We start from the raw sequence: 72,089 nt of genomic DNA, 5'->3' as shown, positions 1-72,089 counted from the left end.
GTTGCACCCTGAGGATCTGCAGGAAAAAGGCGTGTGCGGTGCCGTTTCTGGGCAACAGTAAGGGTGATACAAGGATTATAGCCAATACTTGAAAACGCCTGCTTGATTGCATCCAGCTCCTCATTGCGCACCATGTTGAATTGTCCCTCGCCCACGCCGTCTCGAAAAAACACAATCTTTTCTGGAAATTTTCCATTTTTCTGGTGGTACATCTGAACAAGCTCTATGCACATCTCACCAAGATTCACAATCTTTTCTTTCCGGTTGTCTTGAGATCTCATCTTGGCCTCGTAGATGTTAGCATCAGGCCAATTCATGGTGGCCACCACAGCTGCAATGGAAGGGCTGACCCTGTCACTAGGGCTTGGATGGTTGACATCTGCCCCCATGAACATGACATGTACATCTTCTTTGCCAAGACACCGTGGCCTTGGAATATTGCAGAGGGCCACGTTGCTACCACCAATTTTGGCATTGATCTTGAGAGCAAGGTTTGCAAGGTACTGTGAGTTTGGCCTTTCAATGTTTTTCTTAAGGCAACACTGGGTCATAATGCCAACGTCAGTCTCACTGATGAGCTTAAGAACTTTGTAACCTGCATGCTTATAGGCTATGGGACAAATCAAAACCTGCAATCGGTTACCAGACTTAGTAGCTGCAGTTGCTGCAATTTCAGTGAGAAGCCTTGGAAGTCGGACCTGGTCAGATAATAAATTTATGTCTACACAACGAAGGTCCACAGGATTTGGTGCAATGTTGACACCTATTTCATGGCATCTACCCACAAATGCTTGAGCAAATTGAGATATCTCTCTGGTGTATCTGGTCTGGTTTAGTGGCACGAAGCTGGCTATAGCCCAGCAGTTTATTGGCTTGGGATTATATAGATGATATCGCATTAGGTTCCACTGACAGTTTGGATCCAAGTTCACCCTTCTATCTTGAGGCCCAGCCTTCAAGTCAGGGGGTTTGAGAACCCGGCCTTTGACCTCTGTTAAATCCGTGCTACCTGCTAACCCAAAGTGTCGGGTCACTTCTCCTCTGCAAAACCGAAAAGTTATGGATCAACTAAATGAACTTGATAGTTTCCTATTAAACACTAAAAACAGTAAAAAGACTACGTCAACTGCTCAACATTGCAGAGTAGTGTGTCTAACTATCTATTTATATGATGAAGAAGCCAGCGTTTTGAAGTGATTATCATGAGGTTGGCTACATGGATTTGGGTCGTCGATGTATGAGACAAAAGTAGGTAGTCCTGTCAACTCGGACCCAAGACGGGATGGTATTTGAGGTCCAGGTCTGTGTCCAGATAGCAACAACCAGACCTGGTGAAATCACCATTTTCTAAACTATTAAGCCATCTGCTAAGCATGAGGCAAGTCCATGTGGCATATGGAAAGACCAATCACCAGGTCTAAGCGTCATGCTTGTGACCAAAACAAGCTTACTCCAAGTCTATTGACTAGACAACTTGTTCATCATGAATTGGTAGTAAGGCGTTCTTGTTAAGCAAGTGGCATGAGCATGCATGACAGATAGATAATAGAGAACACACATAATTGCATGACTGAGTGAACTTAGAGACACATAGTTGCATCAAAGAGGGTTAAGTAAGAAAGTTTACCCCCATGGCCCATCTCGTGCATCAACGATTTGCTTGATGGAGCTCAATCTTTCCCAGGGAGCTATGTTTGTCAGTCCTCTCAGTGCCTTGAGAGCATCCATTGGCAAATCCTCCATTGAAAACCTCTGTCCCTCTGCCAACTCACAGAACTCCATAGGCACATAGTTAGGAGATCTCGTGCTCAAATTCAAACAGGGGATGTACCAGTAGGTCAACTGCTTCTTATACTGATCGAGGAAATACTTCTCTATTGTCGTCATCTTGGTGGTGGTGTTCCTGCTGCTGTTCTTGCTGCCAGATTTGCCTCTCTTCTCCATGAGCTCAAATGTTTCCTCCCTAGATGACTTCTTTGATAACCCGAATATGGTGAAAACCTCTGTAGTGTTCCTATGAGTAACTCTCACCTTCAGCCCTTTCAGCATTCGTTCCCAGTGCTTTCTTTCCCTGTCATCCATGTCAGCATTTGTATTACGGACTTGCACACCTGCATGCTCCGCAAGGAACTGTAGAACAGGAATGCTCTTGTAGAACGCCATTGCCGAGAGGTCTACATTGAGAGCTAGGCCTTGGGCGGTCGGCCTGAGGCTCTGAAAGAACCCATGAAATGCTGCAACCCCACCCCCAAGATCAACAACAGGGTTCCTAGAGTAGAAGTTCCGACCACGAGCTATCCGGCAATTTGCAGGGTACTCCTTCATAACCACTTGGAGCGCTCGAATCACGTTCTCGATCGTGGTTGTTGTCGATCTTGTCAAGTAGTTGTGGAGGTCGATGAGATCGATCTTGGCAGCGAATTTTAAGGTGCATTTGTACTCGCGGCCATCACTGTCTTCTCCTTTTGATATCTTAACAGTGTACGAGCCTTCCTGCAATTGATTTGCAGTGTACATGCTCTTCTCGCCGTCATAACCAACTTTTGTAGTCGAAAAAAGTTGCTGATTGTCCGCAAAAACCTTCTTTGCGATCAGGCAAGCATCAGATTTGCTAACCCGGGCCTTAAAGTCGGTATTTGATGCCGAACTTGATGATCCTTCCCCTGCATTCTCCTTTACAGGCGTTATAGTGACATCATATTGATAAATAGTACGTCCGGGATCAAACTTCACTAGGAAGTGATTGGCAAAGAGGCGTATCTGTCGCGAACAAGCAGTTCCACCAGAGTCCGGCCTATCCACTGGTTTTCGAAAAGCCTGTGGTTTGTTCAGATAACTGCAAGTTCTGCAATTGGGAAGTTGGGGGCTCTGCAAAAGAGAGCAAACCCTTCATTCTATTAGTAATTGATTAGTTTGTAAGTGGGGAACTAATTATTCGGTTAATATTCAATAAGAAGCCCAAGTTGGTGCCAAGGAAGTGAGATAAAAACAGAGAAGAACAGGGTGATTGGTTGCATAACTATCAACATCAGGTTGGTCATCAACCATTATTAAGATGAAGTGCAACTAAAGGCTTCCAAGGTTTACTTGCATAAACAGATGGGATGTATCATGTATGCAATCCCCAATTGGTTAATTGGGGGTTTGGGTTTTTTGCTCTTATAAGGGCCCTTCTTGGCCACAAGTGTTGTTGGCATTGACAGTTACCAGGCCACTCCACAAGTGTTGTGGCCACGAGGGTTTGCCTCCCCACAAAACATGATTGAAGGCAAAATTTGTGGGGAGTTACCATTGACAGTTACCAGGCCACTCCAAGTTGTGAGCATCATCCCATCACCGATGAGAGAGAGAGAAAGATACCAGTGGGCGGTGGCACTTCTCCTCGAACAGGGCCGGCATTTGATGGGGGATCTCTTTGAATGTTGGGAGCCTCTTGGGGAACCCATCCTCCTCCTCCTCCTCTTCCCCATTCTCCACCACTGGAGCTTCCTTCTCCTCCTCTTCCACCAGTGGAAACGCCACCTCTTCCACATGCCCCACCACCAGAGTTCCCTCCTCATCATCTTCCCCGTACCCCACTACCAGAATTCCCTCCTTCTCCTCCTCCTCCTCTTCCACCACTGAAGTCTCCACCTCTACTTCCTCTACCACCACTGAAATCTCCGCCTCTTCCTCCTCTACCACCACTGAAATCTCCCCCTCTTTCTCCTCTTCCCCTTCCTCTTGATTGACCCTCCATCTCTCTCTCTCTCTGGAATGCAAGCAGTTGCCGCAAATGAGGGAGCTGGATTTAAATAGCTATCATTTTGTAAAATAACCGCTTCTTTTTTGTTTGGTTAGTAATGTAACGGCTTTGGTAGAAGACCTACTAGTTAAAGTAAACCAAAGTGACCTTTTGGTTTGGACGCAATACCAAATAACCAATTAAAAAGAAAAATATTACAAGAAAACCAACAACTTACACCCAAGTTTGAACGCACCCACTTATCCAAACAAACGGCCCAAAGCCACCATCATATTTGAAAAGTTTGGACTCATCAACATATCATACTGCAACTAAGTGGCTTGGCCATGAGCCATTTTCTTTGAAAGGCAATCTGGGGTTAGATGCAGACTCCTACCAGTTATTCAACTATACCATTGGATTTTGATCCTGCAACATCCCGAAATAAGGTGACCATGACCCATTTGGGTCATTCTCCTACCAGTCTTTTGTCATGACTCAAAAAACAAAAGTTAAATTAGAAAGAGAAAGAGGTAATAAAATGTGATGCGTTGGCTTCAAGTGGGACCCACGAGCATACCTCATGGTTGAGATGCACGCTCGGTAGTGGTGGACACGTGTGATGTATGACTGATAAAAGGGAAGGGACGCGAGAGCGTAACTGGGAAAACTGAAAGTGAGCGGGAGAGAGAGAAAGGCAAGAGATTGGGCAAGAGTAAAGCGTGGGACAACGTGGAGGTGTAACTAAAGAGAGGGAGAGATAAAAAAAGGGGAGCGGAAAGGCTATTGATATCAAACCAAACCTAAATGCATGATCCAATTGTTGATTTCTAGTAAATCAATCAAAAAAATACCCAATGATAAATGTTTCTTATTGAGTAGGTTTGGAAGGTTTTTTATTGAGTTGATTTTTATTTTCCAAACCAACCATATCTATGCAAAATTAGCCTGACTTAGCAAGATTATTTGGGAGATATGAAAAATCAGGTAAGTCAAGGCTGTAATAGGCTCAGCCGACCTGGTCTAGCAAAGCTTATCAATCTCATGTGACTGGGTCCATGTCCTCATTATCATACCCGAGTTGGGTCAGGTAAAGGCCAACCCATCAACAACCTTTATCACAAACATTGGAATACTATTTTTCAGTTCATGACACCGTTCAACCCAACTTTGAGTGCAAAAAATACAACTATACAATTTTAAAAAAGAGTTAAGCCTCACAAATATAGAGAATCTTGGAGAATACCACCTCTCTCTCTCTCTCTCTCTCTCTCTCTCTCTCTATATATATATATATATATATATATATATATATATATATATATATATATATATATATATATATATATATATATATATATATATATATATATTACTTTTTTATATAAACGGTCATTCGGTGAAACATTCCGAAGATCACCGGCTATGCCCGCCGTACTTACAGTCGCTTTTCCGGTGACATAAGGGCTGATGCCAATGGGAATGGAGCCTTGACCACCCGTTTAGTGTCCAAGGCTCCCTCTCACTCCACGAAATCCCTTGGGGCCACTTTTTTCATACAAACTTAGAACAAGGAATGAAGTATCCCAAATCTTTTGCTCTTCTTGATTTACTTTTATTTCCTTTACATTCTTTCATTCTTCATTGTATCATTAGGTCTATCCATCCAAGTTGTTTCTTTCTTCTTTATTAATTTTATTGAAAAGTTTCAGGAATTATCTTCCCATTTCTTTTGCTTAGTGACTAAGGAGTCCATAGAAAACATAATCTATTATTTATTTTGCTTAGGCCCAAAGGTTGGTACCAAGTCCAAACTACTTAAGATTTGTCCTTATGAAACGTCGGAAATGATCTTCAAATGTTTCCTCACAATATTATCATGTATGTAAGCTGCTCCATTGAATATAGGCAAGCAGAAAAACTGACATAATTTCTTTTAAAAATACTAAATGAATCAAATAACATCGTTACAATTAAGCTACGTCTAGCCACTTACTAATAAAAAATAGAAGTACAGGACAGTTAAACTAATGTCTCCAATTATAAAGTATAGAGTATATAACATAGTTCACGTGTGCAACTTAACAATATCAATCAATTAAAACAAAACCAAACATTGAATTTAAAGATCTTCAATAAATTGAAATTGATTAGTAAATTTTAGTATTAAACATTTACCAAAATTCAAAAATGTTAAAATTATAGTGTGCACCTATAAATGACTGTAATACGCCAACAACTAAAGTTTAAAGGTCTTTTAACAAAATCACCATCACCATTCCATGGAATTTTTCTTGAGTGCAATTGCACAATGATGATGACCAACTTTATCATTATAGTTCCTAAATCACAGTGTCACAAAAGTTGCTTTATTTTCTACCTAACAAGCTAAGAATTTCCAGCATGAAAACTCAAACAAGGCTATTAATGAATACAACACCCAGTAGGTTAGCCACTGTTGGTCATCGAGAGAAGGACTCTCGATTGCACGTATCGATGAGTCCCTGATTGTATAACCAAAGTATAAGAAGCATGATGTTGGCAATCTTTATTTGCCAATAAAAAAATAGAAAAAGACAATTTACATAACGCTAGACTGCCGCTCGTAAGTCTCTAATTTTATCTGATTGCTAAACATTATTCATTTACTTATTTATGTTATAAAAAATGGTGAGGGCTTAGGTACCTTAAAATCATATGTTCTAGATTGTCTTAGGTTCAGGCTCGGTTTATGTGATCTAATTCGATTGAGTCATATGATATGTTAGACTATGTGGAGAGACTTGCTTTATTCATAATTTTGTAATAGGCTAAATTGAAAACAGACTACTAATTAGATACACATTAAGTTATGATCTTCAAACCTTATATAGTGGCCTTATCTTTAAGGCTTTTCATAACCATAAAGAGATTTAGTCTCTCTTATAAGGTTTAGAGAAAAGAATATGGTTAAGTATACAGGTTCTGAAAGATCACACCTCTCAACGATCTATCAGAGCGCTTATGAATTCAGGTATGCCTCTGCATCAAGTTTTGTTTCAGTTTTTGGATTTCAATGGTTTAGCAAGAACATGTTTATCGATCCTATTAAGTTTTCAGTGGATTTTCAAATCCAACAATCGGTATCAGAGCTATTTTTCTCGTTAAATTGTTAAAAAAATATTATTTCATATATTTTATTTTTCCTATTTTTTCGATGATGAATCCATCATGATCATCGGATCACCATCGGGTGGCATGAGGTTCTGTCCACATTCAGATTGTCGGACAGGAAGGGCTACCGGGCCCTTCGTTAGGTTGTCGATCGAATGGAAGGGTCGCCTAACCCTTCCCCAATTTTTTGATCGTTGGACCGCCATCGGATGGTGCAGGGGCTTGCCCATATTCAGATTGCTGGATGGGCGAACGCTCGGTCCGATCATCGAACAGCCAAGGTTGATGCCTATTCAGATCCTTTAGAATAGGCATTGGCCTACTTCGATCATCGCTCGGCACATACGAGCAGATGTTTTGTCCAGGCAATATTTCAGCAGCCTTGTCCGACACCCTCATCGAATACTTCCAGGCCAGCAATAGTCGGTGTTTTCTCTTTTTCTTATCGGCGGCACTCATAGCACACATCGACCATTGTCAGATCAACGACAGTTGAGATGCTATTTGGGTCTTGATCATTCGTCGGATAAAGAGTCTTGGACGACACTCTGGTCGGATTCAGCCATCGCCAGACTCGTTGGAGTCGATGGCACTCTGGTCGAATTCAGCTATCGCTAGACTTGTTGGAATCAATGGCAATCTGCCCGGATTCAGCCATCATCGAACTCATTGGAGTCAACGACACTCTGGCCAGATTCGGCCATCAACAGACACCTAGCGGGTCAATGGTGCTTAGACCAAGTTCGCCATGGCTAGACGTCTCGAAGTCGGTGGAAAAAAACACCCTGTTAAGGATCGACCTGTAACAGTCAGGGGCTAGTTCGGGCTTCTACCGATCTGGGGACCCAAGATGATTTGGCCCTATGTCGTTGCACCGTACTAGGCCGGTTAAACCTTCAGCCCTCCGAATCGGGATGGTTCAACCTTTTGCCAGACCGATTTGACCATTAGGTTGAGGGTCGAGTCAGACTGGGACAAACTGGTTCGGTTGTCTATCCTGAGTCGGTTTGGCCATTTGGCATGGGACGGTTCAACATTGCCAGAGCCGGTTTGGTTACCTATACAAGGGCAGTTCAGTTGCCGATCCTGGGTCGATTCAGCGATTTAGTTCAAGTTGTTTCGACCATACAAGATTGGTCAGTTTGGCCTTCAATCGACCGACCCAGGGCTGGTTTGGCCTTTAGTCGACCGGATCAAGGGTGGTTCGGCATTCAGCCAAGCCCGAATCGACTTGTTTTTTCCCTGGATCAGAGGACAGCTGACCCGGTTTGACCCCCATTTGGTTGTGGGGACTGAATCGAGTAATGTGTAGGTTGGGCCTATTCAAACCCGATCCTATGACTTGCTACCCACACCGATTGCAGTGGGTTGGGTCTGACCCGATCTGTGTCAGACCTGCTTTGGGACCCGCAGGTGGGTCCGACCAAATCTGATTGGCTGGACTCGTGCACTATCTTATAAAAAAAGTTTGAAGATTTTATTATAAGGCTATTAGGCGTGTATTATGGGGTCACTTTAGTGGGCCAATTTTCGATTACTTTTTGGCCCATCCACATTATTGTGTTTGCTTTATTTTTTATATGCACTAATCAACGTATTTGAACCTTGGTATTTATATTTGTGGGTCCAATATTCTAAACTGAATTGATTGAATTAATACGTTGCCAAAGTAACCTCTATTACGTAAATTAGTTAATTTTTTAATATTGTGATGTTTATATGTTTGCGGTTCATAAGAATAGTGATCGACCCAAAGGAAAAGTACTATTTGGCCAAACCCAAATATATACTTTCAGTAATAAATATGGGATAATTGTACGGTTTTCTACGTGAATAATGAGTGAGTCTAAAGAAAGGCTCGTTGTTTGACCGGACTAATTATTCATGTTTGATTATTGTTTTGAGAGTCCACTTACAAGTTGATATTTTTGTCCAAAGACTAAATATCAATGTTGTGCTGGGTATCTTGTGATGGAGGTTCACCACTATTTAAATATGTTGTTTTATGTTAATGCATGTGAAAATATATGTTAATTATGAGCTTGTTTATTCTTGATTCAGTTAATACATGTGCTTCTACGATATCTACTAATATTAATTACATCCCTCTTTTGAGCGGTTCTAATTTTAAAAACTAGAAAAAGAATGTTATGATCGTTCTTGGATGTATGAATTTGGATCTAGCACTACGAGAAGATCAATCACCTGCTCTTATGGATAGGCATTTCCTTGAGGATAAAAGAAACTCCAAGCGGTGGGATAGATCTAATCGCATGAGTCTCATTATCATGAAGTGTGCAATTCCTGAATCCTTCAAAAGCGCTATCTTCGAAGAGGTGAATGCCAAATGTTTTCTTGAAGAAATTAAAAAGCGATTTGCGAAAAACAAAAAGGCTAAGACAAGTACTCTTCTTTCAAGTCTTGTTTGAATGAGATATAAAGGTAAAGGAAACATTAGAGAGTACATTATGGAGATGTCCCGTCTCGCTTCAAAACTCAAGGCACTTAAGTTAAAGTTGTTTGAGGACTTACTCGTGCACTTGGTTTTGATATCCCTTCTTACACAATACAGTCAGTTTAAGGTCAGTTACAACTGCCAAAAGAAAAAATAGACTTTTAATGAGTTCATTTCACACTGTGTGCAAGAAGAGGATAGGATGAAGCAAAAGAAAACTAAGAGTGCTCATTTGACAGTGACTTCTAAGGACAGTTTTAAGAAAAAGAATAAGGAAACTATAGTTGACCTTCAATCGCAGAAGAAACAGAAAATATATCAGGACCCAAAGTCTAGTTGTTTCTTTTGCAAAGGGAAGGGTCACATGAAGAAAAATTATACCAAGTATCATGTCTGGCATGAGAAAAAAGGGTACGCTCTTTACTTTGGTTTGTTCTGAAGTTAATTTAACTTCTGTGCTCGAACACACTTGGTGGATGAATTTTGGTGTTGTCACTCACATAAGTGTGTCTATGCAAGGTTGCCTAAGTTGTCGACCACCAATTGATGTTAAAGATTCATCTATGTAGGCAATGATAAAATAGTTGAAGTTGGGACAATAGGGACTTTTAGGTTACTTTTAAAGACTAAAAATTATTTAGATTTGAAAGAAATATTTATTGTGTCATCTTTTAGGTAGAATTTGGTTTCTGCTTTTATTTTAGACAAATATGGTTATTCTTGTTTATTTAAAAATAATGAATTTAAATTATTTTTTGATTCAAATCTTATTGAGACCGGTTCTTTATCTACGGTTGATAACATTTATTTACTTGATATTGTTACCTTATTTAATAAAACCTTGCATTTAAGTTCTCGTGATACAAAACGAAAAATAACAAATGAGAATTTAACTTTATTATGGCATAAGCGCTTAGGTCATATTTCTAAACAAAGAATTTAAAAGATTGTATTGAGTGAGATTCTTGAAGCCTTTGATTTCACTGATTTTCAGGTTTGTGTTGAGTGTATAAAAAGAAAAAGAATAAACATAAGGAAATTAGGTGCAAAAAGGAGAACATATGTCTTAGAACCAATTCATATAGATATTTTTTGGTCCTTCTCTATGGTTTCTTAGAATGGTCAATAATATTTTATTACGTTCATGGATGATTATTCTTGTTATGGGTACCTATATTTAATTCATGAAAAGTCTCAGTCCCTAGATGTGTTCAAATTGTTTAAAGTCGAAGTTGAAAACCAATTTGATAAAAGAATTAAGGTTGTCAGATCTAACCGTGGTGGTGAGTACTATGGTAGATATGACGGATTAGGTGAACAATGTCCAGGGCTCTTTGCTAAATTCCTAGAGGAATGTAGGATCTTCCCTTAGTATACTATGTTAGGCACTCCTGGCATGAATTGTGTTGCTGAAAGATGAAACATGACTTTTAAGGATATGGTAAGAAGTATGATTTCTCATTCTACTTTACCAGAGTTCCTCTGGAAAAAAGCATTAAAGACTACAGTTTATATTTTGAATAAGTTACCCTTTAAAGCAGTAACCAATACCCCATATGAATTGTGGACAGACATAAAGCCTAGTATGAAACATTTTTATATTTGGGAATGTCTAGTTGAGGTGAGGCCCTACAGACCATATGAAAATAAACTGGACTCCAGAATGATTAGATGCTATTTTGTTGGGTATTCTGAAAGATCCAAAGGCTATAAGTTTTATGCCCTGTGAATAAGTTCTTTTTTAAAACAGAAAACACTTGTTTCTTTAAAGGTGTTGAGTTTGGAGGGAGTGATAAAGTAAAAGGCATTGTTTTTATAGAAGAACCTCTTTCTCTTCCTCCAATTGTGATTGACAATGATCAGATTTTTATTCTTAACATTGTTCTTACAAATTCGAATCAAGACAATAATTTAGATCTCTTTATCTAAAATCAAGCTTTTACTCCTAGAGATCAAACTCAGCAACCTCAAGAAACACCTCAAGAACTAGTGCCATTAAGAAAATCCACTAGAGAGAGAAGAACAATTTTAGATAATTATATTGTCTTTGTACAAGAACATGAGGGTGATATTGGTTTAAGGAAAGATGATCCAATCAACTTCCATCAAGTCATACAAAGTTCTAACTCTCAAAAGTGGATTGAAGCAATGCATGAGAAGATTAAATCTACGAGGGATAATGACATGTCAGATCTTGTCCCATTACCTGAAGGCGTGAAACCCATTGGTTGCAAATGGATATTTAAAACCAAAAGAGATTCAAAGGGTAATGTGGAAAGATATAAAGCTCATCTTATTGCAAAAGGGTTTACTCAAAGGAAATGCATTGACTACATAGAGATTTTTTCTTCAGTTTCTACGAAATACACTTTTAGGATTATGATGGCACTTATGGCTCATTATGATTTAGAGTTGCACCAGACGGATGTTAAGACTGCATTCCTTAATGGGAACATCGATGAAACAATATATATGGTTCAACCATAATATTTTATCTCAGGCGATGCCAAGAAAATAATTTGTAAACTAAAAAAATCTATCTATAAACTTAAGCAAGCTTCCTGTCAGTGGTATCATAAATTTCATTAAGTTGTCCTCTCATTTGGTTTTGAGATGAATGTGGTTGATGAATGCACATACCATAAGTTCAGTGAGAGTAAATTTATTTTTCTGATTTTTTATGTTGATGACATATTGCTTGCCAGTAATGATATAGGCATATTGCACAAAATTAATAGATTTTTGGCAAAGAAATTTGAAATGAAAGATCTTGGGAACGCCTCTTTTATATTAGGGATCCAAATACATCGAGATCATTTTCGAGGTATTCTTGAATTATTACAAAAGAGTTATATCGAAAGGATTCTGGATAGATATGACATAAAGGATTGCAAACCAAGGGATACTTCTGTTGTTAAGGGAGACAAGTTTAGTCTCACACAGTGCCTCAAACACTAGTTTAAAATTAAAATTATGAAATAGATTTCATATGCATCTGTTGTGGGGAGTCTTGTGCATGCTCATGTATATACGCGTTCGGATTTAGCATACATTATTGAGACGTTAGGCAGATATCTTAGTAACACAAGTATGGATTATTGGAAAGCAGTCAAACGGGTTATGCGACATTTTAAGAGAACAAAAGGGTACATGCTCACATACAAAAAGTTAGATTAGCTGGAGATCATTGGGTATTCTGATTCTGACTTTGCGGGATGCCAAGACAATTACAGATCCACGTCAGGTTATGTTTTTCTGTTGGCCAGGAGAGTTATTTTCTAGATGAGCTATTTTCTAGAAGAGTGTTAAGCGAACACTCTTCCACTATGACAACAGAATTCATAGCTTATTATGAGGCATCCAACCATGAGATATAATTACATAATTTTGTTATAGAGCTGTGAATTTTGGATAATATTGAAAGACTACTAAAGCTATTTTGTGACAATAATTCAGCAGTGTTATATTTCAACAACAACAGGATCTCATCGAAGTCAAAGCATATTGACATTAAGTTTCTTGTTGTTAAAGAAAGAGTGCAGAATGGTTAGATATCGATAGAACATATTGACATAAACTCCATGATTGCGGGTCCGCTTACTAAAGGTTTGTCACCCAAGGTCTTTTACGAGCATACTGCTCGAATGGGTGTTTTATCACTTTATGATATGTTGGTTTAGTGAGAGTTTAGATTTTGACGTTCTATGATATAATAAAGTTTTTTTTACCACTTCGGTATAAAGTTAAAGTTTCAGTTTCATTATGTACTCATTATGTTGTGATATCACTAAAGTTTTCAGGTAAGATCAGTTGAAAATAGGCATGTTTGATCACATTGCATGTAATTTTTATCTTTCACATTCATACTTGATTCGTGACATTTTGTTATGTCAATATACGTGATCATTAATGGATCCAATTACTGTATTTATAATGAAGATTGCATTGTTTCTATGTTGACATGATCAATGAACCGGATTGATAGATATATCAATTGATAAGACATTATTTTTTATCTCATAAGGTCATAATGTGTGATTATAAGGTTACGTATGTGACCCAAGTGGGAAATTATTAGAAAAAATTGTGTGGGCCTATATACGTTAAAACCACACATTATAAATTGTATTAGGTTCAGGCCCAATTTATGTGATCTAATCCGATTGAGCCATGTGATATCTCATATGGTATGATACACTATGTGGAGAGACTTGCTTTGTTCATAATTCTGTAATTGGCTGAATTGAAGACAAACTCCTAATTGGATACACATTAGATTATGGTCCTCAAACCTTATATAATGACGCTCTATTTGAGACTCTCTATAACCATCAAGAGATTTAGTCTCTCTCATATGGTTTAGAGAAAGGAATAGGGCCAAGTATACAAGTTCTCGAAGATCATACCCGTCAACGATTTATCAGAACGCTTATGAATTTAAGTATGCTTCCGCATCAAGTTCTCTTTCAGCTTTTGGATTTCAATGATTTAGCGAGAGCATGTTGATCGGTCCTATTAAGTTTTCGATGGATTTTCAAATCCAACAATTTAGTCATTTACTTTTCATCTCAACTATGCTCTTTTTCACTGGCAAGCACGCTTTGAACCAATTGCCACTCTCCTACATGTCTGTTCCTTCATAACTTTTTGATAGTGGAAGGAGAGTTCTGCTAATCTGAGTTGGTTGGTTCCTGATTTAGTGAACTCATCCAAGTCTTGGTAGAGTTCATTGACCACTTAGAGACTATTGTGAGTATATTGTACAATTTCTGAAACATGTAAATGACTGGGATACTACCCCCCAGAAAAAAAAAATGGTTGAAACCATCACCTGTAAAAAAATTCCCACACATGGACTGAAAAAGTAGCTATGGCCTGATCAATAGATAATTTGGACCCAGATAAATCATAATGGTTCTGATTCACATCCAGGTGGATCCAACCGACATTTACCTCGCAAAACTCAATGAAAAAAAAAATGGTACCAAATCAAGATCCAGTTTTGGTTCTGCTGTAGACGTGTACCCACTTAGATCCAACCCTTCTACAGCCCTAATATATGCGTGCAAAGCCCACGATAAGCTAGACAAGAAGGCTTGGTTAACGTGGCTTGATTGTCCACGCAAGGATGGATCAGATCCACATGACATTTAAGGATCAAACTGATTCAACAGCTCGAGCTTAATATGTTCAAAGTTTTTGCTATGCAACCCCGGGAAGGATCAACACATGCGTCAAGGCCATATGTATGCTGTCTATTAAATTCATCGAAGTGAGGAATGATAAAAAGGGACAGGTGGAGGGGGTGGAAGAGAATGACTTACAGTGGATAGATGCGCATCACCAGCGGCCTGTCAAAAATAAGGCAAAATCCACACAATGAAACTATGAGTTGCTCAAATATAAAGGATAAACTCTCTCTCTCGTTTTTGTTTTCAAGGAAATCAAAATCATAGAAATCGAAGTCTCCTTTCAATCCCTTCACCAAAGTTGACATGAACTTGCATTTAAGACCTGTTTTTTTTTATATGACCCTCTCCTATGTAAGAAAAAACCCAGGTGGGACCCCACGACCACCCTGGCTTAGGTGGCCCACCTCTAAAAGCTACAGACACAGCCATGCACCGGTGGGGGTTTGATCTGACGCCTTAATCTCAGCGCCCTCACAACCACTCCGTTGGCCATGCAGGCGTTCATTTAAGATCATCTGTTGAAATCAGATTTTACTTGGATGTAAAGCCCAGCCGTTAACAGGCAAGGCAACCATGCCACATCCTTTCTGTTGACACCAATATACGATACGATGCAGTAAAAAAGACGAATAAAATGATCCATTATACGTTGAACATCCACATAAAAAACCAACTGTTCAACTATTATAGGAACGTGGAGATGTTGGGTGGTTTTGACTTGGAGAGCAGATTGGTTAGAAAGGAACAGCAGGATTTTCAGGGTGTTAATTCAAATCACAGGTCAATTCATTCTATAATTCAGTGGGAACTCCAGGAATGGGCTGGCTTCAAATGGCCGGAATCGAATCTCACATGGTTGGGAGCTCATTGAATTGGTGATATCTACTCGGTTTATGTCCTTGCGCTGTTTCCTTATTATGCATGGCGCGTGCTGGGATATCTCATCGCGGCAGGCGATTTGTATCCCTGTTTATTATTACTACATAATATAATGCTTATCTTCTTTTAAAAAAAATAGGATTTGAAATATTGAGAGAGAGAGAGAGAGAGAGCTGAAAGAAGATCAAAATTACCACTCATGACGATCAACAAAATATTGAACCCATGAACCGAACAAGAGAGAACAGAAAAAGAAATGTAAAAAAAATAAGAAGTCGAAAGAAAAAAAAACTACAGAACAGACAAAAAAGCCAAGCTCAACCAAGATCCGCTGGACCAGAAGGTAAGAGTTGTATGCTTACCCTAATAATGCATCAAGATGTCGAGCAATAGCTACAAGGACGCCCATGGTTAATGCCTCCCCTCTCCTCCAAGCACAATGACTCTATCAACGCATGTCTTTGATATATAGCCTTGCAGACACAAGACAAAATAAAAAAGGTGGAGTTTAGCAACGCGGCTAAGCAAGCCTTGCGAATTGCAATCCTTATTCCTAAACCTATTGGGAGGGCAAAGGCTTCTTTACTCCAAAACCAAGGCAAAGAAATGCAAAATAGAAAAGGAAAAACCAAAGCGTGAATGCCGATCCTATGTGTTTTCTAATATGTTAAAAAGTAGAATCGTTACTTGAGTCAGCAAGAAGCAGGAGTTGGCCAAAGAGCTAAGGCGTCTCTTTATTGGTTGATGCGTATCTGTTGATGATTCTCATTCATTATTACCATTGCTGTTATTATTCATCGTCTTGAGCTCGCAAGCATTGTAATTTTATTTATTTATTTATGTATTTAACTTTTTTTTATTATCTATTGTGGAATGTGGACTAGCTTGTTGGAAGAAACCGGTGAATTGGCCGGACAGGTGTTTGAGAGCCCGGGATTTCAGATCCCAACAGGGATACAAACAAACAGTTGGGATTCAGGTCGGATGCAACCAATACTAAATTCAATTAATCAGATATTAGTTAATCAGAGTCAGATTTGGATTCTGAATCAGATGGAAAAAAGCTAGCACCAAATCCGAAAAAAAAATGCATGTAATTAATCAGATAATTAAGATATCCATTGGAATCGAATATCCGCCAACCAAATGCGACTATCAGATTGGAAACAGGTCTGGTGTTGGATATATCTGATCCCTTGACATCATTAGGTCCCAGGCTCACCTAGATTCTAGGGTTTTGAGTTTTGAGGATCTCAAAACTGTGTATATCTAGCCTAATCACCATCATCTCCTCTTGTCGAGACAAACATACATTCATGCAGACAATCCAATTTTTTACGATGTCCAAGTCAGGTTCTAAGGTCAAGATCTTAAAAACCTTATGTTATTTCACACCTCTCAGCTTACTAAAACCCTATAATTCTAGAAAAACCCTTAAATTTCTCTTTTTTATTTGCAAACGGCAAAACGTTTTGTCATCTAATCTTTGAACGGCAAAACCATTTTTGCCATCCGATAGCCGGATGACAGATCCTTTCGTCGTCCAATGTTGGGACGACAAATTGTCGTTCGGTGTCAAGACGATAAAATTGTTTTGTAAAAATCTCTTTGTTGTCAGGTGTCAAGACGATAAAATTGTTTCGCCGTCCACCCTTGATTTCCTCCCTTTTCAGTCCAGACAGCAAAAATGTCAGTTGTCCGTGGTTAAAGAACAAAAATGTTTTGTCGTCTAATCTTCTAACGGTAAAACTTTTGGTGTTCTTAATCCAGACGACCAAAACATTTTGTTTAGTGTTATTGATTGACCTGGATTTGTTCCCTATTCTTTTCCTGTTCAAATCGAACAGATTCATTTTAGTTGGGTTTTGGACTTGTTGCTTTAGTTTGAGGTTGTTTGAATCTTAGATCGATCTGTATTTATATTTTATTTTGCTTTGGTTTGTATTGGATCAGATCCACACTGGACCCGATCACTCTTGAACTATTTAAGGACTTAGCCTCAGAATGAATGTATCGTAGAAGGTTTTGAGGAATTTCCTTCTCTGAGGTCATGTTTTTTTCTTTTCTTCTTCTTTCACATTTTTTTTGAGAATACAATCATCAAGATTCAGGATCTCCCTTGAATTAAACCCACTGCTTTCGATCATCAAGAAAGTGTTTCTCTTTTCGATTGTAGCATTTTCAGTTTCTCAATCTTCACGAGAATGAGGGCCCAAGCCTTTCATGATTTCTGAGAAAACCATTAGGGAATCGATCCCAAGATCAAAACCCTAACATGGGTATTAGAGCTAGCACTTTTGGCATCACATCAACTGTCTCCAGAGTCTTCTCTCTCATGTAGGTCGATCCACACATGCAGGCTGATTTGCAGCAAGCCCCTGGCCGATTTGTAGGATCGACACCCTAACCTTTGCAGCCAGCCTAGGTCAACCTCTGTCAGCCCTCTCTCACACTCCAGATGATCTATAGCATTGATGCCCATACCGCTATGGGTGTAGCCTTCATGCAAGATTGCGTGGTCATCTTCTTCATGGAGTTTGTGCAGATAACCTTCTTCAGATACTTCAAGAGACCCGCAACTAGGTAATGGTCATACTCATCTTGTGAATGAGTTTGCACCAACCTCGTGGGATGTGCTGAGTTAGGGTGAACCAGTCCCCAACCACGGTGGCGTATGAGACAGTGACTCATTTGTGTTGGAGGTCCTGCTACGTATGTTAGTTGTAGTGCACTTTGATTTTGTTCAAAAAAAGGAATGCCTTAACGAAAGGTTTTGGACCTTAGTGCTGGTGTAACCAAGTTCTTTTGAGGTTAATAAAAAATAAAAAATACCAGTGTGTGAAAATACACCCTCATGTAGATTGATGAGCCTATAGCAGCAGGAGGCTTTGGTGCCTTCATAAAAACAATAATTAATATCAAAACAAAATAATTGTATGTGCATATTCTAAAAAGCAAAAGAACAACTTAAATAGAGAAAGTATTAGAGGTTGAGTCGAGTCAAATCCTATAAGAAGACGGGTATTAGATTCGTGTTGAGCTTCGAACGGGTTTGCCCTGCGAAGATGGATCGAGTAGGCTTTAGAGTCGAAAAAAGAAAAGTTACATGGTTATGCTTATGGGTCTAAGAAAGTGATGACTCAACCTATTCCATAGTGAATTCATGGATTAGTCGTGTTTCCGAGTCAATATCCGGTTCTCCAACCAGATATAAAGATTCGGTTGACGACGGACGGGTTTTGTCGAAAGAACCGCAAATAATCGGATCTGATTTGCATGTTTCACTTTTTTTTTTCTAGCGGGTCGTGAATCGGATGTGCCTTGGTTTAATTTGGTTCCTTCTGGTGACCTCGAGGAGAACCCGAAGGTCAAGTTCCGCCCTGGTGTTCTGCTAGTTGTACCAATGCGAGTTTTTCTCTTTGAATTAAAGTAAAAGATAAGGCTACTTTGGGAATAGAATTCCTCAGCTTTACAGGTGACAGCAAATTCTCTATTACTCTTCAAACTTACAACAGCTGGTTAGCGGTTACAGACTATAAAACGATTTTCAGAGAATATTTTAAAAAATATCACGAATTATCATGATATTTTTAGAAGCTGGTGTCATGCCAAAATAAAATGCGTGTTTTTTAAAGTATTACCTATTTTTAAAATATCATGTTTTACCATGATATTAACATGATAAAACATTTTTAAAATTTAATATTGTTTATATTTATCAATATATCACCTGTTTTGAAAATATAGTGGTTTATTGCAATATTAACACAACAAAACATTTTTAAGGTATTTTATATTTTTCTTTGTATTTTATGTATATTTTCCTCAGATTTTCCAGAGAAAAAGCGTGATTTTTTTCAATACATTACGAGGTTTTCTGGAAAATGATGTCTTGACCCAGCGTTCAGTTTGAAAAAAAAAAAGCACTGAAATCCTACTGAAGTTATTTCTTCGGCTTGCACTATGTCGTGCAACTGGCAGCATGCTATTAGCAGGGCTTGATTTTTAGATTTTTTTCTGGAAACTCTAGTCTGCAGAGTAATTGGCCTTGAAGTGGATTTGAGTTTATGGACCCGTTTTTGAACCTGAACTGGTCTGATAAATTGAGCAAGATCCAGTATCTCTTTTGCCCGAAATGTTGTCAGATTCTGGTTCGGTCTCATCGTCTTACGTTGATTTTAAATCGAGCTAGAGATGCACAATACAGTCCAGACCAAATGGATTTTAGATCCTACCGATCTGATATAAAAACCTTCTGGATTCAATCGGATTCAATCAGATCCAAACTGCTGACCAGTGAGTTAAGCTCGACCACCTATCCATGTTCGCTATCACGAGCATTGGCGTAGCTAGGATTCATGTGAGGGGGGGTGGTGGGGGGGGCAAACAGGGGTGTAGAAAAAAAATGGTGTGATAGTCTGGGGTTCGGGGGCAGCGCCACCGTTTTTTTTTTTTTTGAGATAAAATAAAAAATGGCTACAATTATTAATAAAAAAACTATTTCATATGGACAAATCAAACTATTTGCTGGAGTTAGGGCTGGGCTAGGACTGGGCTTTTAAATTTTCTTTTTCTTTTTCTTTTTTTTAACTGGGCCGGGAGGCAGGGCTGGGCTACAGCCCAGTTCTGCCCCCCCCCCCCCCCCCAAAGCTTTGCCTATGGTCAGGAGATGGGAGGTTGAGTTTTCTGTTGAGATTGGTCACACCCCTGCTTTCTTTCCCTTTTTCAAGTATCCACGAGTAGGTGTGCGCTGGTGGCGATGAATATGGTGGACTAAAGTATTTCGGGAGCTGGATCGTGGACCCATTCTAGTATTGGGGCTTTGTGTGTATTTTGGGACTAACTGATGTTATATGATTTGATTTTTTTATAAAAAGTATTTAGTTAACTAGATTTTGTAAATGAATATTTTGATTCACTGTGTATTGAATTGCTTCATCTGGTTTTCAAAAAGAGACTTAAAATATTTTTCCTTCCGTTTGTGCTCATTTAAAAAAAAATAGCTCCAATTTTCGGTCATCACAGTTGGGTATTCGGATGTTAGCAGGTCGATCAACAGTAGCAGTTTGGCAATTGTTGATTATGCTCATGATGAGAGCGCATTGTCTCCTAAGGCGTAGGTAATCCTTGCTTCTTTTTGTTTTTGCACTCAAGGAGAAGATTGAGGCTCTCTTATCGTAACCGCCTGTTTGAGTCCCATTTGATGCAGACTGTTCTTCTCAAAGACTATTCTTTGAGAAGCCGACCTTCAGTTAAGGGGATAAACTCGATTTTATCGAGTTTTCTGGACTCATATAGTGATGATGCTTGATATTATCATGATCTCCATGGTTAACAATATCGTCATGATCTCCATTGTCGATATTTTTATGATCTCCGGTCTTAGTTTTATTGTTAAGAGAGTTATGGAGGGTTTAATAGTGACGGCAAAATTCGATAGAGATTTTCTAATACCAATTGAATCTCACTGGCTGTTACTCCCTTCCCATTGGTAAGCACAAAAAGAGATATGACCATTGGAGTAGGTCCTTGCATTATATTTAATTCAGGAGTATTTGACAGGTATCTTTTTGATAGTTTTAATCAAAAGTTAGGTAGTCATTTAGAATTTTTTAAAAATTGGATGGTACTTAAAATTATGAGAAAATCTTGGGTTTGTATTTGAAACTTAATCTAAATAAACTATCTCATGTTCGTGTTAGAAACGTAAATACTAAAGGCAATGACATTTCATTTGGCTGACCATTGTATCGTCAATCCTCCTACTATGTGAATTTAAACTAGTCACCGAGATTGTCAATCTTTTCTCTTTCCTGGTTTTCTGATAGTTAATGCACAACAGAGATCTTGAATAAGCGAAGGAGCATAAGATTTAGAATTCCAGCATTAATAGGGTGTGTTTGCAGTGCTGCAGAATGCCCAAGTTGTGTTTGCATGCCATGGACAGCTGGGGCTTTCCACGGAATACACAAACAAACAAGGTATTTCCACAGGCCCCACCACAGCAACACAAACAACAGCACCACTTTCCACAAGGAAACAGGGCAATCAGGCCACCCAAGTCTCCCACCAACAGCACACCACCAAACCCCAAACCCCACCCCCTGCACAACACCGTGAAGCTTCCCATGGTTCAGGGATTCCGATTCTTAAACCATGGAAGGTGGTTATGCTCGAGCTTCCGCACAGAACCACCTTCTGTGACACAAACACACATGAAAGAAACATGATCTATGGCTTGAATTTGTTTGCAAGAACAAGAAAAAAACATTGATGCATGAAGTTTTTAAGAAAAGTATAAAATAAAAAGGAAAAATAGTCCACTAAAATTTACATCACACCAGTCTTAAATTATAAAAAAAAAACAGATTAGGAAAAAAGTCCAGAGAGTCACTGTCGACAGCACCTTGCTTTATACAAAATGATATGCACAAGTGACTAGCTTGGCCTTTCCCAATTACACAAGCATGAGTAACCATGACCAACTCTAACTTGGCTGTATTTTTTCACACATCCACAACTAAACGTATACTATTAGCTAGTACAAGAAAATGACAACTGTGAAAGAGTGAGATCTGCAGTTAAAAGGATAACCTGGTATTAGGAAGTAAACTTGGAATGCAGCTCCTATATCACCCAAAGAACATGTTATGTTTTATGTTGTTGTGGAGCTCGGGGAACATCTCATGGTTATATTCAACAGATAAAGAAGAATATGATGATGACGAATGGGCTTCCAACCAACCTTCGTAGTATAGCCGGCCTCTGTATGCCACTAGATCCGCATAGTAAACTGGTGGTACCAATGAAACTGGTTTTGTGCACCTAGCAAATGTGAAGCACAGATTGTAGATCAGTCCCTGCAACTCATCAGAAGAGAACTTGTTTTCATCGCACAGCACATGGTAATGTGTAGGCTTGCTTGTCCCTAGCAGCCCATAGTGGCTGCAAAGGAAGAAATCAAACTCCCTCACATGAACAATCTTCCTGTCAACAATGGTCCCTGGAGGCACATTTCCATGCTTTGTTGCACCCTGATGATCTGCAGGAAAAAGCCGTGTGCGGTGCCGTTTCTGCGCAACAGTAAGGGTGATACAAGGATTATAGCAAATACTTGAAAACGCCTGCTTGATTGCATCCAGCTCCTCATTGCGCACCATGTTGAATTGTCTCTCGCCGACGCCGTCCCGGAAAAACACAATCTTTTCTGGAAATTTTCCATTTTTCTGGTGGTACATCTGAACAAGCTCTATGCACATCTCACCAAGATTCACAATATTTTCTGTCCGGTTGTCTTGAGATCTCATCTTGGCCTCGTAGATGTTAGCATCAGGCCAATTCATGGTGGCCACCACAGCTGCAACGGAAGGGCTGACCCTGTCACTAGGGCTTGGATGGTTGACATCTGCCCCCATGAACATGACATGTACATCTTCTTTGCCAAGACACCGTGGCCTTGGAATATTGCAGAGGGCCACGTTGCTACCACCAATTTTGGCATTGATCTTGAGAGCAAGGTTTGCAAGGTACTGTGAGTTTGGCCTTTCAATGTTTTTCTTAAGGCAACACTGGGTCATAATGCCAACGTCAGTCTCACTGATGAGCTTAAGAACTTTGTAACCTGCATGCTTATAGGCTATGGGACAAATCAAAACCTGCAATCGGTTACCAGATATAGTAGCTGCAGTTGCTGCAATTTCAGTGAGAAGCCTTGGAAGTCGGACCTGGTCAGATAACAAATTTATGTCTACACAACGAAGGTCCACAGGATTTGGTGCAATGTTGACACCAATTTCATGGCATCTACACACAAATGCTTGAGCAAATTGAGATATCTCTCTGGTGTATCTGGTCTGGTTTAGTGGCACGAAGCTGGCGATAGCCCAGCAGTTTATCGGCTTGGGATCATATAGATGATATCGCATTAGGTTCCACTGACAGTTTGGATCCAAGTTCACCCTTCTATCTTGAGGCTTAAATCCGTGCTACCTGCTAACCCAAAGTGTCGGGTCACTTCTCCTCTGCAAAACCGAAAAGTTATGGATCAACTAAATGAACTTGGTAGTTTCCTATTAAACACTAAAAAGACTACGTCAACTACTCAACATTGCAGAGTAGTGTGTCTAACTATCTATTTATATCATGAAGAAGCCAGCATTTTCAAGTGATTATCATGAGGTTGGCTACATGTATTTGGGTGGTCGATGTATGAGACAAAAGTAGGTAGTCCTGTCAACTCGGACCCAAGACGGGATGATATTTGAGGTCCAGGCCTGTGTACAGATAGCAACAACCAGACCTGGTGAAATCTCCATTTTCTAAACCATTAAGCCATCTGTTAAGCATGATGGCAAGTCCAGTTGGGGCATATGGAAAGACCAATAACCAGGTCTAAGCGTCATGCTTGTGACCAAAACAAGCTTACTCCAAGTCTATTGACTAGACAACCTGGTCATGAAGATGTTTATGTGTCATCATGAATTGGTAGTAAGGCGTGCTTGTTAAGCAAGTGGCATGAACATGCATGACAGATAGATAATAGAGAACACACATAATTGCATGACTGAGTGAACTTAGAGACACATAGTTGCATCAAAGAGGGTTAAGTTAGAAAGTTTACCCCCATGGCCCATCTCGTGCATCAACGATTTGCTTGATGGAGCTCAATCTTTCCCAGGGAGCTATGTTTGTCAGTCCTCTCAGTGCCTTGAGAGCATCCATTGGCAAATCCTCCATTGAAAACCTCTGTCCCTCTGCCAACTCACAGAACTCCAAAGGCACATAGTTTGGAGACTTCTTGCTCAAATTCAAACAGGGGATGTACCAGTAGCTCAACTGCTTCTTATACTGATTTAGGAAATACTTCTCTATTGTCGTCATCTTGGTGGTGGTGTTCCTGCTGCTGTTCTTGCTGCCAGATTTGCCTCTCTTCTCCATGAGCTCAAACGTTTCCTCCCTAGATGACTTCTTTGATAACCCGAATATGGTGAAAACCTCTGTAGTGTTCCTATGAGTAACTCTCACCTTCAGCCCTTTCAACATTCGTTCCCAGTGCTTTCTTTCCCTGCCATCCATGTCAGCATTTGTATTACGGACTTGCACACCTGCATGCTCCGCAAGGAACTGTAGAACAGGAATGTTCTTGTAGAACGCCATTGCCGAGAGGTCTACATTGAGAGCTAGGCCTTGGGCGGTCGGCCTGAGGCTCTGAAAGAACCCATGAAATGCTGCAACCCCACCCCCAAGATCAACAACAGGGTTCCTAGAGTAGAAGTTCCGACCACGAGCTATCCGGCAATTTGCAGGGTACTCCTTCATAACCACTTGGAGCGCTCGAATCACGTTATCGATCGTGGTTGTTGTCGATCTTGTCAAGTAGTTGTGGAGGTCGATGAGATCGATCTTGGCAGCGAATTTTAAGGTGCATTTGTACTCTTGGCCATCACTGTCTTCTCCTTTTGATATCTTAACAGTGTACGAGCCTTCCTGCAATTGATTTACAGTGTACATGCTCTTCTCGCCGTCATAACCAACTTTTGTAGTCGAAAAAAGTTGCTGATTGTCCGTAAAAACCTTCTTTGCGATCAGGCGGGAATCAGATTTGCTAACCCGGGCCTTAAAGTCGGTATTTGATGCCGAACTTGATGATCCTTCCCCTGCATTCTCCTTTACAGGCGCTATAGTGACATCATATTGATATATAGTACTTCCAGGATCAAACTTCACTAGGAAGTGATTGGCAAAGAGGCGTATCTGTCGCGAACCAGCAGTTCCACCAGAGTCCGGCCTAACCACTGGTTTTCGGTTCGAAAATCCGGCGGTTTGTTCAGATAACTTCAAGTTCTGCAATTGGGAAGTTGGGGGCTCTGCAAAAAAGAGGAAACCCTTCATTCTATTAGTAATTGATTAGTTTCTAAGTAGGGAACTAATTATTTGATTAATATTGAATAAGAACGCGCAAGTTGGTGTCAAGGAAGTGAGATAGAAACAGAGAAGAACAGGGTGGTATCAACATCAGGTTGGTCACCAACCATTATTCAGATGAAGTGCAACTAAAGGCTTCCAAGGTTTACTTGCATAAACAGATGGGATGTATCATGTATGCAATCCCCAATTGGTTAATTAGGGGTTTGGGTTTCTTGCTTTTATAAGTGCCCTTCTTTGCCACAAGTGTTGGTGGTTTACCTCCTCACAAAACATGATTGAAGACAAAATTTGTGGGGAGTTACCATTGACAGTTACCAGGCCACTCCAAGTTGTGGGCATCATGCCAGCACCCATGATATATATATATAGAGAGAGAGAGAGAGACCAGTGGGCGGCGGCACTTCTCCTCGAACAGGGCCGACATTTGATGGGGGATCTCTTTGAATGTTGGGAGCCTCTTGGGGAACCCATCCTCCTCCTCCTCTTCCCCATGCTCGAACACCGGAGCTTCCTTCTCCTCCTCTTCCACCAGTGGAAACGCTACCCCTTCCCCATGCCCTACCACCAGAGTTCCCTCCTTCTCTTCCAGCAATGAAATCCGAACCTCTTCCCCGTACCCCACTACCAGAATTCCCTCCTCCTCCTCTTCCACCACTGAAGTCTCCACCTCTTCCTCCTCTACCACCACTGAAATCTCCACCTCTTCTTCCACCCCCTCTTCCTCCTCTTCCCCTTCCTCTTGATTGACCCTCCATATCTCTCTCTCTCTCTCTCTCTCTCTCTCTCTCTCTCTGAAAAGTGAGAGACAGAGGAAAAGGAAAGAGATTAGGTAAAAGAGGAAAGGGTGTACGATGTTGAACAGTGAATTTTACCCTAACTATTTTTTTATTTTTTTTAAATTATAAAAAAAAAAGCAATAAAGTGTTTTGTTTAATGGTGGTGAACATGTTTCCTTCAGTTGTTATCAGGTTTTAGTAATACCTTTTTTCATGATTTTTTGGCTTTTTTTTTTTCGATTTGCCATTTTTTTTACTGTACGATTTTCATAAATCGCTATTCAATTTAGCGATTTGCTATTTTTTTCGTTACGTAATTTTCGTAAATCGCTACTTGATATAGCGATTTACGAAAATCACAGTGATTTGTTATTTTTTTTTTTGCTACGTGATTTTCGTAAATCGCTACTCGATATAGCTATTTACGAAACTCACATAGCAATTTGCCATTTATTTATTTTTTTGCTACGCGATTTTCATAAATCGCTACTTGATTTTACGATTTGTTATTTTTTTTGCGCGACGCGATTTTCATAAATCGCGATACCGAACATCACCCCCTTGAGCACGATCTTCGCCGTCATCAGGCTGTAGTCGCCAGCCATCTCGATGGCAGTCTTGAGGTTTATGATGAGAAAGCCAGAGGTTGTACTCCATTGTAGATGTATTGGAGGAAGATTCTGTTGTAGGTGTCCCTCGAAGGCAGAGGAAGAGCCACCACAGTCGTTTGCCCGCTGAACAAGAGCAGCATTTCGGCCACTGCTAGTAGAAAGCGGATGACGATCACCATCGGATTGTCGGCTCTTTGTCTTCCTTGATTTCTTCTCTAAAGAGAGATATGGTTTTACAGTGTTTTACGGAGAAGAAAGAAGAAGAAGATGACGACGAAAAGTTCAAACAGATATTTTTGATGGCTCAGGTTCGTTTCGCCGGATCACTATCGGATCACCGGCTCAGGTTCATTTCGTTGTTTAGAGTTTGAAGAGTCAACATCATCCTCGACTTTCTAGATGGAGGACATGTTTATCCTTTTTTTCAATCGTTTGTTTCTTTTTTTTGAATGGAGGACATTTTTGTTATTTTCTTAAACCATCGTTTTATGGTAAGAATAGCAAGAAAGGGTACTTAAGTTTTTGCAACCGCTCCAGACTCTAATGCTAAGTGATGTCGACTTACATGGGAATACGAGCCCCATGTGCTTACATACGTGGCGCTCATTCGGACCCCTGAACATAAACGTGGGAATCAGTGAATCATCCGGGGAGAACATACACCACCCTTCCATGCTTATCCGTTAATGATTTGCATTCATTATTACCATTGCTATTATTATTCATAGCCTTGAGCTCACAAGCATTGTAATTTGATTTATTTATTTATTTATATATTTAACTCTTTTTTATTATCTATTGTGGAATGTGGAGTAGCTTGTTGGAGGAAACAGGTGACAGGTGTTTGAGAGCCCGGGATTTCAGATCCTAACAGAACAGGGATACAAACGTTTTGGATTCAGGTCTGATGCAACCAATACTAAATTCAATTAATCAGATATTAGTTAATCAGAGTCAGATTTGGATTCTGAATCTGATGGAAAAAAGCTTACACCAAATCCGGAAAAAAAAATGCATGTAATTAATCAGATAATTAAGATATCCATCGGAATCGAATATCCGCCAACCAAATGCGATTGGAAACAGGTCTGGTGTTGGGTATATCTGATCCCTTGACATCATTAGGTCCCAGGCTCTCCTAGATTCTAGGGTTTTGAGTTTTGAGGATCTCAAAACTGTGTATATCTAGCCTAATCACCATCAACTCCTCACAAGCATACATTCCGGGAGACAATCCAATTTTTAACGATGTCCACGGGCTAATATTTTTTCAGGTTCAAGGACAAGATCTTCAAGACCTTATGTTATTTCACACCTCTTAGCTTACTAAAACCCTTAAAATTTCTCTTTTTTTCTTTGAACGTCAAAACCATTTTTGTCATCCGATAGCTGGATCCTTTCGTCATCCAATGTTTGGACGACAAAATCGATTTGTCGTTCGGTGTCAAGACGAGAAAATTGTTTTGTCATCAGATGTTGGGATGGCAAAATCGCTTTGTTGTCAGGTGTTTGGACGACAAAATTGTTTCGCCATCCACCCTTGATTTTCCCCCTTTTCAGTCGGGACAGCAAAAATGTCAGTTGTCGTCTAATCTTCAAAAGAAAAAAAACTTTTGGTGTTCTTAATCCAGACGGCAAAAACATTTTGTTTAGTATTACTGATTGACCTAGATTTGTTCTCTGTTATTTTTCCTGTTCAAATCGAACATATTCATTTTAGTTGGGTTTTGGACTTGTTGTTTTAGTTTGAGGTTGTTTGAGATCAGATTCATCTTAGATATTTATTTTTTATTTTGCTTTGGTTTGTATTGGATCAGATTCACACTTGACCCGATCACTCCTCAACTATTTAAGGAGGACTTAGCCACAGAATGAAGGTATCTTTAAAGTTTTTTGAGGAATTCCCCTCTTTGAGGTCATGTTTTTTTTTTTCTTCTTCTTTCACATTTTTTGAGAATAAAATCATTGAGGATCTCCCTTTAATTAAACCCACTGCCTCCAATCATCAAGAATGTGTTTCTCTTTTCGATTGTGGCATCTGCAGTTTCTCAGTCTTCACGAGCGCATCAATGAGAGCCCAAGCCTTTCATGATTTCTGAAAAAACCATTAGGGCATCGATCCCAATATCGAAACCCTAACATGGATATTAGAGCTAGCACTTTTGGCATCACATCAACTGTCTCCAGAGTCTTCTCTCTCACGTAGGTCGATCCAGGCATGGAGGCAGATTTGCAGCAAGCCCCAGGCCGATTTGTATCAAGCCCTAAGCCAATTTGTAGCATCAACACCCTAACCTTTGCAGCCAGCCTAGGTCGATCTTTGTCCACCCTCTCTCACACTCCAGATGATCTATAGCACTAATGCCCTAACCGCTATGGGTGTAGCCTTCACGCAGGATTGCTTGGTCATCTTCTTCATGGAGTCCGTGTGGATAACGTTCTTCGGGTACTTCAAGAGACCCGCAACTAGGTAATGGTCATACTCATCTTGTGAACGAGTTTGCACCAACCCCGTGGGATGTGCTGGCTGTAGTGTACTTCAACTTTGTTCGAAAAAACGAATGCCTTAACGAAAGGTTTTGGACCTTAGTGCTGGTGTAACCAAGTTCTCTTGAGGTTAATAAAAAATACTAGTGTGTAAAAAGACACCCCCATGTAGATTGGTGAGCCTATGGCAGCCCGAGGCTTTGGTGCCCCCTCGTAGAAACAATAATTAATATCAAAACAAAATAATTGTATGTGCATAATCTAGAAAGCAAAAGAACAACTTAAACGTAGAAAGTATTAAAATATGTTCATGCATCTAAAGTGTGCATGTGTTGTTATTTTTTCTCTTGAGTTAGAGGTTGAGTCGAGTCAGATCCCTTAAGAAGACGGTCATTAGATTCGTGTTGAGCTTTGAACTTGGTTGGAGTACAATTTAGCTCATCGACTTATCCATGTTCGCTATCACGAGATGGGAGGTTGAGTTTTCTGTTGAGACATATTGTTGGTTTTACCCTTGCTTTCTTTTTCTTTTTCAAGTACCCACGATTGGTGTGCGTTGGTGGCGATGAATATGGTGGACTAAAGTATCTCTGGAGTTGGATCGTGAACCCATTCAGTGATGTTATATAATTTAAAAAATTTATAAAAAGTACTTATAGTTATCCAGATTTCGTAAATGAAACTTAAAAGTCAGTATATGAAATATTTTGATTCACTGTGTATTGAATTGCTTCATCTGGTTTTCAAAAAGAGACTTAAAATATTTTTCCTTCTGCTATGTGCTCATTTAAAAAAAAAAAATAGCTCAAATTTTCGGTCATCACAGTTGGGTATTCAGATGGTAATTAGCCGGTTGATCAACGGTAGCGGTTTTGCGATTGTTGATTATGCTCATGATGAAAGCTCATTGTCGCCTAAGGCGGAGGTAATTCCTTGCCTCTTGTTTTTGCACTCAGGGAGAAGATTGGGGCTCTCTTATCCTTCTTTTTTTTGTGGTTCAGATGGTGATGGAAAATCATGCACCATTAGTATCTTCTTGTGGGTTATTGTTGAAAATTGATTAGAATTAGGGTTTTGTGGAATAGGTTGATACTTCTTAGATATGGATAGTGAGATTGAAAATATATTTTATATTTTTTTCTTGTAAAATTAATTGTGTAATTAGTTTATTTTTATTTGAAATTTTAAATGTTTTTAGATTTTTGAGAATTTATTTGATTTTTAATTTTTTTTTTTTTTAGGAAAGTTGAAAATCTCCCAAAAAATTCACAACCGAGAAATCGCTGTTTTAAACTTTTGTCACTACGGTAGGAACAAACCATCATGCGTATCATGGATGATCATGCAAAGGAATGGCATGGCTTCATACACACCACATACATGGCCATCAAGACAGCATGTCAGTGACGTAGACGAGCTCTCCCGTAGCGTGGGCCGTGCCCTGCATTTTCTGACGCCTGTCTCTTCCATAACAACATGATTGGAGCCCCCAAAATCAATTGTCCAACAGCATATTTCTTTAGTGTTTTCCATGCCCATGTCCTTAATTTTCTATGGAGATTATACTTATGCAATCCTTACACCATTTATTTTTTTCAACTTTTTAGTTCAATTCCCTAGACAGATTATCTAAGCTTCTGTGAGACACCTGCAGTAAGTCCCTTTATCAACAGTTTTCCCGCCTTCAGTATGGGGTCAGGTTATCATCATGGCCATTATCATGGCCACCATGATTACTTACTCCATTAGTAATTAACAATTTTTTACCCAACAAGTAAAAAGTGAAAGGCAGATGTGAATATTTTTTAGGTTTTTATAGTGTAAAGAATCGAATGAAAGAATGGCGTAGGTGCAGCCAAAACAAAGAGTGGGATTTTAAATTAAAAGAAAGACCAACCCAAGAATGAGAATCTTTTGCACTCGACAATCAGCTTGTGATTGCTCTTAGAGAAGTAGAGGAAGTTTTAAAAAAGAGATCATAGATACAAGTGATCTTCAAATGGAGGATAAGTTTGAAAAGAACTTTGTACCTCTCCTGACATATTTTGCCTTCGCCCTCATGTAGTGTCAATAATCTTATTGTCCAATTATACAGTTTTGAACATTGATGTGGTGGTGGTGAGGATGTACTTTTTAGGATTTCTTTTCCTTTTACCTTCTCACTTTGGTGATAGTGTGATGTGAATAGAGCACATAGTAGCTAAAGGACATTCAAATTGGCACCTAAATAGAGTCAGACATGCGATCCTAAGTAGAACCTTCTTTGATTGTCTTGCTTGCCAATGGGATAATGGTGATCCTGATATAAGTCCCGATTTCTATTTGGAACAGTAATGTCTCCAACAGTGAAATCGAGAAATTTCAAGTTCTTTAAATATGTGAAGAATGGATTTTTCTTTTCCTTTGAAAACAAAAAATTGAAGAGCAAAATGTGATATGGTTTCTTTTTCCTGGTTAGACCTGTGGTCAAATGTAGCTTATAAATCATTTGAAGGAACAACAGCATATCAAGATGTATAAAGTTCTCCTGACTAATGTATATATACAGACACTGAAACTTCAGAGAAAAAAAAAGAGAGGAAAAAGTATATGCGTACGCAACTTGTTTTAGAATATCAATAAAATAAAAGACAAGGCATTCTAGGAATATCATTAACTCAAAAAGAAAACATAAAATGAAAACCACCAATTCCAAGAAAGTTGGGCATAATATGATGGGGCACCAAAAAAATGGTGCATTATTTATTAATTAATAAGTGCATACATTTCTGATCATTTTGGGAGTCCCTACTTTACTTTTGAAGGTGTTCTGAGTTATTTCTTTACAAAATTGGTCAATAAACTGGGTACTCTAAGTTGACCATATTTAATTAGTGCTAATTACTTTAAGAGTGAAAGCTTCCTCAAAGGCATTGCCAGTAGTGTTGAGATGATGCTTACCATCTTAGACTTCATCTCTTTGCATGACTTGAATCATGCATGTCTACTATTCAGCTTGCCTCATATATAAATTTCTGCAGATAATGAGAAATTTGAAATCCATAATAAGCAAATGGGTTACAAGAAGTTATCTAAGTGGAAAAGATACAAAAACCAGAAATAGTGAAAACATAGCACACACAACACAGTACTAGCAAATATAGCTAATAGTGCAAATTACAGTGAGCAGATGGAAAGATCTTTTCTTGATGCCAAATTTAAACAGCAAACAGACAACAGCTACTTCAAGTCCTTGAATCCTCTTCTTTCCTATCCAGTCAATGTTCATATCCTGTTGCAGGAGAGCATCAATCCAAAACTCACTTTCACTTTTGCCTCCAAAGCACCTTGCTTTGTCTCTTGAGCTTTCTAGAGGATAAGAGAAACTCATCTATAATAGCCTATTTGGGTTAATTTGGATTCTTGTTTTTTGGTGAAAACTATGTTATGAGCTCTTGCAAATGACTACAAAGTACCCTTTCAAAAGGTACCTTAAAATATATCCAACATAATTTCCCATAAAATTGTTATCTTTCATCACCAAAAACGAATGTAAAATGGTACACTGATATCTGAACCAATAATCCTAGACTGCTAAAAGATGATCACTTCACATGCATGGAAAAGGGCATTAGTCAGATATTACATGTCGAAAATCATGCATATATGGACCCTATGTACTAGATTGGCAACGCTTTTACATTTTTAAATTATGGTTATTAAAGGATTCGCAGCTGGTCAATGTGCAAAGGTGATGCCATCACTTGTGACCAATGTGACAGACACTCTAAAACATAATCATCATTAGTGGAATGCGATTTTTTAATAGAGAAATAAATGATCTTTGTCTCCCACTAGTTGATTGAGTTTGATAATTAAGAATTAATAAGCAACTATAGATGATAGACATTCAATTTTCACTTTATTATTTTGTGGTAATTACTTCAAACATGGTGACATGTATGGGAGGAATACCAAATACTTGAAGATTGGATTGGATGTGCATGATAAATTTATCTCAAGACCCAAAATGACCTCAAACAGGAGGTAGAAATAAAATGGGCATACTTGCATTTTCGTGTATTGGAAGTCAAATTTATTTCTGGATTGGAAATTCCTCCTAAGATCCTGAAACTACTCATACATGCATTTTTCTTTACTAGTTTCTATAAGACGTCGCAGGGGAGACTGTGTGTGTGTGTTTCTTTTGATAGTAGGCAGAGGAGACTTTGTGACATCGCAGATGATTTGTCAAGTCATTATATATTAGCTTCTTTGAATGGCACTATGAAACCTGCGGGCATTGAATATTTTGATCACTTCATGGAAGTTTTGTGAAAGAAGTGTACATTATTTTTCTGCCATTTCTCATTTTCCTTATATGTAATGCAATATAGGACTAACCATGAATAAAACTTCATTATGTATGGTGAAGCCTTATCAATGGCAACGCTCCAAACTGAACTACACATTGGGGAGTTTGTCTGAGCACAATCACAAGCATATATTAACTCACTATAACCAAGTTTGTGAATGAAAGAACCAAGGACAATAACCTGACTCTGGAACTAACGACGACAGAATGAAAGTGTGACGCTAACGAATACCCTATACTAAACCTAAAACTAAATTAACAGAAGCAATTCTAATAAGAAAATAGAAATTAAGCAAACATACCTTTGTATATTTTAAGCAACTTAAGCAATGTAAGCTTGACTCTGGGCATTATGAGTCCATAGTAATACCTTCCGAACTCACTAACGCGCCAACAACTTTTATAAACTTGATGAACCGAGTGTTCAGGCCATACTTAGTTTGTGATAGTTTTCATCAACGATATCTTAGTATATTTTGAGAAAATAGAGCAACATCGAGAATATTTGAGGATTGTTCTAGGATTTCTTTGAGAGCAATGGTTATTTACAAAGTTCTCTAAGTATAAATTTTGGCTTGAGGAGGTCATGTTCTTGGGCTATGTGATCTCGAAGAATTGGATCATTGTAGACACTACAAAGATTAAAGCCATGCTAAATTGGGAGCAACCAAAGAATGTCAAAGATATCCAAAGTTTTCTCGAACTAGCTGACTACTACCGATGATTCATCTAAGATCGTTATGCTGATGACAAAGCTTCTCAGGAAAGGGATCAAGTTCATATGTGATGAGAAGTACGAGGATAGTTTTTAGATTATGATGAAGAAGCTTACTTCTGCATAAGTTTTGGCACTATTGTCTCACTGAGGTGGTTGTTTGGTTTATACAGACGCATCTAATATAGGTTTGGGTTGTGTTCTGATGCATAACGATAGAGTTATTACTTATGCATTGCGTCAGCTGAAGATTCATGAGTGAAACTATTTGATCCATGACTTGGAGTTGGCAGCCATAGTGTTCGCATTGAAGTTATATATGGCAAGCCGTTCGAAGTCTTTTTTAATCATAAGAGTCTTTTTTAATCATAAGATTCTCAAATATTTATTATCGCAGAAAGAATCGAATATGAGATAACGACGTTGACTATAATTCATCAAGGACTACAATTTTTTCTTAATCTATCATCCAAAAAAAGGTGAATATATGGTATAGAGTACTAAAAAAATTAGGTTTGTAAATGAAATGTCCAACACAGTTTAGAGAAACCCTGGATCTCGATGCCACCCTACAACACCCCAATTTTTTATCCCCAAAATTATAAATTTTTTTTTAAATGGTTTTAGAAATCACAACGAAAATTTGAAACAGAATAAAAGCTTTGGCGAGTTACGGATCCATCATATAAGTCATATATAAATTTAAAATTCATCCACATTTAAATAAAATCCATTATAAAATTTTAATAAATAGTATCAAAGTCTTATTCAAAGTCCATAAAATAAATGTGAATGTTCACAATCCAAAACACTAGCATAATTGAAAAATATTTAGCTCGATTCTCATCCCAACCTCCTTCCATCGCATTGGTTCTTTATTCGCTACCTAAAAAAATATTTTTATAATAAGGTCACACTTAATAAGTTCTCAATAGGAAAGCATTATTCAATACACATAAATTAAAACAAGCATGCAAAAGCATATTCCAACACTTACACATGTAGATATCAATCAATACTTTAAAGATACATATGATGCAATGCTTACATGATTTTCAATCATTCGTATTTGCATGTTTCTTTCAATCAAAAGCAGTTACATATTTATGAACATTTAAACATATATGAGTAGTTAATAATGCATACACTTACCATTGTAGGATGATCAACCATTTATGCATGAGTGGCCTTTTATCTTTAATTAGGTTTTTTTTTTAAGTAATGCATGCCATAACTAACTAAATGCATAATCAATTTAAGTTTTACTTCTTAGCCCTGATAGTACTAACATAGGCTTAAACCTGAATCAGGGTCATGGCATAGGAGTGTTTTTATATAATTGTGACTTTGGCTTGGTCGGACTCCTTTCACTCATCCTACAGGTGGGGATGAGCATATCGAGAGAACGTTCCCAACATCTTCATATTGATGCATCTATTTTCTACTCATGAGTTTCTATCATCTACGTTGCAGTCTAATATGGAGGGTTTCTCTATCTTCATGGCTGCAAAGAAGTAACTTTTCATTCTCAAAAATAGTATCTACAAAACCAAAAGTACTACTTACCCTCTCCATGCAAACATCATATTTTAGTATAACATTATTAAACTTTTTAATTTATTAATTCCATGTAACATACATTTATAAATCAAATTTAAGAATTTAGTATCTTTTAAGTCCATAGATACATATTCTTAAAAATACAAACTTCATGTATCATTGTACAATCTTTTTTATTTATGGATTAAGCACTCATGCATCAATATATAATGATCATAACAATTAGATGCATCCAAACATTCACATTCCATGCATACTTCATTCACATTTGTATCAATTTTGCAATGCAAATAATTTATGCCACAAGCTCCATAATCAGGTTGGGTATTTAATTGGACACTCAATACCTCCATACGGTCAATACTATATTTTATATTCTATACCATTCATTTCACATAAAAACATGTTTGAATAACAACAAGACATCTCCTATATTGCTAACTTGGTCCTTATCCAGTTCAGGATCCATCAGACCCTTAAACTGATGGATTATTATGATTATCATATAACTATATACATTCTTCAGACAAAGCTAAATTTTTTATAGATTATAGAAAATTTTGTTAGCTTTTCGATGCCATAAACCGTTCACAAAAATTCTTTCGTATGATGGAGATACGACTAGTTTAATGTTTGCCTATACATTTTTGTTTCAACTGTCACCGTTTTGTGCATAATTAGGGGACAGAGCCCAAAATTTCATAAATTATGTAAAATTTTGTTAGCTTTTTAATGCAACAATTTTTTCATAAAAACTTCTCCGAATGAGAGAGATACAAATGATTTACCGAACTGATGTCAAGTTAGAATTTTAAAATAATGAGAAACATGCATTCAAGTAAGCAAAAATAGGTCACTCAAATTGAAATTTTTATAAATTTATAATAACAGTACCTCATACACCTTTTCAAAATTCTCAAATCATAATAATACATATTTTTTCACAGACAAATCATATTTTCACAACCATGAAATTGGGAAATCGATCTGTCTTCCCGAAAACTATCTTCTCAGAAACGTTTTCAGTATTTTTCCTAGATTCATGCATAGATCTATCATTTTTTCATAACAACATAGCGTAAATTTTAATTTTTCTACATTGATAGCATACAACACAAATAAAAAAATTAAATCATGCACATTAACTAAATTTTTCACAAAAAAAAATTGATTATATGACTCCCTATTGCATTCAAAGTCAATTTTATTTTTAAGAAAACCATTATACACAATTGACATAAAAGCTTAGGTTTTTAACTCAAACAAAAATGTTTTCTAGGGTCTGAATTGAACCCCCTCTTGAAAATCTGATTAGTCCCTTCTTAATGAACATATTTTAAGATTAACGAAAACCCTTCATGTTTCGAACCCAGGTTAATCGGCTATGCCTGATTTGCCTGTATTTGAATACAATGCAATGCAATGCTCTCTCTCTCTCTCTCTATATATATATATATATATATATATATATATATATATATATATGTGTGTGTGTGTGTGTGTGTGTGTGTGTGTGTGTTAAGACTCAAGACTAGAGCCTTCCTCACACATATATGGTTGTACACCTCTTATTTAGAGTGTATATACTCATATATGTGTCACACTCTAATTTTAATTAAAATCCATAAAACTGATTTAATCTAAACTGATTTTTGAGAAGATTTTCATTCTAAAAACTGTCTCTACTCTAGATATGATAAACCTGACGTTGAATCCTCACATGAGAGATCTGGTATAAGGTATATTTATTTAGAATCAGAATAAACTCGTGCATACGGGTTTCAATCTACATATAGAGAATATAACCTCTTACCTTTTTCCAGAAAACACCTCTGCTTGTCGAAAAAACGGATATCTCTACTCGAACTGTCTCCTCTACTTCGTATGGTGGCTGCAACTCGATGCTCAACGCCCGTTGGGGGTGGGTCTGATCCGTTTTTCACGACACCTTCTTCAGTGACAAGCAAAGGCGCCCTGAAGGTAGTAAGCTGAATTCAGCACATCAAATCAACATGTCATTTCCATGAATTCAACCTACTACACTTGAAAAGAATATATGTTTTTACATTGTCTAGAGAAAGGATTAGGTTAGACGCCCCTCCTGGTTGTGTGGAAACTAATGACTGCATCAGAGAAGATCTGAATCTACATCTAACAATTAAAACAGTGGATCTGAATTTGAATTTGGATCCAAATAATAGCAAATGATATGCAGCTAAATCCATATCCGAAACATGTGTAAAATACTAGGGCTGGTAAAGGAACCAAGAAGCTCATGGGTCAGCTTCGTTTGGCTCATTTCGAGCTCATACTGATCAGATTGGTATGGCATCCATTCAGTTCTCATCATATGCTAAGATTCTTATGGTGATAAAGAAGCTAATGTCACATCAAATTGATGAAAATAGGCTCCCTTGTGATCATGATGAAACATTATTGTACCAAAGTGCACAAAAGGGAAATGGTTTTTGGAAATTCTGCTTGTTTCAAATGGTGGTGCTAACTATGTCACAAGGACACTACTAAAAGGATACCAGACACGGCAGGGCTGTTAAAAATAGTATATAAGAGGACACGACACGAGGGCTTGTTGAAGTGTCTTGTGACATAGGGTGCTGGTGGTACGTGATCAGGATCAGTGATGTTATGAATATTTTTCAAGAAACAAGACACGTGGATACAAAAAAACATTAATTAATAAAAAGTATTGTTATATTTTAATAATAAAAATATATTTTTATTAAAATAATAAAAGAACATTAAAACATATTTTAAAATATTAAAATAATATCAGTACGTTTTCTTGTTCGTGTTGCCATGTCCAAGCATGTCGATGGTGTCATTAGGGATACACACCCAAAATGGCATGCCCCTTTGATGCTGACATAGCTAAGATACTACTCATTTCCAATGCCAAGTGACCCATTTACCTTTTTTTTAATATTTGGTGCCATTGAAGGCACATAACTATTGAGTATAAGTCACCTTTTTTTTATTTTAATTTTTGGTAGATTGGATTTTATGAATATGATATATAAGGTTGTTTTAGTAAAAAATGAGTTTTGAATCATGTGATTGTTATGTGCAAGCAGATTTTTTAACGGCTTAAAAAATCAATGGCTCCACGGTGCACTAAAATTTTACGACTAAAAAAATATATATATTTTTAGATCAAAAAAACATAATTTTAGGTTTGATTGTAAGCAAACCAACCATGTTGAACACATCTATTGAGTCGACAAAGCTTGAACTTGTAATTTTCAGCTCAATAGTTTTGGGGCTTTAATAGCACCAAATATTAACCTTTTTTCTTTTTGGCAACAGTTGGATCTGAATATACATTATTTAACCAAGCTAGTCTGGTTTTAGCATTAATTAGCCTATGTCATTTGAAAAAAAAATGTGCATATGTACACCTTTGATTTGCATAAGTTTGATCTTCAAACACATCTTAGATATAACATTTGGTGGCTAAATCCATGCAAACAATAGAGCTTACAACTATATGGTATCATGGTTCAGAACTACGGTATATTTTACCTCTAAGAGAGAGAAGGGCTTAGAAATATATGATTTGATACTTCACAATTAATTAGATCTAAATTGCACAAGTAGAAATTGACCTACCATACCATTGAAAGGAGAAAAAAGAACAAGGCATATTTGTCTTCTAATTTGGTGTGAACAGCAGGTATGCAAACCATGGGAAAAATGAGCTTTCATATCACAAATACAAAAATATATCCCACCTTTGGGATCATCAAATGCGGGCATATATTTGCTATTATCTACCCTATGTATAATCTAGTTGGAAAAAAAAATGCCAACGGGGCTCCGCTTGTCGAGTCCGAATTGGGTGCAATAACATGGCACAAATTTTGTGCATTAAGCACCTGATCTCCCTCCATCATGCCTTGGGCCTAACAACTGACAGGCTTGTGCCCAAGATGGTGGGTGATCAGGTGTTTAATGCACAAATATTTGTGCAATCATATTGCACTTGATCTTTTCACCAGCTTGCCTGGCAGGAGGAGTTACTGCACGTCACCTTGTGTTGGGTTATTGTAAGTTGGAATCCCAAAGGTGTGGTTGTATAACGGTTAGGGGTAAAAAAAAAAATCTAGTTAAAAAATCATAGGTCCAAGTTGTATTCATTCAATCTGACCTCATATCTCATAGATGTTTTTAGGATCTCGGATAATCTTTATTTTATGTAAAAACATGATTTTTTAAGCCAAGAAATTTTAACACATTGTGCGTTATTGAATTTTGAAGCCTTTGATAAACCAACTTACATGTAAAAACGTGATATAAAACCTGTTTTCTAGTAAAAAAAAAACTTTATAGATCAATTTTATAAGGCTATTTCTAAAAAAAAAGTAGAAAAATATAAATAAAAAAAACAGTGTTTTTCTACTAGATTGCATGTACAAACGAGTGCAGCAAATTTATATGTCAAATGCCCTTTAAAGAGTAGGAAATTGAAATTGTAAAAGAATAAAGTGTTAGTATTTATTTCAAACTTACTTTCAACAACATTTTTATTATCTTTTTGCCCTTCTATAAATCTACTTTTTTTTTAAGAGAAACGCCTACTTTTGAGAAAAGGTTTAGTCCCACGTTGATTAAGGACTACAAACACCATGAACTTTATATTGTGTAGGCTCACTCTAAAAGGGCCACATTAGGCATTTTTTGGCCAATTTTGAATATTGACTGAGTCAAGTTTAATTGAGTGCTTGACCTCAAGGTCCTCAACCATAATTATCCAACATTCTAGAGAGCCTTACTTTAACGGTTAATTGGAGAGCCCATCTTTTAATGGCCACACGCTTGACCATTGACTAGTCTGGGTTCTAGGTGTTTTTAAGCTTTCTAAGGTTATTTTTTGGCTTGTTGACCACCAAACTAGACCTTTGCCCACACCTAACTCACCTAACCATCTTGGATGCATGTTGTTCATACCTATATTAGTAGGTTGGGAGTTATTAATTTCTAGCCATGCATGTGATCTCTATAGCTGGCTGTTGGACTTGGATGTATATAATATCAAGCCCCTCCCTCTTTCTAACATGGATTTCCTAAGCCTTCCCTCATTTTCTCACATTCTTTCAATGCCTCCCTGCCGTCTCTTTCATTTTCTCATCTCTTGTATGAGAATTTTTCTGTCTTTTTGTATTTGACAGGATAGTGATTTGTGTTGGGTTGCTCGGTCTCACTTAGTATAAAGTGTAGACGAACCTCAGTGAGTAGGAGAAACTCGGTGTTCTGCAAACGCCCATGGGACAAAAGAAACAACCTCAGTGAGTCTCCTTGAGCGAGATCTATTTTTTTGTTTAGCTTGGGACATAGATCCCATGTTTGATATAAACTTGTTACATGAGAGAGAAAGTATTCTTTTTCACTTTTCAAATGTGACTTTAATTGAGAGATCAAATGAGTTCTAGATGCAAGTGGGTCCGGTCAACACCATCCAAACAAGAGAATTGAAGCAGCAAGACCTGATCCGAACCAATTTTTATGGATCTACGGTTCATATCATATCGCGTAAGAAAATTATAAATTGGTCGCTTTTTAATAAGTTGTTATTCCCTTCTTTTTTGTTTCTTTCAAAATTCCTTTGAAATTGTTTAGTATCATATCTAAGAGTAAAAATTTATTTGTGATTTAAATATTTTTTTTAATACTTTGGTAACACATGCATTTTAGGGTGGCTTGCGAACATTGTTGTGTAGCACATAGGAACGAACACGCCGACAAGGGCGTTTGAGGCACTTTGATGGCACACGTTGCAGCGGCACAAGGCGCATTATGAGACGCCTAGATCTATTTTGGCTGATCTGAACCTACCTTTGACTATTTTGATTGAGCCAATGTTAACTGCTTTGACTTTTACTTTTAAAATTGCATTCAAACCATTTGAGACCATTTAAGGGGTTTTATAAAGAGTGTTGGGTGGTTTTTGAGGTCCTTGATCGTTGGTTAAAGATGAGTGACCATTGAGGGTCATTTTCGTTTGAATTTTTAAATATTTGATTTATAATCATTTAAACTCATTTATCACCTAAAATTGTTTTGTCTTATTAAGTCTATAAAAACTCTTCATTCTTGACTTGTTGATCATCGGTGTGGGAGAGGTCACCGGACAGTCTTTTTTGAGGTCTAAAACTAATTATATCTTGAGGACTCAGTTGCACTAATTTACAATTTGCATATTCAAAAATTTCAAAGTGGAGTGCCTAAAGTTCTAAAGATAACGATCTTAAGAGCATCTTTCTAAGCTTGAGATCTCAATCTTACAAAATCTTGTTTTGGCCACCATGTTCCAATAGAGACTTAATTCAAGTACCATTGATATCATACTAGGTACCCAATAGGTTGTTGGGTACTCAGGTTGCATTTTGTAGCTAAGGCCCAATTAAAGTTAGTTTGGGCTTGATTGGGGCCTGATAGGCTTGACCCATTAACTAGGTCAGGCTTAAAGGGCATGCCCCATGCTCCTGGGTATGAGTCAAGCTTGTTGAGCTCTAAACTGGCTGGCTCTATATGTCTACCCATAGTTGAAAAGTTATAGAATTTTATGCTATGCTTAATCTTATTTAAACTTAAACAAATGTATACTCACTGAAATCAACGGTGTGCTTGGATACTTAGATGAAAATTTTCGTAAAAATGAATTCTTAATCTTTAGATTTCAGTGTTTGAGTAACACAAACACGTTGATTTCTTTTTTTTTAGAGTTATCATAAATTATTGCTTGTTTTATCATGAAATTAATGTGAAATTTCTCATTCTTTACAACCCAATAAAAAGGTTAGGGTTGGTAGGCAGAGATGTGGCCAGCGGCAACAATAGCAGGCAGGGGCATGGCCAGCAGTAGGTCTTTGGCCAGGTTCGGGCCCATAACATGGCCAGAGAGAGAGAGGGGGGGGGTTCAAACCTCACCTCATGTAGTATACTTAGTGTCATGTTTTTATATATGGTTCACAACTTTTTAGTCATAAGATTGTTGCATGCATTAGGTCTACTATATAAAATATATGTTACAAGTACCATTGTTACTACTTAAAATTTAAAAGATGATCCAGATCCAGTGCTGAAGATCCAAACGTCACCTTCAAAGTCATAAGAGGGTCGTTTAGCAGTGTATGGGTCTCAAGATGATGATGTGACTTCTCCAATTTATTCAGAGTCTCAGTTAAGAAGAGAAAAAATCAAACGCATGGTATCATTAGGAGCCATGTCAATGAGCAAAAGGGTTATATATGAGGGGGGCATAAATCTAGAAGAGTCCTAGTAGATGTCTTTTTTTTTAAAGTTTATTTGATTTCTTTTAATTAAGTTCTTAATTAGTTTGATTATTTAGTGTAGAGTTCCCAATCATATAAGTGTTTTAGCTTTAAATGAATCATTACTTTTTTTAATTAGATGAAGTTTGAATAATTAAGACTCAACCACAACTCTCTCTATATATAAGAAAACTTAAAAAAGCTATTTTATTATGGAATCGAATAAAAATTAAAGTTTTTTAAATTCTCTCTAGCTGCTCTCTCTCATGTCTCTTTATCTCTTTTCTATTTTTCTCATTTTTCTCTCTATTCTCTCGCGACCTCTGATACTCATTAAACCCTTCAAGCATATCAGTCACACAAGGTCTAGATGTCCTATTCTTTCACTCGAGCATGAGCTCTCTAAACACCCAGACCATGTGTTTTGCTTTTTTGACAAATCAAATAGCTTATTCGCAGTGCAGATCATGTGTCTAGGTTTCAGAACATGGAGAACTTCATCCCAACATGCTACAAACCAGTTTTAGATTAGCTTTCGTTGACTCTCTAGGTTCCGAAACTAAAAAAAAATAAAAAATAGTATCCAAAACTCTTGAATTTTCTAAACTGATAACTCCTGACCATTATCCACCTCTCTTTGTGTTTAAGCCATATCCCATACGCTCACACGTATTGTATTTCGGCAAGCATTCGCAAGGAAAGAATGCAACCACCAAATCGTGCGGAATGAAGAAGAAGACCCGAGTTGTATCATATTTTGACTCGGTTTCTAATTCTGGGGTGGGCGACCACCCACCCATGCCCACCCCTGGCTCGGCCACTGCATTTAATCAGAGTCGGTTATAATTATCGGATCTGATTAGTTAATCAGGTTGGATTTAGCTTTGCAATTTCGTATCTGAATCTGAATCCACGTCCCACATGGGATCCGACTCTAATTATGCAAAAATATCGATCTAATCAGGTTATATAACCAATAAAATCCAGGTTCAGGAAGGGCTTATCGGGAGGGGCTGACCCTGACCCTGACCCTGGCCCAGGCCCAGCAAAAGGCTCTCCGGGGTTCTTGTGGGTTTCGGGCCGAGTCCGGGTCAGGTCGGGCTGGACTCTTTAGGCCCAATTTGTAAATGGGTCATGCGGGCAGGGCCCTTTAAACTTGTGCTTTGGGCCAGTCCTGGGTCAGTCCCATTTACTAGTTAGGCCAAGCCAGGCCTGACTTCTTGACTTGAGCTTTTGCTGCAAAACGTAGCCTAAGCCCGAACCATCTTGGGCCAGATACTCAAAAAGTCTGATGGGTACCCAGCACGATATAAAACCTTGGCTTTCTCCATCTAACCCCAAATCCAATTAGGTTGCGTCTCATTATATCTTATCTGGGTCCAACCCGTTTACATTGTCAAGATAGACGGCCACTTTTGTGTAAATGATGGCTGCACAAAACTGACGACTTCATGGATGAGTAGGGATGTATAAAAGTAAAACCAAATCGGACTTAATTGGATCTGGACTTGGATTTGCTATTGAATTACTGGATCACCATGAATTCCAATTCCAATTATCTAACTACCTTTATTGCATCTAAATTTACATTTAAAAAAACTCAATTAGTTATGAATTTTTTAGTTTTTATCCAAGTCTTGTTCCAACTCCATTGGTTTATGGATCTGAGTCTTGGATCACCAGATCCGAATAGGATATTCAGTTGACTTGGGTAGCCGGCCCGAACCTGGAACATTGACCACCTATTCAAGTGATCTTTTTGCAGCATTAAGCGTGAACCCTCTGACTCAAGATGGACGGTTCAGATTTTGCTGTCCCAATGAGGGACCGAGTCCACCTGCCTATAAAGGATCGGATGCTCTCACAAGTAGGGGTGTCGACGGGTTGGGTTGGGTTTGGTTCGGACTCAGGTGGAACCAGACCTGGCCCCATTTTTTGGGTATGGTATCGGGTCTGGACTCGAATCTAATCAGACCCACCATAAGAGAAACCATACTCGAAACGATAAGAACTACATGAACTAGACCCGGGCCATACACAGTAAAATAATATTTTTTTTATCATTTTTACATTAAAAATTTGCGGGTCTTAATCAGAACTCGGGTTGGGCCTGGGTCTGGTATAAAATTTCACAAACTATACCCAGCTCCATGTATTAATCGGTCTTAATCAAATCTTCTTATTTATCACCATACCTGGACCCTATAGGGTTTCGTACGGGTTGGGTCTGGTTATGATAACAAATAAGAAGACCTGATTATGACCTGGGTCCGGACCCGAAAGTCTGATTAATACATGGACTCAGTTATAGTTTGTGAAACTTTATACCGGACCCGAACATGACCCGAGTTCCGATTAAGACCAGAAATTTTTCAATATAAAAATGATAAAAAATATTATTTTACGTGGTATGGTTCGGGTCTGGTTAATGTAGTTCTTATTGGACCCATGTATGATTTTTCTTATAGTAGTCCCGATTAGACCCGGGTCCGGACCCGATAGCATACCCAAAAATCTGGTCCAAGTCTGTTTCTACCTGGGTCCGAACCAAACCCGACCTATTGACACCCCTGATCACAAGGTCATGAGCTGATGATGTCATAAATGTAGATATCCGGATTTTCTAGGTTAGGGAAAATTTGGGGATAAGTTAAAGCTTTTAGCTTAAGAAAAAAAACTGGAGAAAATATCGGCTATTTAAAAAAAAAAAAGGGAATTAATATCGGCGTTATTTGTGACATATTGGCTTACGGGGTTGGTTGACACTTGACAATGACGTAATTTTCGAACAATAAATTCTTGCGTGTTAAGGAAACTTCTCCCACACCTCTCTCTCTCTCTCTCTCTCTCTCTCTCTCTCTCTCTCTATCTATAAATTTTGGAGTCGGGGGCTCCGACAATCGAAGTAATGGCGACCATTGGCAGCAAGACTCGTAATGCAAAGCTGGTTTGTTTCACCCTCTTCTTGTTTTTGTTTTTCCCTGCATGAATTTTGGTTTTCTGGTATTTTTTCTTTTTTTTGGGCATAGATGCAGTCAACTTTGGTGGATTTTTCGGGTTATTTGCATAAATTATATATGAGATTTTGTTTCTTTTTGGTTGGTGTTTTGTGGGGGTTCTTTAATTTTGTTTTGTTTGATTGGTTCAATATGTGTTGGTGTTCAATTTTTTGTTATTTAATTCAGGTTTTCCTTGGGATGTTCTTATCGTGTTGGATTTTTCATTAATTTTATTTTTCTAGTTTGGTTTGTTATTTGGTTGATGGGTTTTCATTGTGATCTTAATTGGGATGCTATTCTTCTTCTGATTGATGCGTTTTGCTGATAATCATGATCAAATTTTTGTACCCCAACTTCGTTTTTTTTTAGGTTTAAGATTCTGAATTTTCTGTTAGTTCAATCTCTTTCCTTTGTGGTGTTTCGTTTTTTATTGTTGCTCTGGCTTGCTGTCATCAAATAGGTCCTTCTCGGCGATGTGGCTGCCGGAAAATCGAGTCTTGTTTTGCGGTTTGTGAAAGGCCAGTTTCTTGAATTTCAGGTTTGTTGGTGGTAATTTGGGAGTTTGCGGCCTTCTCTTTTTTTTTTTGTGATAGTATTATTGAAAATTTGTCTTCTTTTTCCTGCGGATTTTAAGGAGTCAACAATCGGTGCTGCTTTTTTCTCCCAAACATTGGCTGTGAATGACATAACTGTGAAATTTGAGATTTGGGATACTGCTGGGCAAGAAAGGTATCATAGCTTGGCTCCCATGTATTACAGAGGAGCGGCAGCGGCGATAATTGTTTATGACATAACGAATCCGGTTAGTGGGAAATTGTTGTTCATCTTCATTGACAATCTTACAAAGTTGAGATGTAGTAGAAATATGAGAACTCATTTTGCTACATGGTTGTGGATGCTATATAGATTTCAGTTCCAAACTGTTGGTTGTTGAAATTTGGGTGATTTAGATCATCAGAAAAGGGGGCAGTTATATTTGAAGCTTTTACTCATATAAAATGTTTTAAAAAAAAATAAATGGCTTTTTAGAATAATTACTTAGATTGACACCAAAACCACCAAATGCATGCACGATGAGCCAGCTTGGAAAACAAGGTGCTATTCCTGAGACGACCTTTGTCAGAATAAGAAAAGAGAAAAAAACAATTGTCATGAATCAGATCATTCATGTAGACTTAAATATGAATGATTTAGTAGTTTTGAAACTTGACAATTACCCCAATCGAGTGAAATGGATACACAAGTGCTACCTACTAAGTTAACAGTTTACTTATTGTAAGGGACCTCCATTTTGATTTATGTGTCTTGATATGCTTCCTTGCTTAATGTGTTGATTCATTTATTCAAAATTTCCTTGATTTGCTAAATAAAAGATTGTGAAACTCATCATGTTTCCTGGGTGTCATTTATATTGCCTGTTTATTTGTTTTCCCTTCTTTAAAAAGTCTTTTGTACCAATGGCATTATTTCAAAACGATCATGCAATAGATTAAAGGAAGTCTTGATGCATTGTTCCACATGACAAAGGAAACTATAGCTAGAGTATTAAATTATGGTCCTCGTTCATTAAATTTTCCAAGATTGGATGGCTGACATTATGTGCTTTCTGAAACACACATTGCATGGGCATCATGTAACAAATGATTACTTTTACAATGTCAGGTCCATCCCTAAACTTCAATGAGATAGGCAACTTGTCCACTCGTGCATTCTGGTGATAAGAATAGTTTTTCATGGCTAGTAAGTAGGAGTTCTTCCATGGCCCTGATGTGTGAAACCTTACAAAACAGTTTAGAAACTGCTTCCCGTTGGTTTAGCAAATTCATCTGTTCTGCAAGACATGGCTACTGCTCTACACATTTTCAATCAGTGTACTTGTATTTAAGTTTTTTCTGACCTGCTGAAGAATATAAGATCCATAGCCAAGCAACACTTTTTTGTTTTGACCTCATCATCAGGACACCCCAACACAAAGAAGGAAATATGAAATGCCACCTTTAGGAGCGAGTTGATAGAGTTTTATATAGGCAATATTTCAAAGTTACTGATCCAGTTTTCCCTGTGACAATTGTCCTTTCCTTGTCTGTTTAACTCTCTTTTGTAACTATTGGAGGTGCTTTGATTTTGTATCAATTATTTGTTTAATATTTTTCATGAAAGTTTTCCATCTAAGAATACATGTCAAACACTCTTGAGAGTTGAGACCATCTTAGTAATACCAAGCTGCATTTAGGAGTTAGCATACCATGTTAAACATATTCTATTTTGCCCTGTATACATGATGTCATTTACATGTGATATGGGAATCTTTCCGAAGCGGATCGTTTTGTATACTTTTGGGGACATGATGTCATTTACATGTGATATGGGAATCTTTCTGAATTGGCTCATATTGGATACTTTTGGGGACTTCCAAGTTTGCAACCCTACTTATGTATACCCCAAATGTGCTTCCTGATGCTTGCAAGGGGCTACAACAAGTTTGGGTTTTTCTATGTCATTTGTAGTCATTTAGTTATTGAAATACTTATAACTTCGTTGGTCATAATTGCTATCTTGTTAGGTTCAGCCACGATATAGTTCTAAATTCACAAACTACTTCAATTGACGGTCAGAATTTCTTTGAATATGTCCTTGAACTCATTCAAGATGTGAGCAAAACTCAAATTGGAGAAGAAAAATATGGTTCTTGTGTTCCTTTCTTTTTTCTTTTTTCATTAAAGGTATTCTGTTACAAATTGCATTGTATCCTTTCCCAAAGAGGTGTGACTTTTCATACCATAAGTAACCCAAGTCTGGAAGTGTGTTCCTTGCTGGAATGTGTTTGTAGGAAGGTGATCATGGAAGGAAAGACCTTCCATGTGGTCGGTTTGATGTACATATTCCCCTGTATTTTGTCCCTCTGTACAGTTGGCCTTTGTAATTATGATGCTCTATCATAAAAGTAGGGGGCCTTATCCCCCAGCATTCTTATCGAAAGAAAAACAAAACAAAAAAAACTTCCGGGTTCACCAAACTTTCATATGGAAGTTACAGATGTCCTCAAGTCCCTGAATTCAGTAACAGCAAATTGCCTCATTTTATGATGAACTAAAGCAATCTCTACCATTCCAATATCTATTCAGTATAGACATTCCCCCCACATCCTCTCTCACACCTCCCCACTCCCCTCGCCAAATCGTAATCATGGCAAAAGAATGTGTTTTGACAGAGTATAACAATAAACAAGTACTCAACACATCATGTCTTTCCACTGTGCTCTTGCAAAATACAAACAGCTGAAGAAAAACAAATTCACACATAATGCAACCTATCCATTCATTCAGCTTCCATGTGGTACCTAGTTCCACAAATAGCAAAGGAAGAAAATAAACCTAAATCGGAACACAAGGTTAAGCAAAGACACATACACGACTTTTGGTGAGGTGCAGAGATGGAGCATTTGCCAGAAAGAATACTCTATCTCCATTTGTTGCCACTGCAAAACAAGTTTAAGAAGAAAGAAAATCATTACCAATACAAAGTAAAAAATAAGTTCCAGAATCCAAGATAAGTTGCTAAGATAAATGGCCTCTATCCTTCTTTATTATTGAAGCACGAATACAAAAAAAATGCTTAATAATTTCTCTACTTTATATCCGATTAAGACCCTTCAGCTATAGGTAAGCATAGGCTATGAATGATGTATTTTTCAAGAAATGTAAAATGATATATTTATGATCTTGATTGTGCATTCATACCATTTGTATAATTTCCTTGTGATTCTTATAGGAAGCTTTTGCATAAATGTCTCCAGAGAATCCTTTATTTGTTTTTTTTTTCTTTTGAAGAGAAAGGAGAACATCAATAACACTATCAGAAAAAGATTAAGGTGACAAGGTTTCGCTGTGCAAACAATCATCAAGGATCAAAGTTCAGAACATGATGTAGCAGGCCTAACCAAGACAAATCAGTAGCAGGCCACTTAGGAGAGACACATAAGAGAAGTTCCGGATGCTCCTTTATCATTTCATCCAACAAGAACAGTTCTAATTTTATAAATCCTTCTAAAACCTTCTTTTCTTGAATATCATTCAAAAATGTTTCGGGTTGGCTGGTTTCTACCAATTGGTCACCCAAGGTTCCGTAATTTTGTTCAATGAGTGAAATTCCTTCTCAAGTAACAGGAGCTTTGCATACTTCTGATTTACTCACTGTTGTATTTGAAACATCTGAATTTGTACTCCTGTCATCCTATTGGATGAAGGGTTATCAGATTGTCCATGCAAAACAGCTCCACTATATTTCAGCCTTTCTGGCATCAGAAATCTGCCTTATGAATGCCAAAAGGGAATGTAGTCCAACATAACCAACAATATATATGCACAAACATGTGACCGTGCATGCAGAAATGCCCACCCATCGTACAACAACAACAAACAACAACAACTACGCCTTCATCCCAAAACAATTGGGGTCGGCGATATGAACCAACAAAGAAAATCATTCTGGGTCTTCCACATGAATCCTTCTCCTCCATTCATTTCTATCCAATGCCATGTCCTCGGTGAGGTTCAAAGCATTCATATCCTTTCCTATCACCTCCATCCATGTCTTCCTAGGCCTACCCCGACCTCTTTTAACTAATATATTTTCCTAGGCCCACCCATCGTACACTTGCAAATATTTTATTTTTTGAATATCCTAATAAATAAATATACAAAACTTGTGATGTTCTTTATGGAATTGAAATAATTTTGGACATGTCAATCTAAGAAGATTCACTGTTCTTCTAGTCAATTCTTATATGTTTGTACATGTGCCTTCTGGATGTTCATGTTAAATATATATATATATATATATATATATTTTGCTCTTCATTTTTATGCTGTATTGAAGAATTATCTATTTATCATGTAGGTTTCATTTGATCGAGCAAAGAAATGGGTTCAAGAACTTCAAGCTCAAGGTGTGATTTTATGACACTTGTCATTTAATCTTTTCCTACTATTTTTTCACCTATTATTCATAGTTTTATCTTTTTCAGGATCTGTTGTTTTTGTTTAAATCAGATTGTTACAAATTTGTAGTTGTTGAGATTTATAGTATTTGCGGTCATCCGTAGCTTTCTTCTTCTGAACTTAATTTTCCTGTTATTGATAGTTCTAATTTGCTCATACTTCTGAATTTGCCATTTGTTTAAAGGTAATCCAAGTATGGTTGTGGCACTTGCTGGAAATAAAGCTGATCTAGTAGAGCAGAGGAAGGTGACCGCGGAGGCAAGTATTTTTTGTGAGCATTTTTTTTATGGTGCATAAAGTGGTTCTTTAAGACATGGATGGAGGTGATAGGAAAGGATATGAATGTTTTGAACCTCACCGAGGACATGGCATTGGATAGAAATGAATGGAGGAGAAGGATTCATGTGGAAGACCCAGAATGATTTTCTTTGTTGGTTCATATCGCCGACCCCAATTGTTTTGGGATGAAGGCGTAGTTGTTGTTGTTGTTGTTTGTTGCATAAAGTGGTTCTTTACATAGTCACAGATATTGGCGATATTTTGGAAATATTGTGATATTATCATGTTATATTCATCAAATGATATTATAAGTAAAATATCGTGATATTTTGAAAATATTGCCAATTTGATAATATCATGATATTATCAACTATTGTTACTGTTTTTACTTATTTTCTACATCTTTAAGGTGTTTTTCTTCTTTATTTTATATTTTTTACTTATTTCTTTTAGTATATATGTATTTTATTATCTAAACATGATATTTTCTTACTTGTTTTTGTTATTATATATTTATTTATTTATTTATTTATTTATGCCTCGAGATTTTTCCGAGATTTATCACTAAACCGATAATATCGCGAGAAATAGCCTCACCGAGTTATAGCTGATATTGATATTTGTGACTATGGTTCTTTCTTAAGTAATTCATTATTAATTTGCTGGGAGATATTTGGTTAGATATAACTTTAGCTATGAGTCAAGGTAAGGCTGCAATGGTTAAATAGGTTCAATTTCATTTAGTAATATTTGGTAATCACTTGTATTCTTGTATAGTTTTTTCAACCATTTAAGAATATTTACAATTAACAGAATGTAAGCAGCACGTGAAACATGATATAATTATTGCTCTTTTCACTGATCATGTCACAACTAATAAGTTTCAGCAATGTCATTTATGAGTTATGCAGCTCTAAAAAGTGCTGCAAGTTTTCTTTAGAACTTCTGGATCATCATCATCATTATTAAACATTATATCTACTCATGAGGTTGGCTTTATGAGTCTATTTCTCTATTCCTTTCTATCTAGAGCTACAACTTGAATTGCTCCATAGACTGGTATTTTCTCACAACTTCCATCCATGTTTTCATTCGTACATGGTATGTATGGGAAGAGAAAACAAGAGGGTGAATTGGAATGTTTAAGTTAGTCCAAGCATTGACATTGCATAGAATACTGCTCTGTGATACCATTATGGCCGATTCGCTCTTGTTTTAAAATTGAGGATTTGTCAGTGACCATTGGATGTTGTGTTTCACTAAATACTGTCCCATTGGATGTTGTGTTTCACTAAATACTATCATATCCAAATAGTTGAAATCAAAATGTATCATAATATGTGGACCACTACATTGAAGCTAATGCATCCAATTCAACTTTTTAGCATCAGGATTGCAGCATTTGTTTCATACAATTTATACTGAATACTGGTAAGATCTTTTAGCTGTGCATTGATGTATCTTTGCTATTACAGGAAGGACAAGCATATGCTCGAGAAAATGGGTTGTACTTCATAGAGACATCTGCAAAGACAGCGATAAATGTCAACGAGATATTCTATGAAATTGGTAATTACTGAATCTTTTTAATCAAGAGGGGTACTTTCAATTACATAAACTTCTTCATTGAATTTTACATGAAACAAGTTCCAGAACAAGTGCACCAATACATTGGTTTCAATTCCAAGTGACTATTTTCTGTGGTTGATGCAGCAAAGAGGCTACCAACTGTCCAACCCTTGCAGAATCCTGGAATGGTTCTTGTGGATAGACCCGCAGAAAGAGCAACAAGTGCTACATGCTGCTCTTAGCACAGACTTTGCCACTAGGATTTCAATCAGATTTCTACATTGTTTCATAGCCCTAAATGCGAAAAAGAGGAAGAAGAATGGGGCTTCCCTTTACGTGCTTTATATTGGTAAATTTGTTCACTGGAACGGTGTAAATAAGTATTTCATTGTTCTGCTTTGGCTGACAGCTTGACTTGAAGAGAATGTATTGTGTGCTACCCTTTTGGAAAAGTATGCTTAAATATTTTCCAAGTTAAATTTACTAGTTCACAGATAACTCCATTACCTTCACAAGCAACATCACATCCCCAATTATGAGCTTGTATACACGTACCATTTCTCTAAGGCTGTTCCAAGGTTTTTTCCACCTAACTGTATCATGGAAATCATCTCCAAATATCTCTTGGTTATGTGCCCTTGATGAGGGTACTTAGTCGGCAACCTGCCATGGTGCAGGGATCATAGGAATTGTCAGAACTGTGGATGTCCATACACAAGGAGCTAGAGCAAGGATCCCTAGAGGAGGCAGAGGAGTGAGAAGGAGAGTGCAGAGATGAACCTGAAAGCATTACACTATGCAATCAAAGGAGAGGTTCCCACATGGGACCCAAGTGAGATCACTCAGTATCCATATAAACTTGAATTGCTTGAGGGGGAGTCCCTATGTTTAGATATATGAGGTACCCATCTCTAATTTCTCTAATTGGTTCACGCATATTTATCAATGATGATGGTCTGTTAATGGAAATTGAGGAGATTCTAGAGGAATGAGTGAGTCCTAAAACTATGGTATTGTGGTGCATACGACTAGCAAATGTAGGGTAGAGGTTCACAATACAGAGAAGGAGAAAGAGTGTTGTTGGGACAGTGGGTGTAGTGAAATATGACATTTCTGCCTTTACAGAACTAAGAGATAACTTTGGTGTATTGTAATTATGGGTATCAATTACATATTTATAGTTTGGTTGTAGGGCTAAAGACAAAGTGACAGGAAAGATCTCTGATGCGGTGTGATGAACCTCACTAGATAACGGAGATAAGATGTTTAATTACTAGGGAATAAAGTTTTATGGGGACAAGAATTGGAGCTAAGGCATGAAGTAGGACAGTTCAAACAAGGATTTGAAGACATGAGGATGTGGAAAAGAGGGTCAAGTCAAGATGGTGGTTGTACAGTGTTTGATGAATCTGATGGCAAAGTTTCTGTGGTTGCCTTTAAAAAAGTTTTTTTGTTTTTATGACGAGGAACCATCGTTGACTGTATAAGAATGGTGATACTCACATTTTCTGGCCACATTACACCATAAAATTGGCTGCAACTGTTAGGGTCACACCAGCCACCATGAATGGTGCTACCTTACGTTTTTTGGTGAATATGATGCCGGAAGGATGCAAGTCAAGAAATGAATTGTTTCAGGTCAACTTGGCTTCAAAATTACCTCAATTATAGTAGTAAAGGGCATTCATGAGACAACATTTTATGGCCAATTACAGGTTGTGATTATAAGACCGAATATGGGTACAAGGGCATCACACCCATTAAGTTGGTATTCACTTCGCCAGTTTCCCTCTATACAATGGCCAGAAAATGGTAGAGTATATAGAATTGCCTATACACATGAGTGTAGCCCTCATATCTCTCTCTCTCTCTCTCTATATATATATATAAGGTATTTTTTATTAACATAAAATATTATGTATTTTTCATTTAAAATTTAAAAGGAACTTTTGTGTTTTCTCATTAATACATATTTGTATATATATATAATTAAAATAAATTCTTTTAATATTAATATAAAATAGTTTATATTGATTCATTTAAAATTAAAAAAGTTGTTTTGTGTTTTATAATAAATACTTATAAAACCATTTAATAGCAATATAATACATCTATTATAAGATATTTTATATTATCCACTTTTTTAAAAAATATTGCTCACCTACAGGGGCATTTTTGTAATCTTGATTAAGATGAAAGTGGCTGTCTCTCATATGTATTTCACACTCTCTTTCTCTCAACCGGTTAAAACCCCTCACACTTAACAAAAAAGCCCTTTATTATTTCAAAGGCTATTTTCGGTCAAAATAAACTGCACACTCAGATCGAGTCCGACACGTTTTGGAGCGTATCATTCACGTATAGCAAATTCTTGTAAGAAGTGGGTTTACTTAAAGAGAACTATACAATTAAAGATAACCATGAGAATAAATTGATGGATATAAGTGGACAGACACACACGCATGCATGTGCACGCACACACATAAAACAGGTTTAAACATTGGAAATTCTAAGGGTGTGTTTGAAACCCTCGGATCTCAAATCCAAGGAATCTCATCCCCGAGATCCTTGGCACTGAGATATGATGATCTCTAGTTTGACCCCCCTCCTATCGAACTAAATATCTGCATATTTAAAGCTGAACATCTCAAATCCTGGAATCTGATATCCACCATTTGATAGGAGATCGGATCAAGGGTAGGGGTCCACGCCTTGATCTGTGCGTTTGTAGATTTCTTCAAATATCCATGGCACTCGAACCCACCCTAAGTAGGGGTGTCAATGGGCTTGGTTTACCAGGACCCGACCCGAACCAAACCCTATAGGGTCTGGGTATGGTGATAAATAAGAAGACTCAATTAAGACCCAGGTCCGGACCTGAAGTTTCGATTAATACATGGACCTAGGTATAGTTTGTGAAATTTTATATCAGACCCGGACCCGACTACCCGCAATTTTTCGATGTAAAAATGATAAAAAAAATATTGTTTTACCGGGTTTGGTTCATGTAGTTTTTATCGGTTCCGGGTATGGGTTTTTTTATAGTAGACCCAATTAAACCCGGGTCTGGACCCAATACCATACCCAAAAATCTGGTCCAAGTCTGGTTCCACCTGGGTCTGAACCAAACCAAATCCCACCGGTTGACACCTCTAACCCTAAGTGTGCTGTCATGTCCCTTATAAATAAATCATTTTTTGAAAGACACCTTTGAAACTTGGGAAAGCTTTTTTTTTTACTTGGATAGAGACCCTTAACAGAAATGTTGAACTCATGAAACCTATGGCGACCAGGATGACATCCCAAGTCCACTCCATCATGACAATAAGTCACTTATACGAAATGAATAGATTTTTGTTTTTTGGGAACTAGCAAAAGATTAAGTAGATTTGGGGGAAAACTGTGAGAATTTAACGTGGCAGTAATCAGCTTCCAAGATTTGTTTTTTTTTTTTCAGACAGAGCTTGGGTCAATAGGTCTATTCCCAACAGACGACCAAGGTAATCCAACCTTTTTACCAAAAGAAGCATGAAATTTTTTCTTAAGGGCACGTTTGAAAGCGAGAAAATGGTAGAAAAAATATAAGTAGGAAAGAAAAGGTAACTTTTCCAACCATTCAAACGAGAGAAAATTTTTGAAGAAGTCTTTCTAAAATGTGTGGCGTGTTTGAAAATTTTTCATTTAGAGAAGTTATCATATCAAAACTTCTCATAGGAAAAAAAGATTTCCTTGTGAGAATTTTTCTTGCTTCCAAACATGCCCTGATTTTGATATGATTTTTTTTCTCTATTTAAGAGAGAAATTTTTTCTATCAAAATTTATCATTTTAGGGCAGCCCTTGCCCTAATCAAAACACACTTCCCGTGGTGTTGCCTCTTCTTCGTTGTGGATGTTGCCCTTCAGGTGAATGTCATTTTCCAACTATAATTGGATTTAGCTCTTGTTTATTTCATTTTTTATGTGATCTAAAGACACCAACCATGTTGCTTTCTCCCCGACTTGTTTCACAAGGTGTGCACCTGCAAGTGAAGTGAATATGCAAAGTCATTTTGATAATCCCTTTGTGATTAGTCACATTTCTATGTGGCTTAACAGCCAATCATCTAGCATTATGTTGGTAATCCATCAGGGTTCCTCACTAATAACTGCAATATAGAGCTGAAATGTTTGAATGAGTTACACCCCAGTTCTACAGGTAACCAATCAAATACAATTAGGCCCACATGCCAATTAACAATGGGGAAGCTTATAACTGAACCTTGTATCTTGAAGGTCTTATTCACCAATCAATTAACTCATATTCACTCATTTAGAGCATTGATTCCACGATATAAATTTTGGAAAATGATAGTACCGTATGACTATTTTGACATGTTTCCCAAAATGCTTCATAATTTTCGTTATTCTCTTCATGTTCAAAATCGCAAATATCTTATTTTAAAAAGATTCTTTTTACCTTTATCACATTTCCTAAATATATGTCAATTTTCTCTTAAATATGTAATTGTTTTTGCAGAATCGTCTATATATATATATATATATATATATATATTTCTTTTATTCGATGTCGAATATAGCCGTTAGAAATTGAGACATATACATGTAACCTTCCTGGTTTGAGTCCGAACCAAAAACCACTCTAAGATATTTGTTTCTGCATTACAATACTGAAATAGAAACACAGTCTGCATACTGGAACATCACAGTTGTGCCTTTTCTGTTTGTTCTATGCTATTTTTAAATCATATGCATTGAAATAAAAATAAAAATAGAAAGAGATCAAAGATAATTTAGGATATTAGGTTTCAATGCCACCAAGATCGCCTTGATCTAATAAGTGGTTAGAGATAAATGTCATCTGAAAGATAAATTGTTTGATTATTTTAATCTACATATCATGCTTCTATTTTGATTTTTGAGCTCAAAAAAAATAACCCTAGATGGTTTTTCGGCTCTAACTTAAACAAGAAAATTATAGGCCTAAGTCTCATCTTTCGAACGGCTATAAAATTGCAGGTTTTTTACTTTGAAGTAGAGAGATACAAACCTAAGACATAGACTATTCTATAAAAAATATATATGTGATTTTCGCATATATTTTCTTAGATTTTCTCTTAATTTCCTCCTATATAAGCAATTTTCTCTTAAATATATGTGATTTCCTTCTATATATGGATTTTCTCATAAATATATATGATTTTCTTCCTATATATGATTTTTCTCCTAAACATATAAATTTTTTATATATTTTTTGTGATTTTATCTTAAATATATGCAGGGTTCTTCTTATATATGTGATTTTCTCATAAATATATACAGAGTTTCTTCTATATATGTAGTTTTTTTTATAAAAAATATATATATTTAAGAAAAAAATTGCATATATAAGAAAAAAATCACATACAAAAGAAAAAATCACATATATTTAGAAGAAAATTGCATATATGAGGAAAATTGCATATATTTATAAGAAAATTATATGTTTAGGAAAAAATTATATATAAGAAGAAATCACATATATTTAAGAGAAAATCACATATATATGAGGAAACTTGCATATACTTAGAGAATCATATAAAATATATGTGAAAATCACCTATATATTTTCTGCAAAACTGTTTTTGTTCTCTGATCTATATCTCTATTCTTCGATATTAAAAATCTGCATTTTTATAGTCGTTGGAAAGTTGAGACATAAACCTACAAGTTTTTTGTTTTGAGTTAGAGCCAAAAACTCATCTAGAGTTTTTGTTTTTTAGCTTAAAAATCAAAATAAAAGCATACTCTACATACAAACTATCTTCATATGACGTTTCTCCCCAACTTCTCATTAGATCAAGGTGATCTTGATGGCATTAGAAATCTAATGTCTTAATCTCTCTCTTTTTTTCTTGATTTTCAGAACATGTGGCTAAAAATAGCATAGAACAAACAAAAAAGGTGTAGTCACGCTTGTTTCAGTCTACAAAATATGTTCCTATTCTAGTTTTGCAATACAGAAATGAGAACCCTAAAGGAGTTTTCGGTTCGGACTCAAAATAAAAAAGTTATAGGCCTATGTCTTAGTTTTTCAACAACTATAAAAACGTAAGTTTTCGACATCGGATCAGAGAGATATAGGTCTAATAATAGAAACTACTCTGCAAAAAATAGTTACATATTTGAAAGAAAATTCACATATATTTAAGAACTTGCATTTTTTAAGGGTAAAAAAGTTTTTTTTAACCAGATATTTGCGATTTTGGACATTGGAGGAATAACAAAAACTGTGAAGCATTTTGGAAAATGTGTCAAATTAGTCATATGATACAGTCATTTTTAGTACAAATTTTCTAGTTATTTGTTACATGCAATCTAGTAGAAGACACTACTTTTTCACTTTTTCTTTTAGTTTTTTGGTAGATTTAACCTGTTAGAAGTGATTTACAAAGTTTTTTTAGTGAAAAACAGGTTTTACATCATGTTTTTGCAACATATAAGTTGATTTTACATGGGATTTAAAAATCAATAGCCCACGATATACAAAAATTTTATAACTCAAATAATCATAATTTTATATAAAAAGAAAAATCTGAAGTGCGATCCTTAACAACACGATTGAGCGTACAACTTGCACCTACAATTTTCCAACTAGATTGTACATACAGGATATAGTAGCAAATATACATCCTTGATTCAAAGCTGCGAAGTCCATACAGGACTTATCAATGGAGAGAGGGGTTATCAACTCATCACCTGATAAAACTGCACTTTTATTCTTGTTCTTTAAGTTGTGTTTAGGGATTATAACCATTAATTGGCAGATTGTAAGGCAGTTGAAATAGTAAAGGAAAGGTAATCATTTAAAGCTACAAGGCAATTTATTCATGAGACTTTCGTGAATGCGGATTGATTGCCTAGATTGAGATCACAAATGACCAAATTGATCTCCATGGACTACTGCTTTAAAAGAGGCGCATATAAGTTATGAAATTCGCAGCAATCTTCACATGGAATTTGCTTCTAATGTTGGAATAAAAAAGATGGTACTTGGAGAGAGAGACCATACGTTGGTAATATACATGCACCCTTACCCATACTCCAAATTTATTACAATAGTTTTCGATATCATTTTAATTGTTAATTATGGAGTATATTACACTATGCTTTCAATATGATTTTAATTGCTAATTATGGTGCACAACACACACACACACACACGGGTTTTAACTAGCTTTGCAGAAGGAATTTTAACTGATAATTATATTCTTATACACTGTTTTTTCTTCTGTTTTCTTTTTCCTCATTTACAAGTGTGCTGCTTAGTTTTGTACCTAAGAAACAAGACACAATTCTCCAAGACCACCCCCTCTTATATTAACCATTTTCAAAAAAAGAAACTTGCCCAAAAAGCTGGGGCTGGTTAACAAGCCAAATGAGCAGAGTCAAGACAAACTCGAGCCCATGACAAGCGATAGCTAAACAAGCCAAGCTCAAGCTGGCATAATTTGTGCAAATGATACATCGTTTTAGACCTGAAAGTAATAGAATTTGAACTCTAGACCTACTGTACAAAGTCAAGCTGGGGTGTTTACAGAAAAAATGCATTGTTTCAAAGCTGGAAGCAAGCCAAACACTTAACTATTTGTCCTACAATATATTATGTTATATAAAACATCTAAAATATATTTAGTATTACTTAACAAGCCCATATGAGCCAAGGGCTGAGCGGAACACCTGTTTTCGTGCTCGGCCCACCGAGCCCATTTTAGGAGTTGGAACAAGCTCTTTATGAGCCAAGCACAAGCCAAACCAACTTGTCTCATTTCCCAGCCCTAATAGAAAGGAGTCCAACAAAAGAATAGTTGATTGAGCATAACTAACTCGATGATCACTCTGTAGAATGTAATGAACAAAACATTTACATTAAATGTAAGGACTTTTAGCCTGTATGTCAGCATGTATAAAGGCTACTAACATTCAAAAAGATTACAATCAATTCTCTAAACCAGCGCCCACTCCAATACCACAACCCTGCTCTATATTGCCACCGTTTATTCTTGCTAAGCAACCTTTCTAATTACAGGACCATTAAAACATGTCACTCATTGAACATTAATGCCATTGTTGACGCAATCAGTTTCAAACCTGAATCAATTTTCAAAACAATTCAGAGAATCGGCCGATTCAGACTCGAATAGAATCAAGCTGAATCAATATGTAGCCAAACAAAAGGATTCGAACTACCTGCATAAATATACAGTTGCATTTAGCCAAATGTGCAGCATCTGGTCTATAAATGGGCTGATTCAATGTCTGTAAACATGATGAAAGTAAGATATGAATGTTAAGCACTATAAAGATAATATTGTAGAGGTTGTATTTACAAAATCTTTTGTGTAGGAAAATATTGGTTGGGTAAAATAAGCTCCATCCAATGCAGTAAAGCTTCATGTTCAAAAAGGTTAAGAATATGGACTAACCTTATATGGCTAAACTTAAACTGCCTCTAAATTTAGCAGTACCCATATTTTGAGAATAAAGCACTTGCCTTATCTTATGTCCCTAGTCAGAACAGAAGAATAAAAACCTGCAGCTCTCCACCTATATATCTCTCTTTGAGATGAATGGCATTCAACAAAGGGGCTAGTTAATGCACGCAATGCAGGAACAAGAACGAACTCACCCCTTTTAGCACCACCTAATCTTTGGAAAGTAAACAGCAGTCGACACTTTGCTCCACATTCTCTAAAGGCCCTTATAATATAAAAAGTTTCCCTTCATCAAAATTACACTGTGCTTACAGAAATAGTAGAATGTTGTTGCTTGCCAACTTCATACATGTTACATTTTGTGAGACAAAAGATCAGTGGACAAAACATGGGAGCGTAAATTCATTCAGCCTTTAACAGCAAATCATTATGTTGCCATAGGCCCAGGGGTGGAGCCACGTTGTGGGTAGGGTGGGCATGTGCTCACCCTGACCCAGAAAAACCCCCCAAGGGGGTAATGGGTTAGGCTGGGCAGGCCCACCACCCTGACCCAAAACTTAGGTGGGCAGTGCCCACCCTGACCTGGACTGCAGGTGGAGTGCCCCAGGTCAAGGTGGGGATCACTCATGCCCGACCCAATCAGGGTAACCCCAAGCTGAGTGGCGAGTACTCTCTCTCTCTCTCTCTCTCTCTCTCTCTCATATATATTCCTTTGACAACCCCAACCACACCTTTGTCTCTCTATCTCTCGACTTTCTATGTGCCCTTCCCCGGCTCCCTCCGACCTCACAGCCACAGGGCACAGGCCTATCAGCCACGAGCCACCTAACTTGAAGTTTTGAACGGCTCCGAAGCATAAATGCATAACTGATGATGCAAGAATTAGGGTTTCGATTTTGTATTTGTTTAAATGACATGAATTTTGGATTATGCATTTAGGGTGTTACCTATTTTTTCTTTTTAATTAGCATTAAACATGAATAATGAATACTCGACTTTGGTTAGAACTTAGAATTTTAGGATTTTTTTTGTTTCAATTAGCATAGATGAGAATTTTAGTTTTTTTTGTTTCAATTAGCATATGTATTTGTTTTTCAAATAGCAATAATCATGATTCCATCTTTAACTTTTGTTATGGTTTGATTGTTTTTTGTGTTTTTTGTTTCTAATTTATTTCAGTATTCGATATATGTATATTGTCATAGAAATTATTTTTCCTTTTTTTTTGTGCATTTGTGCCCACATAGTTTAAATTCCTAGCTCCGCCCCGAAATAGGCCCATAGGACACAATATAATAATGTGCCAAACAATATGCGTGTGTATTCATGGGTATTTGTGTTGCATCCATTGTGGTACAGCTCCATGGTACCTTATCATGGTGGCATTTGGCGTTTTTGATTTACTATGTTGATGCTCATGTGGTATGGTTGTTAGGATGCACACGAGCTGAGTTTGAGCTTGAACACCCATAGTAACAGAGCTTTTGTCTAGCTCGGCTCAGCTCGAATAAAAAAATAGTTGTTCAAGCACGGGCTCAAGCTCGAGCTGAGATTGAACAGCCTTTGTCCAAACTCTGCTCGAGTCAAACTCGGCTCGAGTCAAACTTGACTCGAGTCAAACTCGAGCTTGGCTCGGCTCGAGCCAAGTTTGGATGCACTAAAAAGTGAAAATAGTGGGTTTCGAATTACCCACCTCCTCTGTAAAAGGCTAACACCTTACCCTGAGCAAGGCCATTTGATGTGTTAAATTTACAAACATAAATTGTACATATATTATTTTCTGTGCATTATATAACTACACAAACCGAGGCCGAGCTTGATTGCCTGATCAAGCACGGCTCATTTATGTGTACCGAGCTTGAGCTTGTGTTCAAAGTTGGCTCATTTATCTACCGAATGAGTTCGAGCCAAGCTTAAACGAGTCAAGCTCGAGCCGAGCCAAAGCTAGCTCGGCTTATTGTGCATCCCTAATGGTTGTCTCCAACGTCACTAGTTGTTCATTTATAAGGTATGCTTATATTTGTGAATTGTAGACTCTTCATTGTCACCATCTTGGAAATTGAATCATGCAACATATTGGCAACAATTAAACTTACTAGTAAACTATGTCAAATGCATCCAGAAGTTTAGAACTAGCATTTGGAGAAACATGCCAAATAGATGCATCAGATGAGTGAAAAGAACTCAAAATTTCCCATACCAGCCATGCCAAAAATAACATAATTCCATTCAGAAGATATAGCCTGGACCTTTTCATACCTGCTGTGTCAAGATACCTTCACAATTGAAATACAGGACTTGTCAAATCAGAGGATCAAGAAAACTTATCAAAACAGAGTTCCACTAAATTTCTCCAAGATTACCATCTCAAGTTCACACAGGGCGTTGTCATTTCAGAGATGAGAATCATCAATGTATATATCTGCCCTTCTCCTGACAGCATAGAGTAAGGTACAGAAACTACAGTGAGCAGATGATGCACAATCTGAACATTGAACAGTTAAATCTTTAACTGATCACAAGAATTTCAACACATAAACCAGACTCATTTGGAATTACCAAGGAACAAGGAGGCATGCACTTACATACTCCATTCCACCCAGATAAGGATATGACCATGCTATCATTCCCAAGTCAGAGATGAAGTAGCTAACAGATATCTACAAAAAGGTTTAAAATTTCTTACATCAAAAGACGATTCAACCAATAAAAATGCATTATTTTACAAAAGCTAGAGGACAAAAAAAAACAGAACATGATTAGAAACAAAAATTCAAAAACTCCAAAGCATAAGTGTATAACATTCCAAGCTAAAAAACAACTAAGCAGTTATAGCCCTTCAAGTCATAGCTATAATAGAACATATACATGCTATTCAATCAGATTTAAAACCAAAAGCACATGGAGCACATACAGTGCATCTTAGATTGGTAGACTAGTATTCAAACTTCATATAAGCACCAAATGAAGAAGAATGAAGGCTTACCCCCAAAGCAAAAGTAGAAAGGGAGGAACTTTGGAATATGACAAGACCATCACTGTCGGAGAATAGATCTGAGAAAAACACTAGGTATAGGCAGGGGCGTAGCTAGGGGGGGGCAGGACTGGGCTGTAGCCCAGTCCTACCTCCCGAAACAGTTAAAAAAAAAAATTTTTTTTTAAAAGCCCAGTCCTAGCCAAGCCCTGATTGCAGCAAATAGTTTGATTTGTCCATATGAAATAGATTTTTATTAATAATTGTAGCCATTTTTTATTTTATCTAAAAACTTTTTTTTCCGGGGGCGCTGCCCCCGAACCCCCGACTATCGCACAAATAATTTTTTTTTTGTTACACCCCTGTTTGCCCCCCCCCCCCCCCTCACATGAATCCTAGCTACGCCCCTGGGTATAGGGCCATAGCTGAGATAAAAATAGCATGAGCAGTTGAAATAGACCTGAAAAGTGTTTCAACAACAAATGAATGAGATGTAGAAAAATATATGTGCGTGCAAGCAAGTGTTGATGCCCTTCATTGACATTTAGTTCAGGTACAACCAGGGCAAATGCATACGTCTATGCAATAGTGTACTTATAATGGGCTATATATATATATGGAAAATTTTAAAAAACACTCCTAAAGTGTAAGCATTAATAAAAAATGCAACTAAGTTTTACAATTTTTTAAAAAGGCACCTAAATTTTTTGCACCGTTAATAAAAAACAAGCTTCTATCCATTGAACCTAGGTTATCACTAATCCAAGTTGAGCTAAGAGAGTTAATTTACTAGTTAACCATTCAAAGACTCCCTCCCTTTTTCTTAGGTGCATTTTTTGAAAGTATGATGTTGAGGGGAGAATGGTAATTCCACATCACATTTAACAGTAACTTGACAATGATAAACTGCATTTTTTTTAAAAATTCAAAACTTAGGTGCCTTTTTTGAAAATTTCCCTGTATATATATGTGGGGTAGGTCATGGCCAGTTTATCCCCCTACTTATCCTGATCAGTTACAAAATGCAATAGTTGCTGGTACTTGCTTAAGTTGAACTTACAGATGCATTCTCTACAACTTATTTAATAGACAACTGTATTAGATAGGTACTTTTCATATTCAAATGTTCTTTTAAATATATTAAAATTCAACAAAAATTAACAGCTCACATTGCACAGACTTTATGACAAAGCTTCAATTTTCTTAAACTAATTCAATCCAAATCATGTTTTTTAGTAAGCATTGATAAACACATAGTTGCATGTACTTGCTTAAGTTGAACTTACAGATGCATTCTCTATAACTTATTTACCAGAAAATTGTATTAGATTGGTACTTTCACATTCAAATGTCCTTTTAGATATATCAAAATTCAACAAAAATGCACATTGCAAAAACTTTTTGACGAAGTTTCAATTTTCTTAAACTAGTTCAATCTGAATCATGTTTTTTAGCAAGCATTGATAAACAAATCTACAGACTTAGATTAAGCAAAAATTGAAAAAAAAAAATAATTTTTCAGATAGTCAGGACAGTAAGGAGAACAAACCGATTAAGACCTACCAATTTCTCTACATGTACATAATATGTACGACATGTGTATGTGCATGTTCTACAGCTTTCAATGGATATGAAAAAATCAACCAAGACTTGTCTTTTCCTTTTCATCTTTTTCCTTATCTACCCTACCTAGAGTCAAAATACAATAGCATCACCAACCAAATTTTGTTCTTTAAAAAGCATTTTTACCACCTCAGTTGCCCCACCTGACTCGATGGGAGTCATGAAGATCTTGTCAATGTGTATCATGCATTCTCCACCAAGAAAAACGTCATGAAAAAAAAAGTTATTTTTTTAAGAGTACCTATTGGCCCATTCAACACGTTGAACTTTTGAAAGACCAGCATAACCCTTGTAGTACCAGGAGGCGGTAAGCTGTGTAAGGTCATATATCTGAAGAAAAAATAAGCATTTAAGAGGTTAGTGAACAAGATGAATAACAAAAACCACTAAGTAGAGAAATATGACATTTTCCGATGACAGATAAATTGCAAAAAACTGAGAAATTTGCTATAGTTCTATTCCAATCAATCAGAAGGTTACTAAGCCTATAGTGGAATACTAAGGCCACCAAAATTTTGGCCACAGAAAAATTCTAAATCTTAGATCATGCTTTATTTGATTTACATTAATTGCCATCAAAGGAGTAGTTAGTAATGCTTGAAAAGGACCATTAATTGGAAGTGATTCTTTACATTTTTCAAAATATAACAAATATGCTCAAATCATTTTATTGAAAAAAATATCCTATAAAAACAGTATCAATTGTGAGAGCATTACAGCGAAATTCCTATGTCCTTCTCCAGCTACCGGTGTCTGCAGAAAACCCAATTGTCTACATCTACATCCGACAACTTCAATTGACCAAGTCTTAGGTTTCTTCATAATGACTTTCCAGAAAAGAGAGACACTCTTAATTTTTGTGCATAATGCTTAACTCTATGCATCTTATGCTACCACAGAAGATTTACCAGCACTAGGCCTTTTGACTAGAATTGAATACCTGCATTACTACCAATTTTTGCCAATTACAATTACAAAAGCCCAATCCACCAAGTCATAAGATTTTTTTAACCCTCGATCAACAGTAACATTTATCTCATTACAATGTAAAAACAGGTTAAGTGATGAGATGAGGCAGTCACACAGTAAGCCATTCAAAAGAAATAATCAGAACGATAATGCTATCTAATTATTTTCAGTATCTAACATGCCTGATATCGCCTCTATGTTAAACCACGACAACCCCTTTGCACGTGTGTGTGCACACACACACACAGCAACTTTGAAAAAATGTTAGAAAAGAAGATTTTGAAATCCTATTCTTATCTAAGCATGAGTACCACGTTATAGAAGTTCAGGATGAGTTACCTCTAGAGTTTTACTTTTATTCAAATCTAGATATCAAGGAAATTTTACTGGAGTCCAAAAGCAGGTGTCAGTGCTTGATCTGATTCCGAAATAAAAGTAGTAAATTTGACCACTTAAAAGGAAAGAAATACTGAATAATAATAGTCCAAACCAGTTAACTAAAGAAAAGTTTTCCATGATTACCACTACATGCCAAAAGATGAACAAAAAGTAACTCTAGATCCTCGACAATGTTAGATTATTCTTCTAATCAAGTACAGTACCCATGTCAGCTACTTATTAACAAAATATCTCGGAACTCTTGTAGAACATATTTTTTAAGTCATAGCAATTGCCTGCTAAGCGATCATAAAGTATCAAAGCTTCACAAATTATCAAATTCCCAATAATGATCTGAGGGTAGGTTCTCAAACACAAGTTCAAATTTTTTTCGATTCAGATCAGAAAGGAAAAGAAAGAAAAGAAAATTGCACAAACTGATAATATTTTCCTAGTAGGAGGTGTCATGTTCGCCTTCCTTTTGAGAAAAATAAGAGGGCAAAACCCCATGGCTTTTCAACATAAGATCTATTTCAAAATGGTAAATCAGAAAAAAAAAAGCTCAACTAATCTGTTTATAACCCACCAGAAATTTCATTTCTTCCTCTCTTCTAAAGTTGTTGCCACAAAATAGCATCTCCATCAGAAAATGGAACTTGCTTGCTTCTAATTTTCCTAAAAATCAGAAATTAATAAATATCTCCGCTTTTTGGACTGATTTGAGCACTTTGTTCTTTTGAGGAGCTGCACCTTCTTATGGGGGACTTTAACTACTTGTTGTCCATCCATGATTCCAACCTTCTTGTTTCTCCATCGGCATCTATGCGGGGTTTTCAGGATTTTGTCCAATTGCACCAGCTCTACCTTGTTCCTCCCATCGGTGAGGCTTTCTCCTAGTCTAATAGACGATCTCGTCCGTGCTGCAGACTGCTAGACTATGCGCTCGTCTCCCCCAAATATTTTGGTGATCCTTCCCGACATCACCTGCTTTCTTCTTCCTCCTTCTGTCTCTGACCATAGTCAGGTCATTACTCGTTGGGGGAAAGGGTTTTCCTCTACTAGGACTTTCATCTTTGAACAGTGGTGGCTGAAGGAGTCGGATTTCAAATCTGTGGTCTTTCGTTCGTGGAACAGGCCTTCCAATGCAGTTATAGCTGCCGCTTGTTGCCTTGTGAAGCTCTTCCGCCTGTTCTGTGACATAAAATCTTGGCTTCAGTCTAATAGCATCAACAAATTTCAGCAACTGGACGCTTGGGAACAAGAGTTGTCTGTCATTCATCACTTTTTATTGTTCCCGGACTCCCTTTCTGATTCCTCTATTCAAAGCTTAAAAGACAGATCTACCGAGCTTTCTCTGCTTTTGCAATCCTGGCAGATCAAGGATGAAATTCGATGGAAGCAATAGTCGAGAGTGTATTGGCTTGCCGTTGGTAACGGCAATACCAGATTTTTTCACTCCTTCGCTTCGCACTGACATAGGAGGCATGTTATCCCTTCTATCTCCATTGAGGGAGTAACCTTTTCTGCTGACAATGTCATCCCTGCGGTTTCTCTCTACTTCAAGGCCCTTTATGTTGCTCAGCCCTCCGCCAGTGACTATATTGGTCCTCTCCTCGTTCGGACTATTGACCTAGCCCAATCCAGATCCATGCAATCTTTGTTCATTGACGATGAGATCTTTTCGGCTATTAAGGACCTATCAGGTTGGAAAGCTCCTGGCTCCGACAACTTTTCCGTGGACTTCTTCTATATCTTTTGATCATGTACTAAGAATGATGTTATCAAAGTCTTCGCTGAGTTCCATCACAATTGTCCGTTGTTGGTCCACACGCACTTAGCCATTGTCTCTCTCATCCCTAAGGACGTGGCGTCCTCTGATATCTCGAGATTCAGTCCTATTTCGATTTTGGTGGGGCTCTACCGCATTATTGCTAAGGTTTTGGCTAACAGGCTCAGAGCCATCGCTTCTCAGATTTTCTCAGTTCGCTTTTATCCCCCTTAGGCAGATTCATCACTCCTTCATCCTGGCCTCGAAAGTCCTACGCTCTTTGAATATCAGTGGCCAGCCTTTTTTCTCTCTCAAGCTTGACTTCCATAAAGCCTTCAACTCGGTTAATTGGCCTTTCTTATTTCATATGCTTGACAACTTCGGTATCGATCACTGTTTCTCTCGATGGGTGTGTAAGCTGGTTTCAACTGCTCATTCTATGATTAAGATCAACGGAGTTAGATGCTCATAGTTCAAGCTTGAGTGCGATATTCGGCAAGGTTGCCCTCTTTCTCTTTTGTTATTTAACGTCGCTGTTGAGGGTCTCATGGTTTTGTTCAAGAGGGCTGTGGATTCTGGCTTTATTGATCCCCTCGACATCCAGAAATTCCCCCATCATATTCTCACATACGCTGACGATATGATCCTCTTCGGTCGTGCCTCTGTGCAGCAAATGTTGAGATTCAAGCTCATCCTTCAGTTTTTCCTCTCTCTGTCAGGTTTATTTCTGAACAACAGTAAATGTTGTCTGTCCATGTTTAATGCCCCCCTTCCTTGCTGGCCATTGGGCAGCAGATTTTTGGTTGTGCTACTTTGAATCCTCCTATTTCCTATCTGGGTCTCCCTTTGCAACTTACGCACATCTTCTCAGCCGCTTGGAATGCCACTCTTCAAAAAGTCCAAACCAAAATTTCCTCCTGGCAAGCTTCCTACCTTTCCATAGCATGTAGGCTTACCCTCATCAAGCACGTCTTATTGTCTATCCTAAAATTCCTTATATCTATGTTTTTGATGCCCACGGGTGTAGAGATGAAATTTTCCCGTTTGATGGTGGATTTCCTCTGGTCTGGCTGCCATCCTCAGACTAAGCATTGTCTGGTGGGTTGGAATTCTCTGCTGCTCCCTAGGTGTATGGCAGGTCTGGGGATTCTTGCTCCGAGACTTAGAAGTATTGCTCTTGTTGAGAAGCAATGCTGGATGGTGCACCATCCTAGCAATCTATGCACTCCTTTACTGCATGCTAAATATGGCTCCCTTGAGTCATTCTTTTTTTATCGTCGTCATCACAGGCTTCCTACTTAGCACCGGCATTGCATGTGGCTTAAATCCATGTCTTTCGTCCTCATGAATGAGGGCGATCCCGACCCTGTCGCCCAGCTTTTGCATCGAACAATTGCACCTAGCGATGCTTTTTGCACCAAATCTCTTTATCAGACTCTTCTTCCTTCTAGAGCTGACTGGCTTCCTGAGCATTTGTTATGGGCTAAAGGCCCAACTATGCGTTCTCGGTTCTTAGCTTGGTAGATTCTGCATGATCAGGTCCAGACGGACAACTTCCTCAAAAGAGTGGGTTTTCAGCTTCTGAGTCGGTGCATCCTGTGCAATGCGGCGGAAGAATCCACCTATCATCTGTTTTGGGCCTGCCCCATCTTTATGGATCTCTTCAAGAGTATGTGGAACAAACTTGATGTCAACGTGCGACAGGACTCCTTCACGCTCGATCTTCTATGAGACCCGCCGCAGGTGCGCAGTTGCAAGAGATGGCGACTGATCTAAAAAATTTGGCTCCTCACTACCTGGTGGGTTGTTTGGATGACCCGCAACAATGTGATTTTCTGTTAAACTCTGGTTGTTTTCAATAAGCTCATGCATTGCATCTTGGCTGATGTGTACTCAATTTTATGACTCTACTGCCCTGGTCTCCACCGCCCTCTCTTCCTCCTGACCCTGGCTGAATTTGTCAGAATTTTGTTCTTTTTGGGCCTTCTATCCTTATGTTTTTTTTGTTTTTGCTTTCGTGTTTTCGGCCCTGGTTTGGGTCTGTTGTTTGTTTGCTCGCGGGCTCAACGTTTGTTGACCCTTTGTCTTAGTAATGTTGATGTTTTGTTCAGCTCTCTCTCTCTCTCTCTCTGATGTGATTTGATACAACGAACTGTGCAAAAAGTTTTACCAAGGAAATTGATATTTCTTATTTACTTTTTAAAAAAAAAAAATTTATTAATTATTTAATTGTTAAAATCTTAATTAGTTTTTTTATAGGCAAGTTGGGGTTAGGCAGTACTCATTTTGAACTTGCAACATCCCAACACAAGATGACGTGCACTAACAGCTCCTGGGAGCCCCTAGTAAGATGGCAAACAACCCCAAAAGGGGTCATCCGCATTGTCCCGAGGGAGGATCGGGTGCAATGTGACTGGATACTTTTAGTGTGCTCTTGTACCTTATCACCCTTCATCTTTGTGATACAGTCCAACAACTGTGGGCCCAACAACATGGTCAGTGATCAAGTGCAGCAGCACACCAAGAAGTGTGTGATCACATTGCACCAGATCTCTCCTTGGGCTTGTGGATAGAGAGATCTCCTCCCACCCGAATTGGACTCCTTGTATGTGCCTCATTCTCCAAGGCTAAGCAAGAGGTTCCTTGGGACTTTTTTGATGGCACGTCAAACACCACTGTCATCAAACAAAGGATGTGGCAGACACGATGAATGCATCTCCCACGTCCATGTCCATTTTCATTATAATTTTCATTTGACTTTCTCCTCCCATGTTATGGTGAGAGTGGGTCACGGGAGACCCCTTTAAAAAAAATCAGGGGAGATGGTCCCCCCACCCCGATTATCTCATTTTTGTTTCACCCCTCTCTCATTCTCTCTTTGTCGCTCCCCTTCTTTCTTTGTTCTTTATTTCTCTTCTTTTTGTTTTTTCTTCTTCT

At 37.5% G+C, this 72,089-nt stretch overlaps 4 protein-coding genes and 1 long non-coding RNA gene across 6 annotated transcripts in view; 2 read left to right on the top strand and 3 right to left on the bottom strand.

Moving 5' to 3' along the window:
• LOC149844805 (protein argonaute 2-like) overlaps positions 1-7,345 on the bottom strand; it is a 7,891-nt gene extending 546 nt beyond the window's left edge. The window contains exons 1-4 of the mRNA XM_089986317.1: positions 7,104-7,345; positions 3,361-3,751; positions 1,628-2,868; positions 1-1,041 (exon numbers count right to left, since the gene is read on the bottom strand). The exon at positions 1-1,041 is cut by the window's left edge and continues 546 nt beyond it. Of these exons, the coding sequence (XP_089842443.1) occupies positions 1-1,041; positions 1,628-2,868; positions 3,361-3,751; positions 7,104-7,345 (2,915 nt within the window). The remainder of the gene's footprint in view (positions 1,042-1,627; positions 2,869-3,360; positions 3,752-7,103) is intronic.
• A 14,431-nt stretch (positions 7,346-21,776) lies between these two features.
• Positions 21,777-24,360, bottom strand: LOC149844804 (protein argonaute 2-like). Its single transcript, XM_089997343.1, has 2 exons — positions 24,024-24,360; positions 21,777-23,424 (listed from the first exon to the last, which is right to left on the bottom strand). Exon 2 carries the CDS (start codon positions 23,326-23,328, stop codon positions 22,036-22,038), a length of 1,293 nt encoding a protein of 430 aa, XP_089853469.1. The 5' UTR covers positions 23,329-23,424; positions 24,024-24,360; the 3' UTR covers positions 21,777-22,035.
• A 21,585-nt stretch (positions 24,361-45,945) lies between these two features.
• Positions 45,946-53,448, top strand: LOC149844802 (ras-related protein RABF2b-like). 2 transcript variants are annotated; one of them, XM_089995289.1, is made up of 7 exons: positions 45,946-46,069; positions 46,582-46,659; positions 46,756-46,923; positions 51,021-51,069; positions 51,306-51,379; positions 52,876-52,969; positions 53,114-53,448. In XM_089995289.1, exons 1-7 carry the CDS (start codon positions 46,031-46,033, stop codon positions 53,209-53,211), a joined length of 600 nt encoding a protein of 199 aa, XP_089851415.1. In that variant the 5' UTR covers positions 45,946-46,030; the 3' UTR covers positions 53,212-53,448. The 2 variants fall into 2 exon arrangements, with proteins under 2 accessions (XP_089851415.1, XP_089851416.1); XM_089995290.1 differs by having other exon boundaries at positions 45,960-46,069; positions 51,306-51,383; positions 52,880-52,969.
• On the top strand, positions 50,388-50,816 carry LOC149844803 (uncharacterized). The gene is made up of 2 exons (XR_016430146.1): positions 50,388-50,513; positions 50,761-50,816. It is a non-coding gene; the product is annotated as an uncharacterized LOC149844803 (long non-coding RNA).
• Positions 53,449-60,943: 7,495 nt separating the features above from the next.
• LOC149844801 (uncharacterized) lies at positions 60,944-66,983 on the bottom strand. Its single transcript, XM_089986310.1, has 9 exons — positions 66,978-66,983; positions 66,279-66,367; positions 64,836-64,874; positions 64,427-64,520; positions 64,026-64,100; positions 63,804-63,925; positions 63,641-63,716; positions 61,142-61,195; positions 60,944-61,024 (listed from the first exon to the last, which is right to left on the bottom strand). Exons 1-9 carry the CDS (start codon positions 66,981-66,983, stop codon positions 60,944-60,946), a joined length of 636 nt encoding a protein of 211 aa, XP_089842436.1.
• Positions 66,984-72,089: the final 5,106 nt, after the last annotated feature.

The sequence above is a fragment of the Nuphar pumila genome, chromosome 2 (assembly GCF_984573655.1).
Source record: "Nuphar pumila chromosome 2, dmNupPumi1.hap1.1, whole genome shotgun sequence".
In the NCBI taxonomy this organism is placed as follows: domain Eukaryota; kingdom Viridiplantae; phylum Streptophyta; class Magnoliopsida; order Nymphaeales; family Nymphaeaceae; genus Nuphar; species Nuphar pumila.
This window is presented reverse-complemented; position numbering and strand designations above follow the sequence as displayed.

Excerpts from the sequence above, each read along its gene's own strand:
- LOC149844804 (XM_089997343.1), bottom strand. The coding sequence starts at position 23,328 with ATGCGATATCATCTATATGATCCCAAGCCGATAAACTGCTGGGCTATC.
- LOC149844802 (XM_089995289.1), top strand. The coding sequence starts at position 46,031 with ATGGCGACCATTGGCAGCAAGACTCGTAATGCAAAGCTG. Across the intron at positions 46,070-46,581 it reads AGACTCGTAATGCAAAGCTG|GTCCTTCTCGGCGATGTGGC; the intron begins GTTTGTTTCACC and ends GTCATCAAATAG. Across the intron at positions 52,970-53,113 it reads CGAGATATTCTATGAAATTG|CAAAGAGGCTACCAACTGTC; the intron begins GTAATTACTGAA and ends TGGTTGATGCAG.
- LOC149844801 (XM_089986310.1), bottom strand. Across the intron at positions 63,717-63,803 it reads CCCTGTGTGAACTTGAGATG|GTATCTTGACACAGCAGGTA; the intron begins GTAATCTTGGAG and ends TCAATTGTGAAG. Across the intron at positions 61,025-61,141 it reads TTCAGCTTGATTCTATTCGA|AAAGGTTGCTTAGCAAGAAT; the intron begins GTCTGAATCGGC and ends TCCTGTAATTAG.